Source organism: Pteropus medius, unplaced genomic scaffold, assembly GCF_902729225.1.
Source record: "Pteropus medius unplaced genomic scaffold, Ma_sr-lr_union100, whole genome shotgun sequence".
Lineage (NCBI taxonomy): Eukaryota > Metazoa > Chordata > Mammalia > Chiroptera > Pteropodidae > Pteropus > Pteropus medius.
In genome coordinates this window covers 849-72,937 of record NW_024350574.1, presented here as the reverse complement: position 1 = coordinate 72,937, position 72,089 = coordinate 849, and the positions used below count along the sequence as shown (strand labels likewise).

The following is a 72,089-nucleotide window of genomic DNA, read 5'->3' as shown; positions in this document are numbered from 1 at the left end:
TTGGGCCAAACAAACATTGTATTCCAAATAACTGCTTTCAGAACTAACAGGAAAGCAGATATGTGGACTACAGCACTGAAATTTAAACATTCCTTAGAATTAGCACCACCATGTGTGGCTAAAGAATAACTTAGGTTATTTGCATCTATAGAAATTACTTTCATCTATTCATATAATTGTTTCCCTTCTCTTTCTGATGAATACCCCTTGCCTTTACCTCATAACTGGAACACTATTTGGGTTTCTGCCTGAATCAGTGTTTCCCGAACAGCTATTCTTTGATCTCAAATAAACACTATTGAGTCTCACTTTAGCTCTTTATTTTTAAGGTCAACAGAACCATCTCATAAGGGAAAACATGACTAAGGAAAGAGAAGTCCCACATTTGCATATTATTATTTTAATTTTCCCATTCTTAATATGAAAATCACTTCTGGAGAATGATATGATTTTAGGGAAAAAGTGATAGATTTATTCTTCCTTGATTCAGCATACATCTGTTTTCTGCAGTAAGTTCTAGAAGCATATATAAACATAAACCAGTATTTTGCTTATTCAAAAAGATTTGGTACAAATGTTTTATAGATTTTTCTGATGGATTATTAATACAAACATGCTGTCCTTATGTAGGCTTTAACAATCTTCCAAGTATTTTTGTATCAGTTTTGTTTTCAATTTCCCCTACCACAACGAAAGTAAGAAATCCAAACTTTCAGTTTTGAGTGAACAGATACTCACCAACTAAACTTCTTTAGTTGGTGAGTATCTGTTGAATCTTGATTCTCAGAATTCTATGGTTTTCTAAAATAAATTAAAAATGTCAATACAAAATCATATTGACACAAAATCATTCATATTTTCTTATCTAGATTTAGTTATAGCTGCTTTTTTTATCTGTTCAGTAGTTTATGTACACGTTTTTGCATTTACATATAAGAAACTTTTGTTTTAATAAGAAATATTTTTTCTCATAATTGAAACTCATATCTCTTGGCTGAAATAAAACCAGTGGGCATTACGACAAGCTCTGTAAAGTCTACTACTCTGGAGACCCCAGGCAGTTTCTGTCTTAACGGGTTTGACAATACTGGCTTGATTAGATGACCAAGAGGAATGACAATCCGACCCCCACTGCCCTGACTCTCTCAACTCTCCAGAAGTTAGAGTCTTCCTAACACAGTTCTCATTTCAAGGAAGCCTGCAGTCTTGCACGGAGGGGGAGTAAGGGGGCTGGGAAGGCCTGCTGCTAAGTGTGTCTCATACCTCCAATGCTGCCTGTGACAGAGGAAAGGGCACTTGCAGAGAGGATCAGTGGCTCCATGTGATTCCTTAAGTGCCTTCTGCTTGTGAGCTTGCTAGTGCAGATCTGATAATAACATTTTATGAAAAGAAGATGTTTGTTTGATTAAGAATTTGGCATATTTAACAAAAATATTTTTCTAATTGACACGGTGAGATCTCAAAACTTTTAAGATACCTATTTGTTTGTCTTTAAGTTTGACTAGATTTAAATGATCTTACTTTTCCACTTTTTTAGTGAAATATTTAAAAATTTTCTTGCTTTACATTGTTATTTTTGAAATTTAAAAAAATTAAAATTATTTTTCAGCAAGTACATGAAACCATGTTTATACGTTTTTTTGTACTGAAAAAGACACATATGTCCAATTTATAAATTTACCACTAATGTAGTCTCTGAAAATCATACACATTTATTTTTTTCTTTTTGATTTGTCAAAGACCAAAAAACGGTATTTGAAATTATTTGTATATAATTAAAATTGTGTATTATCATTCTAGTTTGTCAAATGCTGAAAACTTCATTGATTAAATATTGTTGACTTTTTTTCTCTTCTTTTTTTAATTAAAAATTATTAGGCTGACATGGATTAATAAAATCAAATATATATCAAGTGTAAAATTCAATAGTGTGTTGTATATATATTGTATTGTCTGTTTACCATTGCACGTTAGATTTCCTTCTGCCACTAAATAGTTGACCCCTTTTACCCTAATTTCTTCCTCAGTCCCCCCTTCCCTCTAGTAACCACTAATCCACTGTCCGTGTCATGATTCTCTTTTTGTTTGTCATGTTTTTTTTGTTTTCAGTTTTATACCCCACGAATGAGTGAAATCATATGGTTTTCAACTTTTTCTGTCTGACTTATGTCTCTTAGCATGATTATCTCAAGATCCATCCATCCATGTTGTCACAAATGGCAGTATTTCATCTTATCTTATGGCTGAGTGATATTCCACTGTATACATGTACCATAACCTCTTTATCCTTTTTGAATATGAGGATTATTTCATTTATTATCATTCAGTGCCCATTGACAGTCATTAAATTTTACTATGTCCAATTTTACAATCTTAAATTCTCTATCTCTGTATCTATTGTTAAGACTTTTCAGTTATTTTTAAATAAATAACTAAAAAATGGTTCCTTTCTAATCATAAAAACCTGTTGTTTCTTTGAAGGATCAAAGGTGATTTGGCTGATTCTGAAATTTCTCTACTGGATGCTAAATATTCTTTAAGACATTTAGTAATAATAAGCAAGGGTGAAAAGCAGGAATTTTTCTTACTATGTAGCTTTACATTTACTGAATATAAGGTTATGCCCTGTGATTTAGATACCACATTTTCTTTATAATAAATGTAAACTATATATAAAAGTATAATGAATAAATCAGAAATTATTTGAAATCCTGACACTCTGAAGAAGTCAATATCTTCTTCTAATATGGAGAATAGTTTGATGATTGCCAGAGGAAGGGGTGGGGGGTGGGCAAAATTGGTGAAGGTAGGCAAAAGGTACAAGCTGACAGTTATAAAATAGATGAGTCACAAGGATGAAATGCGCAATATGCTGACTCTAGTTAATAATACTGTATTGCATATTCGAAAGAAGTTAAGTCCTTGGCATGAAAAAATTTTTTGAAACTGTGTATGGCAGTGGATGTTAAGTAGATTTATCATGGCGATCATTTCACAATATGTAGAAACATCAACTCATCTTATATATCTGAAACTAATATAATGCTATATGTCTATTCTACCTCAATTAAAAATAGGGAAAATAATTTTTGTATTTTATGTATTTAATTCTCTTCATAGTAACTCTAAACAATAATTAAAAATATGATAAATAAACCAAAAATTATTTGAAATCCTACCACTGTGAAGAAGTCAGTATTTTCTTCTAATCCATATCTTGTCAAATGTTGCTGCTATGAATAAACATCCACTACAAATATGCACATGCAAAATATTATGTAAAATTATGGAGTGCTCTTCTTTTTTTTTTTGTAGAGCGTTACGATTTATACACACATATACATTCTTTCTCACACATCAGGAAAGCTTGGAAAGCCTTCAGTGACGCAAATCTAAATTATCATCTTAAGAGTCTCTGTAGGGTTGTACGTTGCAGATGTTCTCCAGTGTCTTAATAAGCTTCAACCAAGAGTGACTTCTTTTCACTTTTAGTTTTCTTCTGCTCCAGAAAAAACCTTTATTAAACAGTTGAAGAAATATGTGTAATACTCCTTTTTAAGCAAATATATGTATGCTACCTGAGGTTACATCGACACAGTTTTTTAAAACAAAAGAATAAGTATTTAGTTTTTATTTTCAGAAAGAAAAAAAATGCCAAATTGATGCCCATAAGGATACGAAATTCATTTCACGCGATTCAAATAAAAAGACTTTAATGAAAAGACTATTTACATGGTGTATTATTTTCTTTGATCTACTGTAATACAATACTACAAATTGAGTGGCTTAAAATAATAAAAATTTATTTTCTCACATTTCTAGAATGCAGAGTCCAATCACAGTGTGTGGCCAGGATCTAAGAGAGAATCATCCTTTGCTGTCAGTGGCTCTTGACCTTCCTGGATTTTTGGCCGCACTCTAATTTCTGCCTACATTTTCACATGTTCTTTTCTGTTTGTCTGTAACTGCTTTTCTAAACACCCTGTGCTTTTCTGTCTCATAAAAACACTGGCTATATAATTTAGCAACCACTTTAGGCCAGGATGATCTCATTTCTTTAATTTACTACATCTGCAAAGAGCTTTTTTTCTTTTTCTCAAATAAGGCCACATCTGCAGGTCTAGATGAACATACACTTAAGAGGGCAACATTCAACCCAATGCACATTGATATGGATAGTTTAGAGTGAAAGCTCTAGAAATTTCTAACACTAAATAGATATCACCAAAGAGAAACCTGAAGTTACAAGAGGAAGGAATGACATTATCAGAGGACAATGAGATTCGAGATAATAGAGGAGGGGCTTTGTAGTCTTAAAGCATCAAAATAAAAAGGAAAAAAGGCAAAGAGAATACTAAGATTACCCTGTGTCCACCATCTCAGCTGCTGCTGGTTTCTCGCATTGGCCAAATCAGATCAGAGTACAGAGAAAGATAGTAAAGAAATCTGAAGGGATGGGAATGTTAAGAAAATATATTGCAGAGCATGACTCTAATCCCTGGTTATATAACACACTTGGTTAACCATTGTTGTATTGCTCAGGCATTCTCTTAACTCACTAGTTCACAGTGAGAGGAACCAGGGATGTTTAAATTAGATTGTTACAATGGAGATAATTTATGATTTGATTACAAAAAAACTCTTTACTTAATCCTATGAAACTAAGGTCCCTTAACATAATGTGAGGTTGTTATGATGATATTCATCATCGTTTTTTAGAAACATAGACATAAAAGTAGGTTGTTTTTCTGTTATGTCTACATGAGAAACCTACAAGAATGTCCTTTTCTGTAATTCAAGTCTTTGCATCATCGTAATAACTTACTTAGTAGTTTTCTCAGTGCCATCATGATGTCTTTGTTCCTCAGAGTGTATATAATGGGATTCAATGTTGGCGTCAAAACGGTGTAGAAAAGAGAGATCACTTTCCCAATTCTTGCAGATTGATGTGGTTTTAGTTGCAAATAATTGATAGTAGCTGTTCCATAGAATAAGACCACAACCATCAGGTGAGAAGAACAGGTGGAGAAGGCTTTCGCCCTCCCGCTGGCTGATATTTTGAGAATGTTGGCAATAATTTTTCCATAGGAGACAATAATCAATATAAATGTAACCATGATAAATACCACTGCAGCTAGATAGACTGCTATCTCATTCAGAAATGTGTCCCCACAAGCAAGCTTGATAATTGGGGGGATGTCACAGAAGAAATGATTAATTGTGTTAGACCCACAAAAGGGCAGAGAAAAAATCTGACATGTTTGCCCAATTATGGCTGGAACTCCACTGACCCAGGAGGCAATGGCCAGCTGGACACATATCTTGTGGTTCATGACCAGCGGGTAGTGCAGAGGGTTACAAATAGCCACAAAGCGGTCATAGGCCATCGCTGTCAGGAAGAGACATTCTGAGCCTCCAAACGTAAGGACAAAGAACATTTGTGCAGCACAAGCAACCAAAGAAATGTTTCCTTTCTGGGTCAAAAGATCCATGAGCATTCTTGGGACAGTAGCTGTTACATAACAGATTTCTAAAAAAGAAAAATTGTTAAGAAAGAAATACATGGGTGTCTGGAGGACAGGCTCAATTCTTGTTATCAAAATTATGATGCTATTGCACATCAGGATAGTGAGGTAGATTACCAAAAATATCCCAAAAAGAATCCATTGGCTATTGGGAATATCGGAAAACCCCAAAAGAACAAATTCCGTTATCGTAGTCATATTTGAGTTTTCTGTTTTCAACTGGTTCTCCATCGGCATATATGGTAATTTCAAGATGGTTATTCATTTATGTTCTTGAACCACATTTTCCTCTTCTGTTAACTGCTTTGGATGCATGAATGTATTTCTATAATTTCTAAAGTCATGTCCATCGTCACTGTGCTCTGTTTCTGGAAAATGAATTTTGAAACCTCAGAAAGGAAGTGATGTGCATTTGAAATCAATCCAAGAAATAAAACCTAAAATAGGTTTTTTGTACAATGAGGTAATGATATGAGAAGAAAATGAGAAATGTGCATTCTTATTTAGAGCTTATCGTGCAGAAGTAATTTCTTATTATTTCATCCCGCAAAGAGTGGAAAATTGGTACATACTTTTGCTATTTTATTTGTCTGAGTTCACAAGGTTTTTTTTCTGAATTGATTGATTTATGCAACCTTGTTTCAATTTAAAGTGTTTCCCTTAATTTTTTTGTTTAATTTTTATTTAAAATGAGTTTTAAACTCTTCCATTTATAGTCTTATGAGAATTAATTTTCTTAGACCAATCCTTTGTTACTGAGGGAATAAATATAAGCAATATTATCATGCAACTTTATATACCTCTCTTCTCACTTACATTAAATATGGAAAGCATTAATCCCAGCATGTTGTTCAGTAACTTTCCTTATTAACACCTCTGTACAGTGTATGATAAATACCAATTAACTTTTAACTTAATCAATAAACACAATCCATTCATACCAATATTTTTTTCATTTCCCTCCCTTCCTTGATAAGATTCTAGTATCAAAGAGTTCCACTGAACTAAATACAATTCCCTTTCTCTAGTTTCCTCTTGTAACTTTTCCTAATAAAGTGTAACTTTATTTAAGTCCAATTATTACTTATTCTGAGAATACGAATGGCTGAAGCCTGTGAATGAAACTTAAACACAGACACACACACACAATGTTCTTTCGCTTCATATTAATTCCATTCATATCAGGCAGTCCATACTGCTTGACTATTTCCACTACAATTTATCAATATTTGACCTTTAATGTTCTAAAACAAATATAAGACAAAGATTATGATTTCTGTCTCATCACTCTACTACACACGTCTTCACCGGATAGCCCAAACACCTGATATTTTCTCATTAAGACTTTGGTAATAAGCGGCAGACAGTCTCTTACATTTCCCTATCTTCATTAGTACTGGTTCTCAAAATTACTTTAAATTAATAAAGGTGATTATAAATGTCTTTGCCATCATCATTTGACCTACATCTAATTTTTTATTACTTTATAATTAAGAAAGTAAGGAACTACGTGAGTTATTATAAGAAGTTAACTCATTTTCAAAGAGATTTTAGAATTTCATGCCTTTCTGTTTTATTTTTTTGCATCTCGATCCTACAATTAAGAACGATCTTTAAATAAAATAGTCTAACAAAACAATTACAGCTTACCTTCATAGATTTGCATGAAGATGTCTATGTGAGTGGAGGTGCTTATTAACCTGTAAACAGGTTAAGTTCTTCTGTCATGTTGAGGAGCCACTGTAACTCTATGACATTCTTGCTGGCATCAAACGTTGGCTGCTCTTAAATAAGAAGCAGCCACGCTCACCTGGGAGAAATCTTCCCTTGTGTGTCAATTAAATTCCTAAACAGTGCTTTTTTGTTTGTTTTTGGCAATCATCCGAGTTTATTTTTTAAAATCACTTTCCTTGTAGGTGGCTTGCTCTTCTCTTCACCCCTTCTTGGCATGAACCTCCCCTCAATGGGGATGTCTCTTGGTGAAGAAACACCTCTTAACTGTCAAGTACTACTTTCAGAAGAAAGATAAAAATTGTTCTTCGAATTGTATTTCAGACTCTTAATAATTAATGTGGATTTGCCTTTCTTACTTTTATTCCTATTATTGATCCAAATCTAGATCATCCACACTGTTAGAAAATGTGTCACATGTTGTATCACATGAGCATGGCATGCTTGGTCTCTTCGGCACACTGGGTGGTGAGAGCCCTTTTCAGAAGTGGAACTCTGTCGATAGATTAACTTTTATGGAAATTACAGCATGTTGTTTCTGTTAATGAAAAAGAACTGGATGATTTTATTCATTTTATGACATCTACTCAGGAATCAGGGAAGGTTTCTAGCTGGTTCAAACTGTAAGCTACCGCAAAAACAAATATTTTAAACAAGAATATTTACCACAGAAAACAAACAAACAAACTTTACTCTAAAGTCTTTATTCTATTTCAGGTACTTCGAAGTAGGCATGGAGGTAACATTATCATGTACGATAATTCTACTAGTAATTATATTTGTTTTTTCCTGTTTCAATGTTCTTTGAGTAATTGACATGTTTCTAAACACATTTCTTTTAGTATTTTAAGCTTCCTTCTCTTTACTACAACATAGCTCTTTTACATTGGCCCTCTGTGCTTTTTACTATGACTGTCATGACATTTTTGTGGGGTTTCCATCATGCTTATCTACAAATGAGAACTGCATGCATGATTTGCCTCCAGGATGCGTGTCACTTCTTTATAGATGAGGACAAATTGAATGGCAATCTCCTGTTAACATTAAGAATTTGGATATTTCCTTATTTAATTTAACATCACCACCACTGAAAAAATATGTAAAACCTAAAACAATTCCTCAGCTATATCAGAGGCTTAACAATATAAAGAAGCCTATTACACCCTTTTCAGAGAACAATTTTCTAGTCAGATATAAGAAAATGCATGTTCCTCTCATGTCAGGATCCCATGGTTCCCAAGTTTGTACTTTGTGGTTCTCTTTTAGATTTTCAGCATTCAGAGAGCTGAGAATTAGACACATGCAAAATAAGGAAGGAAGTGCCTCAGCACAGAAGAGACACATTAAGTCTACCCACATGCCATTATAGGACCTAATCGCATGTCTAACAAAGATGTGAGAGGGCTAGGGAATGTTCACCATGTGTCAGTGACACAGAAATATATTTGGAAAGCATAAACCAGACTCTGCCACCGTCCTCAGTTTGGTAACTAACAGGTGCTACAGCATGCTGTAACATATGTATATTTAGATTTAAGTTTTAACAGGACATTTAATAACAATAATTATGTATGGTGCATCATTACGTATTTTATTTGGACTTTTAGACATAATTGTTTGTAATATAATGTTATTATAATTTTCATTTTTAAATTATCAATGTTACTGAAGCGTAATTTACAGAAAATAGGGTACATTCAACTAATTTAATGAGATTTCAAATGTGATAAGATTTGAGAAATATATACACTCGTGAAAACACCTCCAAATGATGACACAGAACATTCACAATATCCCGAACATTTCCTCACATAGCTTCATAATCCATCCTTCCTCGACCACAACCCAGGGAACCACGTATTAGATATCTGTAGCTATCGGTCATTTATAATGCATCAGAATGTATTATTTTATCCTGATGTCTTTGCTCACTGTAGGGATTTTAAGATTTATCTATGTTCTACCTATGTGTAAGTCATTTATTGTCAGTACAAACTTGAACTTCAAGCTTTATTTTGTTCATTTATTTATCTTTTATGGAATTTGGGCTGTTTATTGATTTGGGGCTATCTTAACCTAAAAGAATGTAACATGGAAATTATCTAGATTTCATGCATTATCTAGATTGTTTATTTGTTAAGTTGCTCGGTTCATGCCATCGATAGATTTTTTTTTTTTTCTTTTAGGTACAGGTATTCACATAAGGTAAAAAGGAATCAGGTTTCTCTTGTTATATAACTATATAAGGTGCTGTACTATATTCTTCAAGATGCACAGAAAACATTGGACCCTCCAGATTGGTCAATATGTCTGCCAAACATCTGTTTATCTTTTAGACTAAGCTGATATGTCCCAAAGGTGACCCATTATTCTCACATGCAAAGTTAAATCTTTCTAATATACTCTCATATCCTCCCAATGTAATTTCTATTTTGACTCATTATATTATGTTTTATTTTTTATTTCATAATTTGACAGAAACTCTTTAATTCCATGGTATTCATCTGGTTTACTTTCTGGTCCAGCTCTACAAATAGAGTCATTTACCTAGAGCACTTGGCCTGTTTTGGAGACCAGTAATTTACACCCATTCATTTAATCTTTCATAATCACTAATCATGTATGTTGTATTCTCTTACATTGTTAGCAGGGAGTAAAATGTCTGAAAAAGAGTGTGAATAAGAACACAATATACGTTAGTGTGAACAAGAGTGAAAGCAGGGAGACCAGATAGGAAGTTATTGCCATGACCTGTGTGGGAGACGAAGGTGGCGGGATCAGGGTTGCAGTCGTGTATATGTAGTAAGAAGTGGTCACAGGATTTACATAGACTTTATGCTCAAACATTTCCTTCCATTTCGATTCTCATTTTTATCATACATAAAAACAGTCACATCAGAAAATATGACATATTTGTGTGTGCCGTGGGGTTGGGTTCATATCAAATATATTATGTTCATCTGAACAGATCGATAGTGAATAGCTGCTTCATATGAGTCTCGTATGAAGATACCAGCCTGATCTTTAGGGGTGAAAATGTAATATGTATGCATTTTTAAACAGAAAAATCAAAAACCAGAAATAACTGAACTGTATTTTGCAATTTGTTAATACTGATAAGGATCACTTGCAATGGCGCATTTAAAAATAAAATTTGTTCCTTGTCACTCTGCTTCTGACTTCTGTTGGCACCATTCTGCGAGCTCAAGCTAACTATTGGTATTCAGCACAACTACTGGAAGATAAGCATGTCGTTACAATGGACTGTAGATATATCTATTTTTTTTTTCACCAGCTCTTACCAAATCAAGCACCTCAGATTACTGTGACACACAATCTTCTTATGTAATGCATGATGATTTTATGACTTGTAAACTAAAACCTTCGCCTTTACTTAACTTTATTTTTTGCTGCTTATTCTGTTTTCCAGCTAAATAAAACTTCTATTTGTATATCCTCTCTAAGTCTGTACTTTTTTTCATTTTTCTGTTTCCTTTTCCATTGTATTAATGAACCTGACACACTCTCAACACAAACTTAGCTGATCCATTATATTTTATTGATTTTATTTGTTTTGAAACACATGGTAAATATGATTGTACAATTTCAGGATGTTGAGGTTTGGAGCCCAAGTTAGAAAATCAGAGTTTTTGACATATGTTTTCATCAGATTGATCTCCCGTTGGCAAAATTTCAAAATTTCTTGGCCAATATTCACCACCTCTTTCTTTAGTAACAAATCTGGAAGCAATAAGTTTTCTTAAATGGCTGAAATATCCCAAGGTCTCTTCTGAGACTCAGGAGTGATGCATGGACATATTCAACAATTTCATGATTATAAGACAAAATTTTAAGAGAATCTTAGAAACACTACATTCCAATTTCTCAGCCGAAGCAGTAAATTTTATGTAAGTTTAGCAATAAGTGTCCACATTTCTGCTTTCTGATGAAACATACTATTTGACACTCATTTCATGTATTTTCGATAAAGCTATTTGTTTTAATATTGTTTCTATAAAGCTATATATTTTCTTTTTTAACAGTTAAATATCAAATTATATAAGTCAGTGAGCACATTGCTTATAATATGTTACGTAATTTTGTTCTCTAAAAGCAGGTAACATTTGTCAGTAAATTGAACAGAAATACTATTCTGATCAGTTTCAAGCTATATGTTTTCCCTAAAGCTCTTTGTACATCCCTCTTCCACAGATTATATAGTCTCACATCGATTCAACCACTTTGTATTTGATTTTTTTCCTTTACACCCCTGCCACTTGGGCATTACCTCCTTGACATAATATTGTTTATCTCTGTCCATTGAACTGTGCTGACTATAAATTAGCATACTGTCTTTGCTTTTATTTGACCAGTGTGGAGATGAATTGGATTACTACTTCATTTTATCTTCGCACTACCTTTAATCCAATTATTGCTTACAGTATGTATGTCTTCCCATTTTTAATAGGCCCATGAAAATTACATGGCCTATTTTACTGTACACCTAACAAACTAAATCCAAAATTACTTTGATATATGAATATCACACTGTACACATTATTTCTGCCTAAATGGAGGACTACATCTATTAATGATTTTTTGGTTGTTTTGGGCTTTTTGTGATTCTTAAATATTGATTCTTTCACTCCTTCCATCTCATTGGCTTATTTTTTTAATGTCATGACATTCACAGTTTTTGTGAGCTATTCTCTATTTGGCTTCATGTAGTAATGGATGAAAATATGGACTGAAACATAGCTAAAAGGCATACATTTCAACATCATTAATTTTAATAAATAAATAACATAAAACATTGAATAAGGCAAAACTTTGATTGAAATTTGTATATTTGGGGAATGTAGAAACATTAAATATTCAAGTAAAATAAAAGACCAGGAATATTAGAAAAACAGAAGGCAATGATAGCTGTATAGCAAAGAAGCAAAAAAATATTATATTCATAGGGGATGGTTTAATAAATATTGTCGGGTATGAAAAGAATGATAAAATCACACTCAGTGTAAAAATTAGAAACTATTAATACTTTTAAAATTTAATTTTTTGAGTTAAATAAAGTAAAAAAAATTATTTGGAACATTTTTCACACAAATACATTGAACAAAAAGCAAGAAAATATGATAGTTAAAATATTTTTATAAATAATGTTGGGTTTATATAAATAATCAAATTTATACAAGTAATCTATGTTCAATAAATTAAAAAGTAGCAAAATCTTAATGATAACAGCTCTCAAAGTTGAAAAGATTTGTAGATCTTGTATATGAGATTAATTATTTTTTAAGTTGATTTTTTTTTATTATAGTGACATTGGTTAACAAAATCCAGTGTTTCAAGTATACAATTCAACAGTAAGTCATATATATATTGCACTGTATGATCACCTCCCATAGATTTCTTTCTGTCACCACATATTTGAAACCTATTACCTCATGTACCAGGCACCTCCTCCCTACTGTCTGGTAACCACTGTACATGTCCATGAGTCTCTGTTTTTCATGTTTGTTTATTGCTTTTAGGTTTATATCTCACGTATAAGTGATATCATGTGGTTTTCAACTTTTTCTGTGTGGCTTTTTTCACTTAGCATGATCATCTCAAGGTCTATTCATGAGACTAATTAAATGTAGAAGAGCTGATCTCAAGAGCAGAGAGTGCGGCTCAAATTATGAAGTGTCTAAAACCCCAAATCTCAAAATAACTGGATTCATCTCCCACACATTGTTTCTATTTCTTTTTTACTGCGAATTAAAGCATTTAGTGGAAGAAATATAGTATTAGTGCTTACTAGTGAAAGATCTTGTTTTCATGTACGATTTCATTAAATACTCAAGACAGGGAAAGCAGAAAGCATGCAGCCAACAGCTGCCAGCTGGTGCATAAGAAGCTGGCAGGCTACGCAGGGAAAGAACAAGCACCTCTGAGAACAGCCTGGCCTTTCTACCGCAGGCCTGTGGGGCTAGGTAACACTGCTGACCTGTAGACTGAGAGCATGGCCCACGGGTGCTCAGACACTACCGATACCTTCATGAACATCCATCTGGCCTAAGTCACCTATGTGGACAATTGAGGATATTATTGAATGGTCAAGCTGGGTGACCTCTTTGTGATAAACCATAAATATGCTGTGCCACATCCCAGATGACTTGTACATCACAGCTTCTATCGAGTGTGACTTCAATGACAAGGATAAAAAAAAAAGAACTGAAAAATATCCCCCTCAAAACTAAATTTGGCTGTGCCCTGAGCAAGGCCTGGCTCCCTGTCAGTTCCTTCCCGGTTCTACTAAGCTAATTTCCTGTCTACCTTCATATTAATAATGCTTAGCTTAAATATTAAGATTAGTTTCATAGATTTTTATTGAAAATTTTTAAAAGATGTTCATACTCAGGATATCTAGGAGCCTATTTTAAAGAATATGTGTCAGATTCATCCATTGAACTCTTCATACCCCGAACTCTTTGAAGCAGCCAAATATGTGTGCACATAGATTTGTGTGTGTGTCAGTCTGGGAGAAACAAAGTAAGAGAATTGGAAACTTTTGAGAAGAGAAGGGTGTAGGAGAAATGTTTTAATTGGTACATTCTAATCGGGCAAAAGTGTCCTGATAGCACACTTTTGCACAAATTCACACTTATTCTTTAAGAAATATGTATGTGTATAAGAGCGATAAGAGAAATAAAAGCTGGGTATTTTACAGCTGCAATTAAAACTACAGTTCTTCAATTTAAAATTATCTTCTCAGGAGATCATTTAATACTTAAAAATGGTTATGTATTTTAAATTTAACACATTTTGACATATGTGAATATAACAATCACTTGCAAATCAAATGGTGGAAAGGAATGTATGAGGAAATAACAAATGGATATTACATGTAATTTCAATGGCTACTTTCATATGATATTTTAAATTTTGTCTCTAAACAGTCAATATCTTCCTTTTACAATGCAAGATTTTATTACGAATAATCCTCAATTCTTAAGACCTACTGATGAGATAGAATGATGATATGAAGGTCTCATCATTTCACATAAGTTTGATAATTTAGTTGATTATTACAAAACATGATTACTTAGCAAATATTATAATAAACAGTTGTTGGCTAGAACCAGCCTTTGAAAGTTTATTAAATATTCTATTTAGTTTAGAAAATTAACCAATCACAAAAATGAAGGAATTCTTTTTCTGGTAATTACATTCCAAAAAGCCACGTTTACTTCCTTATTCCTGAGGCTGTAGATTAGAGGATTTAACATGAGAATCACCACTGTGTAGAACACAGAAGCCACTTTGTCCTGACTTAGGGAATAGCTGGAACTGGGTCTCAGATAAGTATAAATGGCAGTGGAATAGAACAGAGTCATAGCTGTCAAGTGAGAGGCACACGTCGAGAACGCTTTGCGCCTCCCCTCCCCTGAATGCATGAGAAAGATGGAGAAGAAGATGTAGGAGTAGGAGGTGAGGATGACCAGCCGAGCCCCAATCATATTCACACCAGCAAAAGTGGAAATGGTGCTTTCATTCATCCAGTGGTGCTTTCATTCATCCATTTCATTCAGAACATGAGAGCTTAAAAAGTAAAGAGCTGTCACAGAAGAAGTGGTGGATGACATTGGAGACATAGAATGGCAAGCTGCTTATATAACTTGTGTGAACGATGGAGTTCAATAGCCCTGCTGTAAAAGCTCCTGCTTCCATTTTAAGGTAAACGGTCCTGAACATGAGCAAGGAGTAAAGCAGAGGTTTGCATATGGCCACATAACGGTCGTAGGCCATTAACCCAAACAGGAAGCACTCAGTCGTGTCCAAGGTGATGAAGTACATCTGCACAAAGCAAACAACAAAGGAGATTGTTTTCTTCCCAGACAGTAAATCCACCAGCATCTTTGGGGTGATATTGGAAGAATAACAAACATCCACAAAGGACAGGTTGACCAGGAAGAAGTACATGGGTGTGTGAAGTCAGGAGTCAGCCCTGATTAAGAGGATCATGCCAACATTCCCCCAAACTGTAAGCGTGTATACCATGAAAAACAGCAAGAAGAGGGTGATCTGTAGCTCCACTGTGTCTGTCAATTCCAACAGGATGAACTCAGTCTCCAAAGTATAATTTGTTTTTGTAATTTATTACAAATACTCTCTTTAAACTTGAATTAGGTGTAGATATTTCTCTGTCCAACGATTAGAGGAAATCATAAAAATGTTGATGAGGATATTCACACATGGGAAAAAAAAAGCAACCTAGGATAATATAGCTTGGTAAATAGAGTGAAGAAAGAGGAAAATTAATGGACAAGTGGACAAGCATGTAAATTTATTAAGCAATTATCTACTAAATCTGGTTGTAGTCCTCTCAAAGCACTGGACAAGTCCATACACTTCACCTCAGTTTCTGCAAATGCATCGTATGTTGTTCTAGTTTTTTCTCTACCCTCCTATACCCCAAATACAAAAGATACAGATAATCTGTGGAAATATCTCCCATTCTGTGAACAGGTGTGTGGATTTAACTCAAATCTATTTTTTTCCCCTCAATACCACTCTGATTAATCTTTAACTCCAAAATTCATGCATTGCCTCCCAAAGATTCTCATGTAACTCAAGCAATGAATTCATTGACTATTTTAAATGATCAATATTCAAACATCTATTATATCCTTAAGAATGATTTTGTAGTCCTTTAAACACAACTAAATAACTGTTCTCATTAGAAAGCACACTATCAAATTAATGTCATGTAGCATCAGATACTGTCCCTGCTCATCACTGTGAATAACAGCACCAAATCCTCAGTAGCTTCCAGACCAGTCTCACTTGTGTGATTTTCTTTTTTAATATGGATTCTCAGTTGAAAATTAAAAATACAAAAAGGAGAATTTTATTTTTTAAATGAAATGAAATGCAGTGAAAATTTGCATGACTTATTTGAAAGATTTGAGACACCTTCTGAGTAAGTACATATTGCTGCACTTTTATTTTGTTTTCCATAAAGAGAAATGGATAATCATGGGGACGAGATTATAGGGTTTAATTGTGGAGTCAGTCTCTAAAGGTAACTCCCATTTGCAAGAGAAAAGAGAACATAGTCACATGGAAATACATGGAATCATGTGTTGCATCACGAAGTTGTTCCTGATCTCTGTTACTTTAAAATCTTTTGCCAAAGGAAAAAAAAAAAAGTAATTTCTTATTATGCTGCCTCTCTTTTGGTATTTTACCTATTTCAAGTAGGTGTCAAGCCCACTAACTGTTTATTATTTTATTATTATTCGTCCCTTTCTTTTCCAGTGAGTGTGTGTGTGTGTGTGTGTGTGTGTGTGTGTCTGTGTGTCTGTGTGTCTGTGTGTGTGTGTCTTTTGGGTAAGTTCAATCCAACTCTTATATTTTTAAATTTTATTTTAGTATTCTTTTCAAGTATACAGTACATTGGTTAGACATTTATATAGTTTATAAAATGATTCCCTTGATTGCTCTTTCTTTACTCTGGCTCTACATCTAGCCATTACATTAATGCTGACTGCATTCCCTTTGCTGTGCTCCCTATCCCATGGCCATCTATCAGCTACTACTTTGTACTTCTTTAACCCTTTATGGCTTTCTCCCAGCTCCCCAAACCCCACCACTCTGGCCATCATCAAATTGTCCTCTGTATTTGTGAATCTGTTTCTGATTTATTTATTCTTTTTGTTCCTTAGATTCTGCATATAAGTGAAATCATATGGTATTTATCTTTCTCTGTCTGACTTATTTCACTCAGCGTAATAACCTCTAGGTCCACCCAGGTTGTTGCAAATGGCTAAGATTTCATTTTTTTAATGGTTGAGTACTATTCCATTGTATATTCCATAAAAACATATAGAACACTTCACGAATTTGCGTGCTATCCTTGTGCAGGAGGCATGCTAATCTTCTCTGTATCGTTCCAATTTTAGTATGTGTGCTGCCAAAGTGAGCACTCAGCTCTGCTCTTGAGTGAAATTAATGAGAAGAAACTAAAATCCTTTGTACAATGTTTAAGGAAATATTTCAGCAAATAGAACAATGAATAGGAAAATCTAACTTCTTTTTTATGATTTCATATGAATTGTGTTGGCTTATTGCAATTATTGTCTGATTGCGATCCTACAAGAGCATGAAAGTACAGACTTTCCGTATCTCAATACAGAAGGAAAACAAGGTGAAATAAAACACATTCAGTGTCCACATGTATGGAGATTCTGTCTGCATAGAGAATGCATCACACACCAAGTTCTGTATTATACTTTTCCATTTCAGTTTTCAGTTTATTTTCAATCTTTGAAGAAGCCTTATTATATTATACATTTTGCAGATGAAGTGAGCAAAACTTCAAGCTGTTAAGAAAACTTTCCAATGTTTAAAATGTTAGGAAGTAGAATAGACTTGAGCACAGTCTTCAAAAGAAAGTGTTAATATCCAGCTAACTTATTTTCCTGTCCAATTTTATTTTATCTTATTTAGAAGATTATATATGGGTATATGTGTGCGTATGTTTGTATTTCCTGTAATAAATTCAATCTTTCAATCATTAGAGTAGATAGATATTTCTATATTGAAAGAAAGTCTGTAACATCATGGCAAATACAACTTAAAAGCTTATCTTTTAAAGATCCCACCGTCATGCCAATAAAAAGTACCCCGAATTGATGTCTACCAAATACATAATATATATTTACTGATATATGAAATTTAATCAATGATTTAAGAAATGGAAATATTTAAAAATAATTTGTAATTGAGCAACTAGAAATGTGAATTAAGAGAGACAGGAGAAGAATCAGCACAGCGAGTTACCACGGGAGAAGGAGAAGGAGAAAATGTTCTGAAGAAAGAAGACATTATTGAACTCTAAAGAAAATGAGGATCAAAAAGAAGATTGAATGTATTGAACAAAATATTATAATTGAAAATCTTGATAAAAATTTTATTCTGGAATGGCAGAAAAACAATAATAATATTGCAATTTAAAATAAAGTTAAAATGGTAAAATAATGAGTTAGAAACCACCAGTTTTTGAAGTCACGTTTAATGTATACTACGTTTCTTCCAGTAATTGATCACTATTTTGAGGTGAACACTTTAGCAAGTTTTGCCAAACACATACAGTCTTGTAACCACCAACACAATCAAGATGGAATGTTTCTTCCAAGCTAGTGAATTCTCTTATGTCCCTTTATAGACAATACCATCCCCTCCTTCAGTCTCTGATAACCACTGAGAAACCACTGGTGTGAATAATGTCATGCTTTTGCCCTTTCCAGAATGTGATCTAAATGGAATCATACAGTTGTTGGAGAAGGACATCTAGAGAGAGGACATGATCAGCAGTTGACCCTCGAACACAACTCAGGCATTCAAGGGCTCTTTATCTCCCCCACACTCTCATCTTTGGAGTGTATGTTCTGCCTACTGTTCACCTGCTAGCAGTTAATTCAAGTATGCACCTGAGAGAGCAAACTGTCGTCGAGACCATCAGGATGAAATCTGTGGACATCTACTCCTCTCATGCCCACCCAAGATGTTTCTTTGCTCATTAAATCTATATTTGATGATAAGACCCAGCTCACGTTATTGTTGTTGTTAGGGGCTATTGAGTCACCGGCAACTTTTGGTAACTCTAAGAATGAGTGACATCCACAATGTCCTGTCCTCAACAGTCCAGTTCAGCTCCTGTAGACTCATGCCTATAGCTTTTTTATGAAGTCAATGAATCTCATCCTTGATCTTCCTCTTTTCCTGTTATCTTTTATTTTCCCCAGCATTATTGTCTTTTCCAAAGAATTCTGTTTTCTCATGATGTGCCCAAATTAGGACAGCTTCAGTTTTGTCATTTTTGCCTCAACTAATGTTTCAGGCTTAATTTGCTCCAGGAACCACTTGTTCATCTTTCTGGCAGTGCAGGATATCTCTAGAGCTCTCCTCCAATACCACATTTCAATTCCCCCCCACCCCACTGGCAGCCTTCTTCACACGCATACTGACTTCATAAAAAAGTAAGCAACAGGGGTAGGGCTGTCTACTGGAATGCAAACCCGCTGCATACATATCTAGCGGTTACCCATATCTCCATGGATGAAGAAGAGGTGAGCGGGATATGTTGATACGTTTCCTCTATCGAAGACCTCTGGCTTCCAAGCCTTCCCCAAATCCTGATTCTTAACCTCCAATAAGTGGTGGAGGGTTTGCCTTCACTTTCCTCACCACAATAACTAATTGAAGTATCCATGACTTCTTTGATTTTTTCAGTCTTAGAGAAACATCTTATGGGATCATTTTCTTAATGAGTATATAATGTTCAAAAGTGCAAACATTACTGTCCTACTACCAGCTACTCCTGTTGTGACAATATAAGAAAAATAGAGACCAGCATAGGCTACTTTAGTAGTAGCAAATTTAAAAATACTCAAGCAAGCTGATAATCCAGCTAGGGCAATTGCCTTGATGAGAACTGTTGTTTTTGCTATTTCCTTCATAATATGTTCATTTGTATTATAGAAAAGTCAATAATTTCAGGGCTAAAATGTTGACATTTTTACAATTATTTTCAACACAGAGAAAGACTGGGAAATATATTTTGATAGAGATATCTTAGTTTGAGACTCCTACATTCTGTTGTGCCTCTTCAATAGTTAACTCTTCAATGCCATCAGTGATTTGTTTTTGCTAATCCAATGGACTTATTTTGTCCTTTAATTTAATAATGTGTCAGAAAATTTTACATTTCTGTTCAACCTTCTTTCTACTTAATTATTTACACTTATTTTTCCTGATTATCTTATGAGGTAATGCAGATATTGACTTTGACAGAAGGGGCATAGGAGATAAACTCCAGTGCTCTGAGAATTCCAGTTTTTTGACTGCATATAAATTGGGTGCTCATCAAATATACATTACAGTTTATGAAATGTGGAATAAGTTTTATATTTTTACAGGTCACTGACTCAGTTATTACTAAAAAGAAACTCAATATAAAAGGAGTTAAAAAGCATAATTATGATGAATTAATACCTTTGTTAATATTTGAGTTACCTAATAAGGATATTCATTTTTTTTTAAATTAAGATTTCTACAAATGTTGATTTTCTAAGATAAGATTGCTGCATACTCTATTTAAGAGTGTTTTAAAAACTACAACATCAATGGTAGAATGAAACCCTTAATTAAAAATGAAGTCTATTGCTTTCACTAGACATAGTAATAACAGAATTTCCCATTTTTAGTTTCTCATTTATATATATATATATATATTTTTTTTTTTTAATCAGCTAATAAAATTTTTAGAACAGAAACTTTTACATTTATTGACAGGTTAATGGAATAGTGCTTGTATTGTGGAGGGCATTGAATAAATATTTGTGGGTAAATAGATAAAAGATGATTATATTTTTAAAATGTAAATTTCAGTATTTATGTCATTTTTTTCTCAATGATGAGATTCATAATTTATCATTTCTTAGATTATATACATGTTTCTGTATATCACTTATCTGAGAATTACTTCAATATGCTAATATTTTACACTGTTTAAACAAATTAATAAGGCAAATGCATGTAATAAATTGTAAATTAAGCATGTAGGATTAATAGTTTTTTATTTCATCATTTTTTTCTAAAATGCATATGTAGGATGCTCTTTTAGGTAGAAGACTGAAAAACATGCTGATTAACTAAATAACGGTAATGTCTATAGATTTCTCTTGAGATTCAATAAGAAATAGCATAATTAGGATATATTCTGATGAAAAGCCTTGTATTATCCCCAATGCAAAAGATAAGAATTTGCCATTATCAAAGGATTCATTGCACTAGAGTAAAAAGAGTTGGGAAGGAGTCCTCATGTCTTTATCACATACTCATCAATTTTCTCTCAGGATAATCTTTGCTTATGGTACTTATCCCTTCATTAATACATGCTCTGTATTCTCTTCGAATGGAACCCGAAAAGGTCACAAAAAGATTTTTGTTAATGAGGCTCATTGGGCATTCCCTTTGAAAGGTTAGTTTGTATCAAAAAGCGATAGCATTAGCATTGCAAGTTTGTAGATTAACAAGGTGATATGAAGATGCTTTCGAAAATAGTGGATAGTCATCTTTAATGTTATGTCTTCTTTTGCAATTTAATGGTTAAAGTTTTAAGATCTATTGGCTTGAATTTTGGTTCCAAAAATGTATCACCACAAAATTTTTTTCTATCTTTCTTTACGACATAATAGTGTGGGATAATCCAGATATATTGCATTTGGAGGCTCAAACATAATTTCCATTAGATTTAAGATTTAATTGACATCTTATTATGAAAGGTAATAAAAAGAAGGTTAATGATATTCACTTTAATGTTACGTAAAATACAATGATGTCTACTGTAACCAATCGCAGGTTAAAATTCATTGGAGGGAGCAGCTAGCAAAAGAAAGAAAAACAAATCAGAATGAAATTCAAAATATATATAAGGAATAGATTTTCCTTCTCTTTCTCATGAATACCTCTTGGCTTTATGTCATAACTGGAACACTATTTCGGGTTCTGCCTGAATCAATGTTTCCCAAATAGCTATTCTTTGAGATCATATAAATGCTATTGCATCTCATTTTGGCTCTTTGTTTTTAAGGTAAACAGAACCATCCCATGGGGGAAAAAAATAAAAATGAATGAGGAATGAGAAGTCCTACATTTGTATATTATTATTTTAATTCTTCCATTCTTAATAAGAAAGTCGCTTCTAGAAAATGATACGTTTTAGGGAAAAAAGTGATAGATTTATTCTTTCTTGATGCAGCATACATCTATTTTCTGCAGTGAGTCATAGAAGCATATATAAAGATAAACCAGTATTTTGTTTATTCAAAAAGGTTTGGTACAAATAAGTTTGAGATATTTACCTGATGGATTATTAATACAAATATGCTGTCCTTATGTAGGCTTTAATAATCTTCAAAGTATTTTTGTATGTTTTGTTTTCAATTTCCCCTATCACGTGAAAGTAAGAAATCCAAAATTTCAGCCTTGAGTGCCAATTTTGAGCTTAGCAACTTCTTTACTTGGTGAATATCTGTTGAACCTTGATTCTCAGAATTCTCTGGTATTCTTAAATAAATGAAAAATGTCAATACAAAATTATGTTGACACCAAATAATTCATACTTTCTCTTCTGTATTTGTTGTAGCTGCTTTTTTCTCTGTTCAGAAGAAACAGTTAAGGACATGTGCTTCTGCATTTGTGTTTGAGAAAGCTTTGTTTTAATAAAAAATTGATATATATTTCTCATAAAAGAAACTCATATCTCTGGGCTAAAATAAGACCAGTGGGCATTACGACAGGCTCTGTAAAGTCTAACACTACTCTGGAGACCCCAGTCAGTTTCTTTACTGATGGTCTGAGACTGTCCTAAGGGGTTTGACATTCCAGGCTTGATAGATGACCAAGAGGAATGGCAACCCCTCCCCTACTCCCCTGACTCTCTCAACTCTCCAGGAGTTAGTGTCCTCCTAACACAGTTCTCATTTCAAGGAAGCCTGCAGTCTTACATGGAGGAGGAATAAAGGTGCTGGGAAGTTCTGCTGACAAGTGTGTCTCAGGCCTCCAATGCTGCCTGTGACAGAGGAAAGGGCACGTGCAGAATGGGGCTCCGTGGCTTCATGTGATTTCTGAAGCTCCCTCTGCTTGTGTGCTTGCTAGTGCAGGTCTCATAATAACATTTTATGGAAAGAAGATATTTGTCAGGTTAAGGCTTTGACATATTCAACGAAAATATTTTTCTAGTTGACTTAACATGGTGCGATCTCAAAAAATTTAAGATACCTGTTTTATTGTCATTGATTTTGACTATATTTAAATGATCTTAATTTTCAACATTGTTAGTGAAATATTTAAAATTTTTCTTATTTTACATTGTTATTTTTCAAATTTAAAAAATTCAAAATTATTTTTCAGCAAGTACATAAAAACATTTTTTATAGTGTTTTGATACTGAAAGGGTCGTATGGCCAATTTATAAATGTGCCACTAATGTAATCTCTGAAAATCATATACATTTAATTTTTTTCTTTTTGATTTGTCAAGACCAAATATTGTATTTGTCAATACTTGTATAATGAAAAATTACGTATTATCATTCTGGTTTGTCAAATATTGAACCCTGTTCTAAGATTCAACATATAAGCTATTTTGTAAACCCACCAATAGCTCCCGAAAGGGTACATATCATGCACTTTTGTGAGTAATATTGTCCAGATTACCTATTCCCTTACTGGTTTTTTTGGTGTTCCTCAGGTGAATGAAACACAGATGTGAAGATTTTCTACTATGATTGTAGAATTGTCAAGTAATTATTTTAAGTGTTAGTTCCTATATTTTGAGATCTCAATTATAGGTAGAAGCAAATGTATGATGTTTGTGTTCTCCTAATAAATTAACACTTTCAAGTAAATGAAATATACCTGTTTATGTTTAGTGATAGAGTAGCTACTCAAGTTGTTTGTGCTTACACTTGGCATGGTAAAGTTTCTCTATTCCTCAAGTTTTACATCATCTATATATTTTAGCTTTAAAATATGTTTCATGTAGATGATACATATTGGAGACAGGCTTTGTGATATTTTCTGCTTTTTAATTGTAGTACTTAATTAACATTCAATGCACACATGTGTATTTGAAACTATCAGGGACATTTTAAAAAAATGTTTGCTTTTGTATGTCTCCTCCTATGTCGATTCTCTTTTCTTTTTCCCGCTCTTTGGATTAGATTTTTTAAAATTCCATTTTACTTTACCTATTGGCCTTACCGTGCTTGCTTTATAAATTAGCTTACACATTTTTAAACTAAATAGTCTACTTAAGTCAATTATGTGACACCTTATGCACTCTAGAAACCTATTTCAAATTTTGCTTCGGGAGAGGTGTTCCAAAGGTAAAAAACCACACCTTCCTGCCCTGCCTTCACACTTTCACTGTGAGAATTTAAAAAGGCTTTCTCAATTCAAATGAAGCAAATTATGACTGCTCTTTCCCATTGTTCTCTGGATCAGCAGAGCTCAAACTTCCAATAAGTTAATATTTTATGGTTTTAAAACTAAGTAGTATTCAGCAGCTCAATATAAAAATGCACATTTTTATATTGGAGCTACACGTGCCATACCTGCTCTCGTCATCCAAAAAGTCAAGCTGTATCTAGGAAGTCCATCCTACATTGTGCTAACATAATTAGGAGAATCCCTTGACCACACAGGGTTTCATGGCTGTTTATAGCTATTCTTATTTCTTTCATCTCCTCAAACTGGATATCCAATATGTAATGTTGAATTCAAACTTTAAGTTTATACATTTTAAGAGTAAATAAGGTGTTCATATGTTGACCGAACATAGAATTTAGAATACAAACACTGTTTATACCAATATACACTCTCTTTTCCACGGCTCCACAATCTTTCATAGTTTCAGTATTCCACACTGACAGACTGTCTGATCTTGGGGGTAGAAAGCAGCTCTAGGGGTGACATTGTTTAAAAAAACATTAAAAAGCAGTCCTCCCAATATTTTTTTATAATGCTACCAAACAGAATATAAGAACATCTTATGTATGATGGGTTCGATAACATCTTTTTTAGAGCTAAAAGTACAAAAGTACATTGTGTTAAAATTGGATAATATTATGACCTTGATAATGTCTACCTTTAATGACTCCAATGTGTTATTTCAGATATTTCAATGCCTTGGATTTAGTTTGGAATTAATTTACGATTTAAAAATTAAAGCAGAATTCATTTTAGGTGAGATAATATTATGAGTTCACTCATCCAGAATAATTAAGATTCCAACCAGTAGTTGAGAATGACAAAAATTAATGTAGTGAGACTGTGATAAATAAGAAACAATTTTTATGAAGTTACATTTTATAATCACGAACAATTAATTTCAGAAGGAATTTTCTCAATGCAACCATAACATCTTTGCTTCTCAGACAATATATTATGGAGTTAAACACTGGTGTCACAATGGCATTAAAAAGAGAAAGAAATCTGTCCATTCCTGTTGAACGACTAGAATTTGGTCTCAAATATGTAATGATATCTGATCCAAAGATAAAGCCACAACCATGAGATGGGAAGAACAAGGGGGGAACGCCTTGGCTCGCCCAATTGCTGATGGCAGCTTCAGGATGGTCAAGATTATTTTCACATAAGATCCAAGAATCAACATAAAAAGAATAGCGACAACTAGGACAGTAACTACATCAAGCTTAACTACTGAAGGTATATCACAGAAAAAGTGATTTAACTTATGAGATTAACAGAATCGTAGAGAGAAGGTCTGGTAGGTGAAGCCTACATGTACTGTAATTCCAGTCATCCAACAGCCTGCTGCCAATTTAATACACAGCCAAGTGTTCATGATGAGAGGGTAGAGTTGCAAATGACCACATACCTGTCATAAGCCATAACGGTCAGAATAAAGCAGTCTGTGCCTCCCAAGACCAGAAAGAAATACATTTGAGTTGCACAGGCCAGAAAAAACATTTTTCTATTTTGACTGCAAAGACTTATTCACAATCTTGGAACAGTGACTGACACATATTTTCGAAGAAGGTCGGTCCTCAAGGAAAAAGTACATAGGGATCTGACGTAAAAATCCACCCTGGTTATAATAATAATGAGGCTATTTCCCATCAGAATGATCACATAGATGATCAGAAACACCCCAAAAAGAAATCCTTATAGTCAGGAACATTAGAAAATCCAAGCAGGATGAAACTCATCGATGCAGAGCCGTTTCCCTAGGAGGATTCCTGTCCTGTGGATTCCATTTAGGAACAAAACGATTGTGAGGCTTGGAGGTCACTTCAGTCCACTAGGCCCAATTGCAGAATGGGACACATTAAATACATGGTTTCAAATTCAGTGACACAGGATAGATATCCATTGTTTCTGTTTGTTGGTTTTACATTTGGGAAATATATTTTAAATCTAAAAGCCTAAAATTCCAATATATAGAAACAGCAGAAAATCTTAACTGTCTTCTTTCTTTTCATATTAACAATATGAATAAATGCATAACACAGCCAAACTGACTGCATTAAAGTAAGAGCAAAGCATGCCAGGTGGGCTGATCTCAGGGTCAGAACTGCTCTAGGGACTGAAACAATCTACAGTTTCTACTTTTCGTTACTTTCTTCTCACTAATCTTATATACCTCCCTACTTAGTTCAGTGAATCCTCTATTCTGACATTCATGTTAGTTTTTCACAGCATATCCGAAAGATAAAAGTTTCTTCTTAGCTCACCTCTGCTGTGGCTCAAAAATGTCAAGAGGAATCAATGACCTAGGACATTTCAGATTCCAATAATACGTTCTATAAACTGAGACTGAGGGCACTTCTTGAATCTTCTCCTTCCATCTCTATTTTTGTTCTTCCGACCTTTATTTCTCTTTTATATTTCTTTTCACATTTTGTTTGTGATTTTTCCGTTTTATGTCTTCTCAAAATTTCAAGATTTTCTATCACCTCAGAAGTTATCCCTTATGAAAAACAATTGCAACAAAAAGATAACTGAATTTTCAGAGTCCCAGATATATTTGATGAATGGATCGGGAAATCAAACCATATATATATTTTGTAATGTAGATAGTAGTTTATTTTGTATAAATTTAAAGTACGTATTGTATAGAACAGATGCTAATGCTAAAGATGCTGATGTAAGCACTATGAGCTCAGTTTCTGTCTTCAGAGACTAAGGGTGAAGTCAGACAGATGAGTCAAGTATCACTCTAGAGTGTGTGGAATCGACGCAGAGAGATTCCCAGGTGTTACGGGCACACCAGACAATTTAAGAAAGCAACATCTACTCTGAGATTTTGTCAGATCTAACAGTCATGTCACAATCATGTTGTTATTTTTTATGTTAAAGCAAAGAAAATAAAACATTTTCCAGGACAAAGAAGATGCCTTCATATCCTTATTTAGTTTTGTATTCCAATAGCGACTTGAGTGCTTAAATAGATGAGTGGTTTATAAATGTTTCCATCAGCAAAATTTAACGAGATTTCAGTTCTCACTGACAGGAACTTCACATAGAGTGACTTTAAATGGAAATTAGTTCTATTTTGTAATATGTTCTTATTTAAACCATTAGAGCTTAATTTTCCTTGTTTGAAACTATATGCGGTGATAATAATATGTAACTTAGGGAAATGTTTTGAGGAGTAAGTTAAATCCTTGATTTAAAATAGAGAGTTGCAGTTCTATTAGGTATTGTTATTATGATCGTCATCATACTTATTATCATGCTTATTGTTTTTATCATTACTGTTTTAACATTTCTTTTCTTTTCTTTTTGAGCTTTGCTCATCTTTCATCCTGCCCTAGAAGTAGCCTTTTCTGTCTAGGAGAAAAGACGATGTACAGGGAAGTGTTTTGTCAGGAAGACTGAGCTTAAAATTAGTACATTATTCTGTGCTGTGTAGATACGAACCTGCAGCAATACCTGGGGAAAAACATGCTAACTTACCGGGCTTCTGTTTTTAATTTTTTTCTCTCATCTGTTCCAGTCTCCTATACGTCGAGGACACAGGAAAAGTAGACATCATTATGGACATATAAGCAAAATTAATTGAAAATGTAACATAAATCTTATTTAATATATGAAAGAATCCCTAGAGATAATCTCATTTGATGTTCTTCTGAAATTGATCTACTCTCTCCATTAACTGTTAATGGTATTTTTCAGTTGTAACATGGGCATTCCAGTTCCTTTATTTTTTCTGTTTATCATAAACTAGCATAACCATGGGGATAGATAGGACTGATTAATTAAAACTATTTTATATTTTTGACAATTTTTGAACATTTTTTGTATAGGAACCACTCTGTTAATGACTTCACCTGCATTTTGCATAGAGTCAGAGATAGAAAGAAGTTAAATAACTTTCTCAACATCTAGATGGTCATGTGACCTCAATGACTTCATCTTAGCAGTGCAATGCCAATGTCCATATTCTTCCTCAGAATTCAATGGTCTTCATGGAACATTCAATAGAAAATATTATTTTTAATTTAATATTCTGAATAGTATCAATAAATTTAAAAAATATAAAAGAATAGCATCAAGATGTTTTTATATCTATTTTATATCTCATTCACCATTTTAAATTGAAAGATTAATTACTTAGCATAAAGTCTGTATATTTTAAATTCAGAAGTTTTATCTCATAAATTAATCTGATTGGAAGAAATATATTTCTTTGATGACAATTATTAACTTGAAAAATACCATACTACTGTAAAATAAGTGGCATAAAATAATTACTGCTTACGTATTTATATTTTGCTGAAACCATTGCGTGTTGCTTCTTTTATAAAGTCTATGGTCTATGTAATAGAAACCTTTAATTTATATTAGTCGAGTATCAAATTCTGCCATTCCTATTTTTCCTGAAGATCATATTTCATGTTTAAATCAATGTTCTTTTGGTAAAAATAGCCCCTTATTCATTGAAACACCTTTTTTCCCCACGATGTGTTGCATCTTTAACTCAATCTATTTATCAAGTGGTAATTAAGAAATTATCCAAGGCATTGTCTGGATGGAATATGGTCTGAGGCGCATAGTGTCCTGGCTACTCCTCTCCACATTTCTCTCCACCCTCTCCTCATTTGAAGAGCAGAGGCAATTCCCCTTCAGGAAAGGCTGTACTAAGACATTCACAGTGTTCGAGTTGCTCTGTAGCTAAATATGAAATCTGAGGATACTAATTTTGCAATTGTTAAACATCATTTCTTAACCTCAGAGAATGTAACCTGGAAATTATCTAGATTTTATGCATCATCTAGATTGCTTCTTTTAATGTTCTCTGTTCATGCCATGATCATTTTTTTTTTTTTTTTTTTTTTACATAAGAAAAAGATGTGTCTGGACAGGGAATATAGTACACCAAGTCTCAAGGTTCCTCTATCAGAAAGTGAGGGTGGGAAAATGACATTGGAAGGCATTAAAATGATAGGAGAGAAAGGATAGTGACTTTTATTGTGGCTATAAATATTTGGTAAGGTATATAAAATAATTATTGCATGATTTTAATTCATTTTTAATAAAATCTTTAAAGATAGTATTGGTTAATAAAATTATGTATATTACAAGTGTGCAATTCTATAATACATCATCTGTTTATTGACTGCGTTGTTTGTTGGTCCCCATAGTGAAATTTCTCCCTTTTACTTTTATCTACCTCCTCCCTAACTCTTTTCCTCCAGTACCACTAAACTGTTGTCTGTCTATCAGTTTTTGTTGCTTTGTTTGTTGTTTTTCATTTATTTGTTGTTTGTTGTTTATTTGTATGTTGTTTTCAGTTTTACATCATTCATGAGTGAAATCATATGATTCTCGATTTTTTAATCTGAATAATTTTGCTTAGCTTGATATTCTTGATATCCATCCATGTCATCAAAAATGGCAAAATTTCACATTTTTACGGCTGAAAAATATTCTATTGTATGTAACAAACTAATTTACTTTTTACTTCCTTGATTTGAGGATTCTTTCAGTTATCATCATTCAGTGCTCATTGGCAGTCATTAATTTTTACTATGTCCATGTTTACAATCTTAAATTTGTCCATCGCATTATGTATTTTTACAGCCCTTTTGGTTGTTTTTAAAGAAATAACTCTGTTATATATTCTGATTCCTTTTTGTTTATAAAAATCTATTGTCTCTTTCAAGGATCAAAGATCTTTTGGTAGATTCTCAAATTTCTCTGCTGGATGCTAAATATTTCTTAAGACATTTAGAAACAATAAGCAAGGATGAAATGCAAGAATTTTCTTTGCTACGTAGTTTTACACTTACCGAATAAAAATTATGCCTTGTGACTTACATATCACATTCTCTTTAAAATATATCCAAACTACATATAAAATATAGTATATAAAACAGAAAATGTTTGAAATGCTGCCACTGTGAGGAAGTCAATATGTTCTTCTAACACGGAGAATAGTCTGATGATTGCCAGAGGCAGGGGGTGGCGGATGGGCAAAATGGGTGAAGGTGGGCAACGTGTACAAGCCGACAGTATAAAATAAATAAGTCACAGGGAAGCAATTACACCACAGCGTCTCTAGTTTATAATACTCTACTGCATATCTGAAAGTTGTTAACAGAGTATATCTTCAACATCTTCCTCATAAGAAAAGAAATTTTCGTAACAATGTGTAGTGATGGAGGTTAGGTAGCCTTATCCTGTCGATCATTTCACAATATATAGAAACATCAACTCATGTTAGACATCTGAGCTATATGGCAATTATATTTCAATTGAAAAAAGAGAATAAAGTTTTTTTTTTACATATTGCATTCTTTTTGTAATAAGTGCAAATAATAAATAAAAATATGATAAATAAATCATAAAAAACTAACACTTCATGAAGTGGACTGTTTCCATTTGTAGAACTGCAAAATGGGGTGGGGGAAGGCAAAAAGCTTTTATTAGATAAAAAATAAAAAGCAAGGAAGAGAAAAATATAAAATATCTGATTGGGGCTATATAGTTAGCCTGGTTTGGGGTGAGAAGGTTCAGAGTTGGGTTGGTGTTTGAAGACTGACTGACTGGATCAACTGAGTTCCTGGTCAAGCGGAGCACTTACCAGGACATGAAAGTTATCTAAGTTTTGGTTTGCTGATTGGTACCTCTGGCATGAGCGGCTCCATCTCGGTCCTAGAAATTTATTTCAACCACGTAAATGATGTATTTTTTTATATGTACATACATGTATATAAATTATATACACGTGCATATAAATTATACATATAATTAATTCTTTCTTACAAATGAGGAAATTGTAGCTCAGAATCAGGAAGAAATTTACCTAAGAGCACACAGCTCTTTTGACTTCAGAAACTGTACACCTAACCACTATACAGTTTTCCCCCCTCATTTATGCAAGGACAGGAGTTTATGTCCCATGAAACCAACCTATCCATGGTTTCTTTCAGAAAGTTCTTGTAAACACCGAGGGGTGCCCTTGCCTTCTAAAACTCCAGATTGAGAATACTACAAATCCTCAAGGGCGCTTGGTGGGTCTTTGTAAACACACGGAGACTTACGGACAGTAGCCTTTGAGGAGAGCATAGAAGCTCGCTATCCTTTCCCTAGACATCTCTTCCATCATGGCTGTTCCTGAGTCTTTTTATAATAAATCCATAATCTGGTAACTAAAATGTTTCTCTGAATTCTCTGAATCACTCTAGAAGAAGGCGGTGTTTGGAACCTTTGATCAATAGCCGTCTGGTCAGAGGCATAGGTGAGAAACTTGCGCGTGAGACTGGTATCTGAAGTGTGTACGTGGGGGGTAAGTCTTGGGAGCCTGAGTCCTTAACCTGTGGGATCTGGCATCATCACCAGGTAGATGCTGTAGAAATTGAGCTGAATTGTAGAACATCCAGTTGGTGTTCTGAGCATTGCTTGGTGGTTTGGGGGGAGTCTATCCTCCTTGGATTTAGGATTATAATACCTTTAGAAGGCCAAGAACAATGACATCTCAATAGCAATGAATATATTTAGAGCCTAGATCTTGGTTTCTAAATCTCATTCTCAATAAAAGAAATATGGGCTCCTTGGAGGATAAATGACTAAATTAGGGCTGGGGCAAGGAAATACAGGATGAACTTGGAGCAGCTTATACTATCAGAAAATCCAGAAGTTATAAAAAAAATAAATAAATAAAAAAGAAGCTATGTCAAAAAGAAACAAAAGTCAACCTAATAGAACCCTCTATGACTAAAGTGGAAAATTTGAGCAACAAATAAGTAATGATAATATTGGATTATGACCCAAAGAATAAATGTAGATGTTCTGATATAAATAATCCAATAACTAAATGATGGAGAAATAAGTCTTTTTTTACAGAAGAATTCCAATTAATACATGTAGAAGGAATGAACGAAACACCAAATCATCAGTAGGCAACACCACAGTAAGAATTGTCACAAGGATGATCCCATAGAGGAATGCTAAATTCAGTGGGCAAACATCAAGGAGAAATAGCACATTAGCATAGTCTCGAAGTATCACTCCCAATATATTTATGAATTACAAAGAGAAAAAGAGTGACTTTACAGTGGAGAAGGTCAACAGACATGGCCTTACTCAAGTGATTATTTATCGTTCCAAGTTATAATCTATGTTCCTATTATGTCTCTCCTGATATGAGGTCTTCAGGAGGTCGAGCATTGCTTTTGTGCTATTCTGTAATAGGCTTAAAATATATAACCTTCAATCAGAGATTACTAGACAAACCCAAATTTAGAGACATTCTAGCAAATAACTAATCAGTACTCAACCAAAACGTCAAAATCATGAAAAACAATGATGGACTGAGAAATTCACTTTGAAACTGAAGAGACACTCTACTATATGCAACGTAGGATGCAAGAATAGAAAATGACATTAGGGGAAACACTATTGAAATCTGAATAACATCTGGAGCTCAGTTATTATTATTGAAGCAATGACAATTTCCTGGTTTGGTAAGTGTCTTATGGTTATGTCAGCTGGTAAAATAAGGGGAATCTGAGTGAAGGAAATATGGGATTCTGTACTATTTTTGCTATTTTTTAAGTCTAAAATTATTTTAAAATAAAAATTAAAATTAACAAGGGCTATTTAAGTAGTGGAATTATAGACTATTTATAAACTTTTTTCTCTTAAAAAAAAGTAAAACTAGTTTTTGACTAAATAAAAAACCTTGGAGAAAAACCTCTTAGGATTCAGATATCTTAAAAATTCAGGATAACGATGAAAGATGAAGGCGAGGATATCAGGATTTTCTTCTAATCCACATACTCCCAGATATTGTGCTATGAATAAGCACCCACTAAAGATATGCAGATGCAACGTATTATGTGAAATTATGGCCTGCTATTCTTTTTGTTTTCTAAAAGCGCAGTTATGATTTAACATTCATATACATTCTTTCTCATATATCAAGAAATTTGTAATGCCTTAAGTGAATCATATCTAATTGTCTCGAGAAGCTCTGTAGGGTTGTATGGTGTAGATGTTCTCCAATGTCTTAATACATTTCACCAAGAGTGCCTTTTTTTGCTTCAATTTTCTTTTGCTCTAGAAAAAAATAAGTTTTAAAAAAAGCTTTGAACAAACATATGTAAAATTATTTTTGGGTAAATAAATTTATACCACATGAGGTTATGCCGACACAGTTCTTTTTAGCTAAAAAGGAAGTATTTTGATTCTACATTCAAAAGATAAAAAATGGCAAATTACTGCCTCCCAAAAGGATAAGAATTTATTGCCGTGATTCAAATAAAAGGACTTTAATGAAAAGATTTTTAAATGATGTATTACCTTCTTTGATCTACTGTAATCAATTACCAGAAATTGAGTGGCCTAAAACAAAAAAATTTATTCTCTCTCAGTTCTAGAACCCAGAGTCCAAAATCGCTGTGCTGGCCAGTCTCACTCTGTCCAGAGAGAATCATTCGTTGCTTCTTCCAGGTTTTGGTGGCTCTTGACGTTCCTTGATTCTTGTGTGCATCACTCCAATCTCTGCCTGCATCTTCACATGTTATTTTCTATGCCTCTGTAACTGTTTACTAAACTATTTGTTCTTTTCTGCATTATAAGAACACTGCTCATAGTATTTAGTACCCACATTAACAATGGATGATCTCATTCGTTAATATGTCTGCAAAGGCCTTTTAACCCTCAAATAGGACAACTTCTTCGAGTCCTAGATTTACATATATTTAGAGGTCATAATCAACACAATACACATTGATATGGAGAGTTAAAGTGAAAATCCTGGAAACTTCTAAAAATAAATTGATATTCCCAAAGCGAACTACAATGTGAAGGAATGAGGTTAGTGAGGAGAGTGACGTTTGGGATAACAGAGGAGGGGTTTGTGGTCTTGAAACAGCATGGACAGTGACAAAATAAAAACAAGGAAAAATGTAAAAGAAATACTGAGATTACCCTGCTTCCACCATCTCAGCTGCTGATGGTTTTTGCATTGGCTAAGTCAAATCAGAATACAGAGGAGTTTAGAAAAGAAATCTGAAGGAATGGGAAAGTTAAAGAAAATATATCGCAGAGCATGACTGAAGTACCTGATTATATAATACTCTTGGTTAACCATCACTGTAATGCTCAGGGAACTCTAACTCACTAGTTCATAGTGAAAGGAAACATGGATGTTCAAATTAGATTGTTATAATGGAGATAACCTGTGCTCTTATTACCAAGAATCCTTTTACCTAACCCTATAAAACTAAGGTCTCTTAACATAATATGAGGTTACTATGATGACGTTAATGATCATTATTTAGAATCAGACATAAAACTAGATTGTTTCCTTTTGCAGCTCCATGACAAATGTATAGAAATGTCCTTTTCTGTAATTTCATGTCTTTGTATCATCGTAATAACTTACTTATTAGTTTTCTCAGCGCCATCATGATGTCTTTGTTTCTCAGAGTGTATATAATGGGATTCAGTGTGGGAATAAAAATGGTGTAGAAAAGAGAAATCACTTTTCCAGTCCCTTCAGATTGATTTGCTGTTGGTTGCAGGTAAGTGATATTAACCGTTCCATAGAATAAGACCACAACGATCAGGTGAGAAGAACAGGTGGAGAAGGCTTTCGCCCTCCCGCTGGCTGATGATATTTTGAGAATGTTGGCAATAATTTTTCCATAGGAAACAATAATCAGCAGCGATGGAACCACAATAAATACCACTACAGCTAGATGAATTGCGATCTCATTCAAAAATGTGTCCCCACAAGCATGCCTGAGAACTGGGGGGACGTCACAGAAGAAATGATTAATTGTGTTAGACCCGCAAAAGGGCAGAGAAAAAATCTGACATGTTTGTCCAATTCCTCCTGGAACTACACTGACCCAGGAGGCAATGGCCAGCTGGACACAGACCTTGTGGTTCATGACCAGCGGGTAGTGCAGAGGTTTACAAATAGCCACATAGCGGTCATAGGCCATTACTGTCAGGAGGAGACACTCTGAGCTTCCAAATGTAAGGACAAAGCACATTTGTACAGCACAAGCAACCAAAGAAATGTTTCCTTTCTGGGTCAAAAGATCCATGAGCATTCTTGGGACAGTGGCTGTTACATAACAGATTTCTAAAAAAGAAAAATTGTTAAGAAAGAAATACATGGGTGTCTGGAGGACAGGGTCAATTCTTGTTATCAAAATTATGATGCTATTGCACATCAGGATAGTGAGGTAGATTACCAAAAATATCCCAAAAAGAATCCATTGGCTATTGGGAATATCAGAAAACCCCAAAAGAACAAATTCTGTTATTGTAGTCATATTTGATTTTTCTGTTTTTAATTGGTTCTCCATCTGTAAACATGGTAAATTCAGGATGATTAATTCATTAATGTTCTTGAACTACATTTTCCTCTTCTGTTAACAGCACTAGATGCATGAATGTATTTCATTAAACTCTAAACTTATGTCCACCTTCACATTGCTATGTTTCATGAAAGTGAATTTTAAAACCTCAGAAAGGAACTGATTTGTACTTGAGGTCAATTGAAGAAATATAACCGAATATATGTTTTTATTCTCTGAGATAATAATACCAGAGAAATGAGTAGTGTACATTCTTATTTAGAGCTTATCGTGCAGAAGTAATTTCTAATTACTTCACCCCATAAAGAGTGGGATTATGGTACAGGCTTTTGCTATTGCATTTGTCTGCATTCACCAGTTTCTTTCTGAATTGATTGATTTATTATACCTCTTTCAATTTAAAGTGTTTCTCTAAAGCTTTTAAGTTTTATATAAAATGCGTTTTAAGTCATTCCATTTATAGTTTAATGAGAATCAATTTTCTTAGACCAATCCTTTGTTACTGAGGCAATAAATATATGCAATATTATCATGCCACTTTTTGCACCTCTCTCCTCACTCACGACAAAAATGGACACCATTAATCCCAGCATACTGTTCAATAACTGTCCTTATTAACACCCCCATACAGTATATGATAAATATCATTTAACTTTTAATTTAATCAATAACTATAATGCACTCATCCCTATACTTTTTTTCATTTACCTCCGTTCCTAGGTAAGATTCTCATGTCACATAGTTCCATTGAACTAAATACAATTCCATTTCTCCTGTTGCTCCTTCTAACTTTGCCTAAAGTGTAACCTTGATTGAGTCCAATTATATTTTCTCTGAGTATATAAATGTTTGGAGCCTATGAAAGAAACTTAAACACATACACACACACGCACAATTTTGTTTCACCTCATATGAATTCCATTTAATATCAGGCAGTTAATAGTGCTTAACTATTTCCACTACACTTTATTAATATTTGTTTTTTAACTTTCCAAAATATACAACAAAGATTATGTTTTGTATCTCATCACTTTGCTATACACGTCTTCACCTATTAGCACCAACACCTGATATTTCTTTATTAAAACTTTGGTAAACAAACTCAGACAAATAGTCTTTTACATTTCCCTATTTTATTTAATATAGGGTCTCAAAATTACCTCAAATGAATAATGGTGATTATAGATTTGTTTACTATTGTCATTTGACCTAGATCTCTTTTTTCAGTAATTTATAATGAAGAAAGTAAGGAACTATGTGAGTTATCATAGCAGTTAACTCATTTTCCGAGAAGGAATCTTGGATTTCATGCTTTTCTGTTTTATTTCTTGTATCTCAATTCTGCAATTAAGAACTATCTCTAAATAAAATAGTCTAACAAAACAATTACAGTTTACCTTTGCAGATTTGCATGAAGATGTCTATGTGAATGGAAGTGTTTATTAAACTGTAAACTTGTTAAGTTCTTCTGTCATGTTTGAGGAGCCACTGTAACTCTATGACATTCTTGCTGGCATCAAACATTGGCTGCTCTTAAATAGGAAGCAGCCACACTCACCTGGGGGAATCTTCTCTTGTGTGTCAATTAAATTTCTGAGCACTGCTTTTTTTAGCTATCATCAGGGTTTATTTTTTAAAACCATTTTCTTTGTAGGTGGCATGCCCTACACTTCTCCCCTACTTGGCATGAAGCATTCCTAAATTGGGGAGTCCCTTGGTGAATAAACAACACTTAACTGTCAAGAAAAGTAGAAAGCATTCTATGAATTGTATTTCAGACTCGTAATAATTGGTGTGGATTTCCCTTCCTTACGTTTCTTCCTATAATTGATCCAAGCCTAGAACATCCACAATTTCAGTAAAATGTGTCACATGTTGTATCAAATGAACATGGCATAAATATTCAACACATTGGGTGGTGAGAATGCTTTTCAGAAGCTGAACTCTATTGATAGATTAACTTTTTTGGAAATTAAAGCATGTGGTGTCTGTTGATGAAAAACAATCGGATGGATATAGTCATGTTATGACACCTACTCAGGCATCAGGGAAGGTTTATAGTTGATTCAAAATGTAAACTACTGCAAAAAAAGCATTTTAAACAAGACTGTTTAAGACAGAAAACAAACTGTTCGCTAAAGTCCTGATTCCTATTCAGCTACTTTGAATCAGGATGGAGGTAACATTATCGTACACAATGATTCTACTGGTAACTATATTTGTTTTTTCCTGTTTCAATGTTCTTTGAGAATCTGATGTCTGATTCTAAACACATTTCCTTTTTTTTTTATTTTTAGTCTCTTACTCTTTACTACTGCATGCCTCTTATACATTGGCCCTCTGTGTCCTTTATTTCTACTAATATGAGAACGGCATGTGTGATATAGTTCCCGGAAGTGTGTCGTTTCCTTATAGACTGGGACAAATTGAATGTTCATCCCCCTTTAAAATAGAGAATTTGGCTATTTTCTTATTTAATTAAATATCACCACCACTGAAAAAACATGTAAAACTAAAACAATTCCTGAGCTATATCTGTGGCTGCACAAAATCAAGAAGCATCTTACACCCATTTCACAGAACAATGTTGCAGTCAAAGCTAATGAAACACTGGTTCCTCTCACTCCATAATCTCATGGTTCCCTAGTTTGTACTTTGTGGTCCCCTTTTAGATTTTCAGCATTCAGAGAGCTGGGAATTACAGACACATGCAAAATAAGGATAGAAATGCAGTCTTAAGAGACAGCACAGAAGAGACATATCACTTCTACCTACATGTCATTGCAGGAACTAACCGCATGTCTAACAAACACATGAGAGGGCTAGAGGATGTTGTTCACTGTGTGTCAAAGACACAGAAACATGTTTGGAGAGCATCAAAGCAGACTCTGCCACCGTTCTCAGCTTTGGTCACTAACAGTGGGCTACAGCATGCTGTAACATACGTACTTTTAGAATTAAATTTTATCAGGACATTTGCATAACAGAACAATTATGCATGGTACATGGTTATGTATTTATTTGGATTTTTAGACAATTGTTTCTAACTCAATGCCATTATAATTTTTATTTTTAAATTATCAATGTTACTGCAGCATAATTTACAGAAAATAGAGTAAGAACATGCAACCAGATTTGATGACGTCAAATGCGATAAGATTTAAGAAATATATACGCTCATGAAAACATCTCCACAATGATGATACAGAACATTCACAATATCCTCAACATTTCCTCACGTAGCTTCCTAATCCGTCCTTTCTCACCTCACCCCAGGGAGCTGCGGATCAGATTTCTGTAGCTATCAATCATTTATAATCCATCAGAATGTGTTCCTTTATCCTGATGTCTTTGTTCGCAGTAAGAGTTTTAAGATTTCTCTATGTTCTACCTATGTTTAAGTCATTTATTGTCAGTGCTGACTTGAACAGCTTTATTTTCTTCATTTATTATTTACGTTGTATGGAATTTGGGTTTTGTTTCGATTTTTGGCTATCTTAATCTCAAAGAATGTAACTTGGAAATTATCTAGAGTTCATGTATCATTTAGATTATTTATTTGATAAGTTTCTCAGTTAATATCATGGGTAGAAAATTTTTATTTAAGGAACAGGCATTTACATAAGAAAAAAATGAATCATGTTTCTCTGTTTATGTAACTATATAAGGTGCTGCACTATATTCTTCAAGATGCACAGAAAACTTTGGACCCTCCAGACTGCTCACTACATCTACCAAACTTCTGTTTATCTTTTAGACTAAACTGGTATAACCCTAAGGGTGACCTATTATTTTCACATGCAAAGTTAAAACTTTCTAATATAATACTCTCATATCCTCCCAATGTAATTTCTATTTTGACCTTTATTATTATGTTGTATTATTTATTCCATAACTTGACAACTTTTCCTTCAGAAACACCTTGATTCCCTGGTATTTGTCTTGTTTACTTTCTTGTGAACATCCATCTCCAAGAATAGATCTCTCTACATAGAACACTTGGCCTTTTTTAGAGACTCAATAATTTACACCCATATCATTTAATCTTCCATAATCACTAATCATGTATGTTGTGTTCTGTTACACTGTTAGCAGGGAGTAAAATGTCTGGAAGGGAGTATGAATAAGAACACATTATACTTTAGTGTGAACAAGAGTGAAAGCAGGGAGACTAGATAGGAAGTTATTGCAATGACCTGTATGGAAGATGAAGGTGGCCGGGAACAGGGTTGCAGTCGTGTATGTATTGTAAGAATTGGTCACGGGATTTACATAGACTTTATGTTCAAATATTTCCTTCCATTTTGATTCTCATTTTTATCATACATAAAAACAACCACATTAGAAAATATGACATATTTGTGTGTGCCGTGGGGTTGGGTTCAGATCAAATATATTATGTTCATCTGAACAGATCTATAGTGAATAGCTACTTTGTATGAGTCTCATATGAAAATACCAGCCTGATCTTTAGGGGTAAAAATGTAATATATATGCATTTTTAAACAGAAAAATCAAAAACCAGAAATAACTGAACTGTATTTTGCAATTCGTTAATATTGATAAAGATCACTTGCAAGGGCCCATTTAAAAATAAAACTTGTTTCTTGTCACTCTGCTTCTGACTTCTGTTGGCATCGTTCTGTGTGCCCACACTAACTGTACATTTTCGGCACTGTTACTGGAAGATGAGCTAAGTTATTACAATCGACTGCATATATATCTTTATCATTTGCTCTTTAAATGTGTTATTTATTCCTTTTCACCAACTCTTACCAAATCAAGCATTTCACATTATTGTGATATACGGTCTTCTTATGTAACACATGATCTGGCATGATGATTTTATGATTTGTAAAATAAAATCTCACCTTTACTTAACATTTTTTTATGCTGCTTATTCTGTCTTCCAGCTAAATAAACCTTCTATTTGTACATTCTCTCCAAGTCTGTACCTTTTTTTCATTTTTCTGTTTCCTTTTCCAGTGTATTAATGAATCTGACATACTCTGAACACAAATTTAGCTAACAAATTATATTTTATTAATTTTATTTGTTTACAACACACGGTATATGTGATCATACAAATTTGGGAGGTTGAGGTTTGGAGCCCAAGTCAGATAGTCAGAATTTTCCACATAAGTCTTCATCAAATAGATCTCCTGTTGGCAAAATTTCAAAATATTTTGCCCAGTATTCACCATTTCTTTCTTTAGAAATAAATGTGGAAGCAATAAAATTTCTTAAACGGCTGAAATAATGCAAGGTGTATTCTAAGATTTCATAGTGATATGTGGACATATTCAACAGTTTCATGCTAAAAATCAAATGATAAGATAATCTTAGAAACAATATATTCCAATTTCTCAGCCAAAGCAGTAAATTAAATGTAAGTTTAGCAATAAGTGTCCACATTTCTGCTTTCCGATGAAGTATACTATTTCATCTATTTTCGAAAATGCTATTTGTTTTAATCATGTTTCTATAAAGGTATATATTTTCTTTTTTAACAGTTAAATATCAATTAACCTAAGTCAGTGAGCACATTGTTTATAAATATCTTCATAATTTTGTTCTCTAAAGTGGTTAAAATTTGTCAGAAAATTGAACAGAAATACTATTCTGATCAGTTTAAAGCTGTATGTTTTCCCTAAAGCTCTTTGTACGTTCCTCTTCCACAGATTATATATTCTCACATCAATTCAATTACTTTGTAATTAATTTTTTCCCTATACACCTGCAGTTGGGCATTACCTCCTTGACATAATATTGTTTACCTCTGTCCTTTGAAATGTGTTATGAATTAACACACTATCCTTGATTTTATATGACCAGTGTGGAGATGAATGGGATGACTACTTCATTTTATCTTTGTATTAGCCTTTATAAATATTGCTTACAGTATGTATGTCTTCACAATTTTTATAGACTCATGAAAATTACATTGCCTAAGTTATTTTACACTTAACAAACTAAATCCAAAATTACTTTGATATTTTAATATCACACTGAACATATTATTTCTGCCTAAATGGAGGACCACATCTATTAATGATTTTTGGGGGTTTTTTTTTGGCTTTCTGTGATTCTTAAATATTGATTCTTTCACTCCTTCCATCTCGTTGGCTTATTTTTCTAATGTCGTGACATTCACAGGTTTTGAGAGCTATTCTCTATTTGCTCTCATCTAGTAATGGATGAAAATATTGACTAAAACATAGTTAAAATATATATATTTCAATTTCATTAATTTTAATAAATAAATTACCTAAAACACTGAATAAGGCAAAACTTTGATTGATATGTGTATATTTGGGGAATGTAATAACATTAATTATTCAAGTAAAATAAAAGACCAGGAATATTAGAAAAACAGAAAGCAATGGTGGTTGTATAGCAAAGAAGCAAAAAAATATTACATTCATAGGGGATGGTTTAATAAATATTGTCAGGTAAGAAGAGAATGATAAAATCACACTCAATATAAAAATTAGAAGTCTTTTAATACTTTCACAATGTAAATTTCTTTTGAGTTAAATAAAGTAAAAAATATTTGGAACATTTTTCACACAAATATGTTGAACAATAAGCAGAAAATATGATAGTTAAAATATTTTTATAAATATGTTGTGTTTATGTAAACAATCAAAATTTACATGAGAAGCCTATATTCAATAAATTCAAAAAGTAACAAAATCATTAACAATAATAGCTCTCAAGGTTGAAAATATTTGTAGATCTTGTACATGAGATTAATTATTTTTGAGGTTTTTTTTTTATTATAGTGACATTGGTTAATGAAATCCAGTGTTTCAAGTATACAATTCAACAATAAGTCATATATATATTGCATTGTATGTTCATTGCCCACAGATTTTTTTTTGTCACCACCTATTCGAAACCTTTTACCCCATCTACCAGGCACCTCTTCCCTACACTCTGGTCACCAGTGTCCATGTCCATGATTCTCTGTTTGTCATATTTGTTTGTTGCTTTTAGGTTTATATCTCCCAAATAAGTTATATCATGTGGTTTTCAACTTTTTCTGTGTGACTTTTTTCACTTAGCATGATCATTTCAATGTCTATTCATGAGACTAATCAAATGTAGAGAACTGAACTCGAGAGCAGAGAATAGGACTCAATTACTAAGTATCTAACCCCAAATCTCAGAAGAACTGGATGCATCTCTCAAACATTGTGTCTATTTCTGTTTTAGTGCAAATTAAAGCATTTAATGAAAAGAATATAATATTAGTATTTCTGAGTGAAACATCTTGTTTTCATGTATGATTTCATTAAATACTCAGGACAGGGAAAGCGGAAAGCATGCAGCCAATGGCTGCCAGCTAGTGCATAAGAATCCAGCAGTATATGCAGGGAAAGAGTGAGCACCTCTGAGAACAGACTGGCCATTCTACCACAAGCCACTGGGCCCCGGTAACCACTGAGGACCTGTGGGCTGAGAGCATGGCTCACGGCTGCTCAGACACAACCGATACCTTCACGAATAACCGTCTTACCTAAATCACGTACATGGAACATTGAAGACATTCTTGTATGGTCAAGCTGGATGACCTCTTTGTGACAAACCATAAGGTTGCTATTCCACAACCCAGATGATTTGCCCATCGTAGGTTCTATCAAGTGTGACTTCAGTGACAAGGGTAAGGAAAGGGACATGGAGAATTTCCCTCTTGAAATTGTAAATGTGGCTATCTTTAGCAAGGCCTGGCTCCCATTTAATTCTTTCAGTGTTCTACTAAGCCAATTTCCTGTCTACCTTCATATTAATAATGCTTAGTTTTAATATTAAGATTAGTTTCATAGATTTTTATTGGAAATTGTTAGGAGATGTTTATACTCAGGAAATCTAAGAGCATATTTTAAATAATACGTGTCAGATTCATCTGTTGAACTCTTCATGCACTGAACTCTGCAGCAGCCAAATATATGTGCACATAGATATGTGTGTGCGTGAGTCTGGGAGAGACAAAGTAAGAGAATTGGAATTTTGGGGGAAGAAGCGAAGGGTGTAGGATTTAATTGGTACAGGATTTAATGGGTAATGATTTAATTGGTACATTCTAATCAGGCCACAGTTTCCCTGACAGCATGCTTTTGCACAAACTCTCACTATTCTTTAGGTAATATGTATGTGTATAGAGGCAATAAGACATTTAATTGCCGGGGATTTTACAGTAGCAATTAAAGCTACATTTCTTAAAATTAAAATCTTCTCAGGACATCATTTAATACTTAAAAATGGTCATCTATTTTAAATTTAACACATTTCGACGTAAGTGATATATAACAATTACATGGAAATCATAAATGGTGGAAAGGAATGTACGAGAAAAGAACAAATGGATATTTACAAATAATTTCAATGGCTAGTTTCATGTGATATTGTGAATTTTTTCTTTAAACACTCAATATCTTCCTTTTCCTAGGCAAAATGTTATTACAAATAAACCTCATTTATTAGGACCTACTGACGATGTACAATGTTGACATGAAGGTCTCATCATCTCACGTAATTTGGGTAATTTACTTGGGCATTTCAGAACATGGTTACTTAGAAAATCTTCTAATAAAAAGCTGTTGGCTTAAACCAGCCTTTGAAAGTTCATTAAATACTCTATCTAGTTCAGAAAATTAAATAAAACAATCACAAAAATGAAGAAATCCTTTTCCTGGTAATTACATCCCAAAATGCTGCCTTTACTTCTTTATTCCTGAGGCTGTAGATCAGAGGATTTAACATGGGGATCACCACTGTGTAGAACACAGAAGCCACTTTGTCCTGACTTTGGGAGTAGCCAGAACTGGGTCTCAGATAAGTATAGATGGCAGTGGAATAGAACAGAATTATAGGTGTCAAGTGAGAAGCACACATTAAGAACGCTTTGCGCCTCCCCTCCCCGAATGCATGCTAAACATGGAGAAGATAACATCGTAGTAGGAGGTGAGGATGACCAGCAGAGCCCTGATCATATTCACACCAGCAAAGGTGGAAAAGATGCTTTCATTTAGCTATTGTCAGAACATGAGAGCTTAAAAAGTGGAGGGCTGTCACAGAAGAAGTGGTGGATGACATTGGAGCCACAGAATGGCAAGTTGCTTACATAACACGTGTTAACCATAGAGTTCAACAGCCTTGCTGTAAAAGCCCCTGATGCCATATTAAGGCAGACTGTCCAGGACATGACCAAGGAGTAAAGCAGAGGGTTGTATATGGCCACGTAATGGTTGTAGGCCATTAACCCGAACAGGATGCACTCGATCCTGCCTAATGCTATGAAGAAATACATCTGTACAAAGCAGCCAGCGAAGGAGATGGTTTTCCTCTCCGACAATAAATCCACCAGCATTTTTGGGGTGATGGTGGAGGAATAACAGACGTCTACAAAGGACAGGTTGGCCAGGAAGAAGTACATGGGTGTATGAAGTCGGGAGACAGCCCCGATTAAAAGAATCATGCCAACATTCCCCAAACTGTAAGGGTGTATACCACCAAAAACAGAAAGAAGAGGTGATCTATAACTCCAGTGTGTTTGTCAATCCCAAAAGGATGAACGCAGTCACCAAAGTATAATTTGTTTTAACTCAGTCATCAAAGTATAATTTGTTTTACATTTGTTACAAATATAATCTCAAACATGCATTAGGTGTAGATATTTTTCCCTCCAACATTTAGAAGAAATTGCAAAAATGTTGATGAGGATTTTCACACATAGTAAAAAAATAATCTAGGATAATACAGCATAGTAAACAGAGTGACTGAAGAAAGAGGAAAATTAGTGGACAAGTGACAAACATGTAAATTTATTGAGCAATTGCCTACTAAATCTGGTTGTAGTCCTCTCAGAGCACTGGGCAAGTCCACACACTTCTCTTCAGTTTCTGAAAGGGAAATGTATGTTGTTCTAGTTTTTCTCTACCCTCCCACACCCCAAATACAAAGGAAACAGATCACCTGTGGAAGTCTCTCCCATTCTCTGAACAGCTGTGTGGGTTGAACTCAAATCCATTTTTTTTTTTTCCTCAAGACCACTATGTTTAATCTTTCACTCCAAGATTTATTCATAGCCTCCCCAAATTCACATTTGACTCAAAGAGTGAAATAGTGACAATTTCAAATGATCAATGTTTGGACATCCATTATGTCCTCAAGAAGGATTTTGTAGTCTTTTAAAAGTCAACTAAATAATTGTTCTCATTTCAAAGCACACTGTTAAATTAATGTCATGTAGCATCAGACACTGTACCTGTCCATCACTGTGAATAACACCATCAAATCCTCAGTTGCTTCCAAGTCTGTCTGACCTGCATAGACTGTGATTTTCTTTTTCTCTATGGTTTTTCATTTGAAATCTTAAAATGAAAAACAGGAGAATTTCATTTTTTAAATGAAATGAAATGCAGTGAAAATTTATATGACTTATTTGAAAGATTTGAAACCCTTTCTGAGTATATACATGTTGCTGCACTTTTATTTTGTTTCCTTAAAGAGAAATGGGTAATCACGGGGACGAGGTAATAGGGTTTAATTCTGGAGTCAATCCTCTAAAGGAAATTCACATTCTCAAGAGCAAGAAAACAAAGTCAAATGAAAATACATGGAATCATGCATGGCATCACAAAGTTGATCCTGATCTCCGCGTTACTTTAAAGTATTCTGCCAAAGTTAAAAAAAAAAATCGCTTATTACATTGCCTATTTTTTTTTAAATTGTAGTCTATTTCAAATGGATGAGTATCCCAGCAACTATTTATTATTTTATCATTATTATTCCCTTTGCCATTGTTTGTGTGTGTGTGTGTTTAGGGTAAGTTCAAACTTCATTTCAACTCTGTTTTTCTTCTTTTATTTTATTATCAGTTTCAAGTATACAGCACATTGGTTAGACATTTATATAATTTATAAAACGATTCCGCTGACTGTTCTTTCTCTCCCCTGGCCCTACACCTAGCCATTACATTAATGCTAACTTCATTCCCTATGTTGTGTTCCCCATTTCTGTGACCATCTATCAACTACTGATTGGACTTCTTTAACCCTTCAGCCCCACAAACTGCATTCTCTCTGGCCTTCACCAGATTGTCCTCTATATTTGTGAGTATGTTTCTGATTCGTTTGTTCACTTTGTTCCTTAGATTCTGCATATAAGTGAAGTCATATGGTGTTTATCTTTCTCTGTCTGACGTATTTCACTCAGCATAATAACCTCTAGGTCCATCCATGTTGTTGAGAATGGTTAAGATTTCGTTCTTTTAATGGCTGAGTACTATTCCATTGCATATATGAACCATAAATACATGGAAGGCTTCATGAATCTGCGTGTCATTCTTGCAAGCAGCTTTGCTACTGTTCTGTGTATCGTTCCAATTTTAGTATATGTGCTGCCAAAGTGAGCACCCAACTCTGTTCTTGAGTGAATTTAATGAGAAGAAACTAAAGAAATCCATTGTACAACGTTTAAAGAAATATTCCAGCATATAGAACAATGAGTAGGAAAACCTAACTTCTTTTTTATGAATTCAGAATTGTGTTGTCTTATTGCAATTTTTGTCTGATTGCGATCCTACAAGGGGATGAGAGTACAGGCTTCCCAGTTCTCAGTGCAGAAGGAAAACAAGGTGAAATAAAACACATTGAGCGTCCATGTGTATAGAGAATCTGTCTGCATAGAGAACGCATCACACAGCAAATTCTGTATTCTACTCTTCCATTTAAATTCTCCATTTATTTGCTACATCAGTCTTTGAGGAAGCATTATTATATTACACATTTTGCAGATGAAGAGAGTAAAACTTCAAGCTGATAAGAAAACTTTCCTATGTATAAAGTGTTAGGAAGTAGAATAGACTTGAGCACAGTCTTCAAAAGAAAGTGCTAAGACCCAGCTACCTTATTTCCCTAATTTCATTTTCTCATTTAGAAGATTATATAAGTGTGTTTGTGTGTGTGTGTGTGTGTGTGTGTATCTTCTAGTGAATTCAATCGTTCAATCATCAGAGCAGGCAGAATAAATCTAAAATATCATGAAAGACACTACTTCAAAACTTGCCTTGTAAAGATCCCACCACCGTGCCAATAAAAAGAACCCCCAATGGACAAATATGAAATATGTTATATATATACTGATATAAGAAATTTAATTAGCAATAAGAAATGGAAATATTTAAAAAGAATTTGTACGTGAGCAGCCAGAAACACGAATTAAAAGAGACAGGAGAGGAATCAGCACCGAGAGTTATCCTGGAAGAAGGGGATGGAGAAAATGTTATGAAGAAAGAAGAGATGATTAAACTCTAAAGAAAACGAAATCAAAAAGGAGATTGACTTTTCCAAAGTTCACGTGCCCAGGTGGCCTGACCATGATGTACATTACATCCCCATGATTCATTGATTACCTAATTAGAAGTTTGTACCTTTTCACTCACTTTGCTTTAATATTAAATGTAATTGATTTTTATTGGCAACTGATAGGAGATTTCTATGAGCAGAAAATCCATTGTCAACAATCTGTCGTGTGGAATCTAAAGAACAGAACAAACAAACAAAACAAAAACAGACTCGAGGATACAGAGAACATTTTGGTGGTTGCCAGATAGGAGGGGTTTGGAGGCTGGGTCAAAAAAGGTAAAGGGATTAGGAAGTACAGATTGGTAGTTACAGAGTAGTCATGGGGTTCTAAAGTACAGCATAGGAAATATAGTCGTTAATATTATAATAACCACAAGTAGTCAGGTGGGTACTAGACTAATAGGGAGATCACTTTGTAAATTATTTAAATGTTTAATGTTATGCTGTACACCTTGAACTAATAGAAAGTAATATTGCATGTCAACACTAATCAAAAAATAAAAATGAAAAAAATATATATGTCTTAAATTCCTGCACAGAACATTGGTTTATCTCCTGTGGAGCATTACCCTAACTAAACACTGTGCCATAGCTAAATGTGTATGCATGTAGTTTGTGTGCATATGCCAGTTCCATGAGAGGGAAAGCAAGAGAAAGGCTGGGAATTTTTGAGAAGAGAACATGAGATCTGTAACTTGTGCATTCTAATCAGGCGGCAGTTTTCGTGGTAGCACACTTTTGAACAAACTGTGTATGGAGGGAAAAGGAAATAATAGGTAGTGAGTTTATAGTTGCAATTAAAACTATAGTTCTGAAGTTTGATTTAAGTGTCTTCCCAAGACATAATAGAATAAATTATTATGGAAATATACTTCAAGTTTAAAGCAGATTTGAAAAATGTGATATGTAACAATCTTCAAAATTTATAATACTAAAAGTAATTCACAGGGTATAAGTACATGGATAATTACATAAATTTTAATACTATGTTTTATGTGACATTGTGACTTTTGTCTCTTAACATTCAATACCTACCTTTCCCTAGGCAAGATTTTATTACAAATAAGTCTCATATCTAAGGACCTACTGAAGATATAGAATGATGAGAGGAAGCTCTAATCCTCTCATCTAAGTTTGGTAATTTACCTTATACTCAAATCAGATACATATACTTGAATATTATAGAACGTGATTACTTAGAAAATAGTCTAATAAAAACCATTGGCTTGAACCAGCCTTTGAAAGGTAATTAAATACTCTAGTTCAGAAAATTAACCAAACAATCCATGTTTTCCCCTGATGACTAATCTGTTTATTCTTCAATTCCAAATGTATGCATTGTCTCTATAAATATCCCTTGTGTACCACAGCCAAAATAGAGACCATTTCTGGTAATATGTACTTGTTTAAACCATCAGAGCTTAATTTTCCTCGTTTGAAATTATATGCAGGCATAATAATATGTAACTCAGGCTAATGTTTTGAGGAATAAGTTAAATTCTTGATTTAAAATAGAGAGTTGCAGTTCTATTAGGCATTGTTATTATGATTATTAGTGTTTTAACATTCCTTTTCTTTTCATTTCATTTTGAACTTTGATCATCTTTCATCTGCCCTAGAAGTAGCCTTTTCTGTCTAGGAGAGAAGACAATGTCCAGGGAAGTGTTTTGTCAGGAAGACTGAGCTTAAAATTAGTACATTATTCTGTGCCATGTAGATACAAACCTGTAGCAATACCTGGGGAAAAACATGCTAACTTACTGGGCTTCTATTTTTAGTTTATTTCTCTCATCTGTTCCAGGCTCCTATACGTTGAGGACACAGGAAATGTAGACATTGTTATGGGCATATAAGCAAAATTAATTGGAAATGTAACATAAATCTTATTTAATATATGAAAGAATCCCCAGAGATAATCTCATTTGATTTTCTTCTGAAATTGATCTACTCTCTCCATTAACTGTTAATGGTCTTTTTCAGTTGTAGCATGGGCATTCTAGTTCCTTTACTATTTTTTCTTTTAATCATAAACTAGCATAACCATGGGGGATAGAGAGGCCTGATTAATTAAAGCTATTTTCTATTTTTGACAATTTTTGAACATTTTTTATATAGGAACCACCCTGTTAATGACTTTACCTGCATTATTGATTTTAGTTCATTCTAAACGAAGTAGGTACTCTTGTTATTTACATTTTGCATAGAGTCAGAGATAGAAAACAGTTAAATGAGTTGCCCAACATCAAAAAGGTCAAGTGAACTCACTGACTTCAATCATAACGGTGCAATGTCAATGTCTATATTCTTCCTCAGAATTCAATGGTCTTCATGGAACATTCAATAGAAAATATTATTTTTAATTTAATATTCCGAATAGTATCAATAAATTTAAGAAATATAAAACCATGACATCAAGATGTTTTTATATCCATTTTAAATCTCATTCACTGTTTTAAATGGAAAGATTACTTATGCGTAAAGTCTGTATATTTTCAACTCAGAAGTTTTATCTCATAAATTAATCCGATTGGAAGAAATATATTTCTTTGATGACAATTATTCACTTGAAAAATAACACACTACTGTAAAATAAGTGGCATAAAATAATTGCTGCTTACATATTTATATTTTGCTGAAACCATTGCGTGTTTCTTCTTTTGTAAAGTCTATGGTCTATGTAATAGAAATCTTTAATTTATATTAGTCGAGTATCAAATTCTGCCATTCCTATTCTTCCTGAAGATCATATTTCATATTTAAATCAGTACCTTTGGTAAAAATAGCCCCTTATTCATTAAAACACCTTCTTTTCCCCACGATGTGTTGCATCTTTAACTCAATCTATTTATTAAGCGGTAATTGAGAAAGAACCAAGGCCCTGTCCGGTTGGATTAGCAATGCATCGAAGACGGTCTCTGTGGAATATGGTCTGAGGCGCATAGTGTCCTGGCTACTCCTCTCCACATTTCTCTCCACCCTCTCTTCATTTGGAAAGCAGATACAATTCCCCTTCAGGAAAGGCTGTACTAAGACATTCACAGTCTTCGAGTTGGCCTGTAGCTACATATGAAGTCTGAGGATACTAATTTTGCAATTGTTAAACACCATTTCTTAACCTCAGAGAATGGAACCTGGAAATTATCTAGATTTCATTCATCATCTAGATTGCTTCTTTTAATGTTCTCTGTTCCTGCCATGGTCATTTTTTTTAGTTACAGATATTTACATAAGAAAAAGATGTGTCTGGACAGGGAATATAGTACACCAAGTCTCAAGGTTCCTCTATCAGAAAGTGAGGGTGGGAAAATGACATTAGAAGACTTTAACATGACTGGAGAGAAAGGATAGTGACTATTGATTTTGGCTATAAATTTTTGGTAAGGTATATAAAATAATTATTGCATGATTTTAATTCATTTGTAATAAAATTGATTAGGATGGTATTGGTTAATAAAATTATGTAGATTACAAGTGTGCAATTCTATAATACATCATCTGCATATTCATTGCATTGTATGTTCCTCCCCATAGTGAAATTTCCCTCTTTTACCTTTATTTATCTCTTCTCTACCTTTATCTACTTCCTCCATACCTCTTTTCCTCCAGTACCACTGAACTGTTGTCTGTTTCTATCAGTTTTTGTTGCTTTGTTTGTTGTCTTTTTGTTTATTTATTTGTTGTTTATTGTTTATTTGTTTCCTGTTTTCAGTTTTACATCCCTCATGAGTGAAATCATATGGTTCTCGATTTTTCCATCTGACTAATTTTGCTTAGCTTGATATTCTCGATGTCCATCCATGTCCTCAAAAATGGTAAAATTTCACATTTTTATGGCTGAAAAATACTCCATTGTATATAACAAACTAATTTACTTTTTACTTCCTTGATTTGAGGATTCTTTCAGTTATCATTCAGTGCTCACTGGCAGTCATTAATTTTTACTATGTCCATGTTTACAATCTTAAATTTGTCCATCTCTTTATCTATCGTTACAGCCCTTTTAGTTATTTTTAAAGAAAAGACTCTGTTATATATATATTTTTGTTTATAAAAATCTATTGTTTCTTTCAAGGAATCAAAGATCTTTTGGCAGATTCTCAAATTTCTCTGCTGGATGCTAAATATTTCTTAAGACATCTAGAAACAATTAGCAAGGATGAAATGCAAAAATTTTCTTTGCTACGTAGTTTTAAATTTACCAAATAAAAGTTATGCCTTGTGATTTACATATCATATTCTCTTTAAAATATATCCAAACTACATATAAAATATAGTATATAAAACAGAAAATATTTTAAATGCTACCACTGTGAGGAAGTCAATATGTTCTTCTAATACAGAGAATAGTCCGATGATTGCCAGAGGCAGGGGGTGGCGGATGGGCAAAATGGGTGAAGGTGGGCAAAGTGTACAAGCCAACAGTATAAAATAAATAAGTCACAGGGAAGCAATTACACCACAGCGTCTCCAGTTTATAATAATTTATTGCATATCTGAAAGTTGTTAACAGAGTAGATCTTCAAAATCTTCTTCATAAGAAAAGAAATTTTTGTAACTATGTGTAGTGATGGAGGTTACGTAGCCTTATCCTGTCAATCATTTCACAATATGTAGAAACGTCAACTCATGTTAGACATCTGAGATATGTGTCAATTATATTTTGATTACAAAAAGAGAATAAAGTATTTTCGTTTTACATATTGCATTCTTTTTGTAATAAGTGCGAAAAATAAATAAATATATAATAAGTAAATCATAAAAAACTGACACTTCATGAAGTGAATTCTTTCCTTTTGGAGAACTGCAAAATGGAGTGGGGGAAAGCAAAAAGCTTTTATGAGATAAAAAATAAAAGCAAGGAAGAGAAAAATATAAAATATCTGATTGGAACTATATAGTGACCCTGGTTTGGGATGAGATGGTCCAGAGTAGGGTTGGTGTTTGATGGCTGACTGACTGGATCAACTGAGTTCCTAGTTCAGTGGAGCACTTACCAGGACATGAAAGCTGATTGGTACCTCTAGCATGAGCGGCTCCATCTTGAGCCTAGAAATTTTTTCAATCGTGTAAATGATGTATTTTATATATATATACATATATGTATATAAATTATATACACATGCATATAAATAAATTATACATATAACTAATTCTTTCTTACAAATGAGGAAATTGTAGCTCAGAGTCAGGAAGACATTTACCTACAAGACACAGCTCTTTTGACTTCAGAAACTGTACACCTATCCACTACATAGTTTTCCCACCTCATTTATGCAAAGACAGGGTTTATGTCCCTTGGGACCAACCTATGCATGGTTTCTTTCAGAAAGTTCTTGTAAACACTGAGGGGCGCCCTTGCCTTCTAAAGCTCCAGATTGAGAATACCACGAGTCCTCAAGGGCACTTGGTGGGTCTTTGTAAACACACGGAGACTTGTGGGGAGTACTCTTGAAGGGAACATGGAAGCTGGCTATTTTTTTTCCTAGACATCTCTTCTATCGTGGCTGTTCCTGAGTCCTTTTACAATAAATCCGTAATCTGGTAACTAAAATGTTTCTCTGAATTCTGTGAAACACTCTAGAAAATTAATCGAACTGAAGAGGACGGTGTTTGGAACCTTTGATCAATAGCCGTCTGGTCAGAGGCATAGGCGAGAAACTTGGGTGTGTGAACGGTGTCTGAAGTTTGTATGGGAGGGGTGAGTCTTGTGAGCCTGAGTCCTTAACCTGTGGGATCTGGCATCATCACCAGGTAGATGCTGTAGAAATTGAACTGAATTGTAGAACACTCAATTTGTGTCCTGAGCATTGCTTAGTGGTTTGGGGGGAATCCACTCTCCTTGGAATGATGATTAGAATACCTTTAGAAGGCCAAGAACAATGACACCTCAATAGCAATGAATATATTTAGAGCCTAGATCTTGGTTTCTAAATCTCATTCTCAATAAAAGAAATATGGGCTCCTTGGAGGATAAATAACTAATATAGGGCTGGGGCAAGGAAATACAGGATGAACCCAGAGCAGCTTATAGTATCAGACAGTCAAGAAGTTATAAAAAAATAAATAAATAAATAAGAAGTTATGTCAAAACGAAACAAAAGTCAACCTAATAAAACCCTCTATGACTAAAGTGGAAAATTTGAGCAACAAATAAGTAATGATAATATTGGGTTATGACCCAAAAAATAAATATAGGTGTTCATCCTGATATAAATAATCCAATAACTAAATGAGGGAGAAATGACAGTCTTTTTTAGAGAAGAATTCCAATTAATACATGTAGAAGGAATGAAGGAAACACCAAATCACCACTAGGCAACACCACAGTAATAATTGTCGCAAGGATGATCCCATACATGGATGCTAAATTCAGTGGGCAAACATCGAGAAGAAATAGCACATTAGCATAGTCTCAAAGTATCACTCCCAATATATTTATGAATTACAAAGAGAAAAAGAGTGACTTTACAGTGGAGAAGGTCAACAGACATGGCCTTAGTCAAGTGATTATTTATCGTTCCAAGTTATAATCTATGTTCCTATTATGTCTCTCCTGATATGAGGTCTTCAGGAGGTCAAGCATTGCTTTTGTGCTATTCTGTAATAGGCTTAAAATATATAACCTTCAATCAGAGATTACTAGACAAACCCAAATTTAGAGACATTCTAGCAAATAACTAATCAGTACTCATCCAACGTGTCAAAATCATGAAAAACAAGGATGGACTGAGGAAACGACTTTGAAAGCTGAGACACACTAATGCATGTGATGTAGGATGCAGGAATAGAAAAAGGACATTAGGGGAAAAACTAGTGAAATCTGAATAAGATCTGGAGCTCAGTTATTATTATTGAAGCAATGACAATTTCCTGGTTTGGTAAGTGTCTTATGGTGATGTTAGTTTTTAAAATTAGGGGAATCTGAGTGAAGGAAATACGGAACTCTGTACTATTTTTACTAATTATTTTTAAGTCTAAAATTATTTTAAAATTAAAATTAAAATTAACAAGGGCTATCTAGGCAGTGGAATTATAGGCTATTTTTTAATATTTTACTCTTAAAAACAGTAAAACTAGTTTTTGACTAAATAAAAAAACCTTGGGGAAAAAAACCTTAAGAATTGGAGATCTTAAGAATTCAGGACAAAGATGAAAGATGAAGGCGAGGATGTCAGGATTTTCTTCTAATCCACATACTCCCAGATATTGTGCTATAAACAAGCACCCACTAAAGACATGCACATGCAACATATTATTAGAAATTATAGACTGCTATTCTTTTTGTTTTATAAAAATGCAGTTATGATTTAACATACATATACGTTCTTTCTCACACATCAGGAAATTTATAATGACTTAAATGAAGCAGATCTAATTGTCTTGAGAAGCCCTGTAGTGTTGTATGGTGTAGATGTTCTCCAATGTCTTAATACATTTCACCAAGAGTGCCTTTTTTTGCATCAAGTTATCCTTTGCTCTAGAAAAAAATAAGTTTAAAAAAAAGTTTTGAACAAATATATGTAAAACTTATTTTGGGGCAAATAATTTTATACTACATGAAGTTACGCTGACACAGTTCTTTTAAACTAAAAAAGGGAAGTATTTTGATTCTACATTCAAAAGATAAAAAATGCCATATTACTGCCCCCCAAAAAGATAAGAATTTATTTCCATGATTCAAATAAAAGGACTTTAATGAAAAGACTTTTTAAATGATGTATTGCCTTCTTTGGTCTACTGTAATCAATTACTAGAAATTGAGTGGCCTAAAACAATAAAAATTTATTCTCTTTCAGTTCTAGAAAGTATAGTCCAAAATCACTGTGCTGGCCAGGTCTCACTCCCTCCGAAGTGAATCATTCGTTGCTTCTTCCAGGTTTTGGTGGCTCTTGACGTTCCTTGATTCTTGTGTGCATCACTCCAATCTCTGCCTGCATCTTCACATGTTCTTCTCTGTGCCTCTGTAACTGTTTTCTAAACTACTTGTTCTTTTCTGTATTATAAGAGCACTTGTCATACTATTTAGTACCCACATTAACAATGAATGATCTCATTCCTTTAATATGTCTGCAAAGGCCGTTTTGCCTCTCAAATAAGACCACATCTGCAAGTCCTAGATTTACATATATTTAGAGGCCATCATCAACACAATACACATTGATATGGAGAGTTAAAGTGAAAATCCCAGAAACTTCTAAAAGGAAATTGATATTCCCAAAGCAAACTACAATGTGAAGGAATGAAGTTATCAAAGAACAGTGAGTTTAGGGATTATAGAGGAGGGGATTTGTGGTCTTAAAACATCATGGACAGTGACAAAATAAAAACAAGGAAAAATGTAAAAGAAATACTAAAATTACCCTGTTTTCACCATCTCAGCTGCTGATGGTTTTTGCATTGGCTAAGTCAAATCAGAATACAGAGGAGTTTAGAAAAGAAATCTGAAGGAATGGGAAGGTTAAAGAAAATATATTGCAGATCATGATTCTAATCCCTGGTTATATAACGCACTTGATTAACCATCACTGTATTGCTCAGGCAATTTCTTAACTCACTAGTTCATAGTGATAGGAACCAGGGATGTTCAAATTAGATTGTTACAATGGAGATAATCTGTGCTCTTATTACAAGGAATCCCTTCACCTAACCCTATAAAACTAAGATCCCTTAACATAATGTGAGATTACTATGATGACGTTAATGATCATTATTTAGAATCAGACATAAAACTAGATTGTTTCCTTTGGCAGCTACATGCCAAATGTACAAGTATGTCATTTTCAGTAATTTCAAGTCATTGCGTCATCGTAATAACTTACTTAGTTTTCTCAGTGCCATCATGATGTCTTTGTTCCTCAGAGTGTATATAATGGGATTCAGTGTGGGAATAAAAATGGTGTAGAAAAGAGAAATCACTTTTCCAGTCCCTTCAGAATGATCTGATTTTGGTTGCAGGTAAGTGATAGTAGCCGTTCCATAGAATAAGACTACAACGATCAGGTGAGAAGAACAGGTGGAGAAGGCTTTCCCCCTCCCGCTGGCTGATGATATTTTGACAATGTTGGCAATAATTTTGCCATAGGAAACAACTATTAATAGAAATGGAACCATGAGAACCAACACTGCAGCTATATAAACTGCGATCTCCTTAGGAAATGTGTCCCCACAAGCAAGCTTGAGAACTGGCGGGAGGTCACAGAAGAAATGATTAATTCTGTTAGAACCACAAAAGGGCAGAGAAAAAATCTGACATATATGTCCAATTCCTACTGGAACTCCAATGACCCAGGAGGCAATGGCCAGCTGGACACAGACCTTGTGGTTCATGACCAGCGGGTAGTGCAGGGGGTTACAAATAGCCACATAGCGGTCATAGGCCATTACTGTCAGGAGGAGACACTCTGAGGCTCCAAACATAAGGACAAAGCACATTTGTGTGGCACAAGCAACCAAAGAAATGTTTCCTTTCTGGGTCAAAAGATCCATGAGCATTCTTGGGACAGTGGCTGTTACATAACAGATTTCTAAAAAAGAAAAATTGTTAAGAAAGAAATACATGGGTGTCTGGAGGCCAGGGTCAATTCTTGTTATCAAAATTATGATGCTATTGCACATCAGGACAGTCAGGTAGATGACCAAAAATATCCCAAAAAGAATCCATTGGCCATTGGGAATATCAGAAAACCCCAAAAGAACAAATTCTGTTATTGTAGTCATATTTGATTTTTCTGCTTTTAATTGGTTCTCCGTCTGCAAATATGATAAATTCAGGATGATTAATTCATTAATGTTCTTGAACTACATATTCCTCTTCTGTTAAGTGCTTTGGATGCATGAATGTATTTCTATAATCTCTAAACTTATGTCCACCTTCACATTGGTATCTTTCTTGAAAGTGAATTTTGAAACCTCAGAAAGAAACTGATTTCCACTTGAGATCAGTTGAAGAAATAGAACTGAATATATGTTTTTATTCTTTGAGTTAATAATACCAGAGAAATGAGTAGTGTACATTCTTATTTAGAGCTTACCGTGCAGAAGTCATTTCTAATTATTTCACCCCCATAGAGTAGAAATATGGTACAGGCTTTTACTATTGTATTTGTCTGGATTCAACAGTTTCTTTCTGAATTGATTGATTTATTCAACCTCTTTCAATTTAAAGTATTTTCCTAAAACTTTTAAGTTTTATATAAAATGCTTTTTAAGACATTCCATTTATAGTTTAAAAAGAATCAATTTTCTTTGATTATCATTAAACTATAAATGGAATGTCTTAAAATCCTTTGTTACTGCGGAAATAAATATATGCGATATTACCATGCCACTCTGTGTACTTCTCTCCTCATTCACATTAATATGGACACCATTAATCTCAGCATACTGTATATGATATGGTATATGATAATTATCATTTAACTTTTAATTCAATCAATAAAAATATCCCACTCATCCCAATACTTTTTTACATTTACCTCCTTTCCTAGGTAAGATTCTAGTGTCATGTAGTTCCATTGAACTAAGTACAATTCCATTTCTCTTGTTCCCCTTGTAACTTTGCCTAAATTGTAACTTTGATTAAGTCCGATTATATTTTCTCTGAGTATGCAAATGATTGGAGCCTATGAATGAAACTTAAATACACACCCTCACAAACAATTTTGTTTCACTTCATATTAATTCCATTTAATATCAGGCAGTCAATACTGCTTGACTATTTCCACAACATTTTATTAATATTTGGTTTTTAACTTTCCAAAATATACAACAAAGATTATGTTTTGTATCTCATCACTTTGCTACACACGTCCTCACCTATTAGCACCAACACCTGATATTTTTTTCATTAAAACTTTGGTAAATAAACTCAGACAAATAGTCTTTTACATTTCCCTATTTTATTTAGTACAGGTTCTCGAAATTAATTTAAATGAATAATGGTGATTATAAATTGTTTACTATTGTCATTTGACCTAGATCTCTTTTTGTCAGTAATTTATAATGAAGAAAGTGAGGAACTATGTGAGTTATCATAGCAGTTAACCCTTTCTGGGTCAAAAGATCCATGAGCATTCTTGGGATGGTGACTGTTACATAACAATTTTCTAAAAAAGAAAAATTGTTGAGAAAGAAATACATGGGTGTCTGGAGGACAGGGTCAATGCATGTTATCACAATTATGATGCTATTGCACATCAGGATAGTCAGATAGATGACCAAAAATATTCCAAAAAGAATCCATTGGCTATTGGGAATATCAGAAAACCCCGTAAGGACAAATTCCGTTATTGTAGTCATATTTGATTTTTCTGTTTTTAATTGGTACTCCATCTGCAAACATGGTAAATTCAGGATGGTTAATTCATTAATATTCTTGAACTACATTTTCCTCTTCTGTTAACAGCACTGGATGCATGAATGTATTTCTATAATCTCTAAACTTATGTCCACCTTCACGATGCTATGTTTCATGAAAGTAAATTTTAAAACCTCAGAAAGAAACTGCTTTGCACTTGAGATCAATCAAAGAAATAGAACTGAATATATGTTTTTATTCTTTGAGGTAATAATACCAGAGAAATGAGTAGTGTACATTCTTAATTAGAGTTTACCGTTCAGAAGTAATTTCTAATTACTTCATAATTAGATATTATAAAGAGTGAGATAATGGTACAGGCTTTTGCTATTGCATTTGTCTGCATTCACCAGTTTCTTTCTGAATTGATTGATTTATTACACCTCTTTCAATTTAAAGTGTTTCCCTAAAGCTTTTGTTTAAGTTTTATGTAAAATGTGTTTTAAGTCATTTCATTTATAGTTTAATGAGAATCAATTTTCTTTGAGCAATCCTTTGTTACTGAGACAATAAATATATTCAATATTATCATGCCACTTTATGCACCTCTCTCTGCACTCAAGTTAAATATGGACACCATTAATCCCAGCATACTGCTCAATAACTTTTCTTATTAACACCCCACACTGTATATGATAAATGTCATTTAACTTTTAATTCAATCAATAAAAAGAACACACTCATCCCAATAATTTTTTTTATATTTACCTCCTTTCCTAGGTAAGATTCTGGTGTCACGTAGTTCCACTGAACTAAGTACAATTCCATTTCTCTTGTTGCCCCTTGTAACTTTGCCTAAGGTGTAACCTTGATTAAGTCTGATTATATTTTCTCTGAGTATGCAAATGTTTGGAGCCTATGAATGAAACTTAAACACACACCCTCACAAACAATTTTGTTTCACTTCATATTAATTCCATTTAATATCAGGCAGTCAATACTGCTTGACTATTTCCACAACATTTTATTAATATTTGGTTTTTAACTTTCCAAAATATACAACAAAGATTATGATTTTTATCTCATCACTCTGCTACGCACATCTTCACCTGTTACCACCAACACTTGATATTTTTTCATTAATACTTTGGTAAATAAACTCAGACAAATAGTCTTTTACATTTCCCTATTTTATTTAGTATAGGTTCTCAAAATTACTTTAAATAAGTAATAGTGACTATAAACTTGTTTACTATTGTCATTTGGCCTAGATCTCTTTTTTCAGTAATTTATAATGAAGAAAGTAAGGAACTATGTGAATTATCATAGCAGTTAACTTATTTTCCAAGAAGGAATCTTGGATTTCATGCTTTTCTGTTTTATTTTTTGTATCTCAATTCTGCAATTAAGAACTATCTCTAAATACAATAGTCTTACAAAACAATTACAGCTTACCTTTATAGATTTGTATGTGAGTGGATGTGTTTATTAAACTGTAAACTTGTTAAGTTCTTCTGTCGTGTTTGAGGAGCCACTGTAATTCTATGACATTCTTGCTGGCGTCAAACATTGGCTGCTCTTAAATAGGAAGCAGCCACGCTCACCTGGGGGAATCTTCTCTTGTGTGTCAATTAAATTTCTGAGCACAGCTTTTTTTAGCTATCACCAGGGTTTATTTTTTAAAATCATTTTCTTTGTAGGTGGCTTGCCCTATTCTTCACCCCTTCTTGGCATGAAGCATCCCTAAATTGGGGAGTCCCTTGGTGAAGAAACAACACTTAACTGTCAAGAAAAGTAGAAGGCATTCTACGAATTGTATTTCAGACTCGTAATAATTGGTGTGGATTTCCCTTCCTTACTTTTCTTCCTATAATTGATCCAAGTCTAGAACATCCACAATTTCAGTAAAATGTGTCACATGTTGTATCAAATGAACATGGCATAAATATTCAACACATTGGGTGGTGAGAGCCCTTTTCAGAAGCTGAACTCTGTCGATAGATTAACTTTTGTGGAAATTAAAGCATGTGGTGTCTATTGATGAAAAACAATCAGATGGATATAGTCATGTTATGACACCTACTCGGGCATCAGGGAAGGTTTATAGTTGATTCAAAATGTAAACTACTGCAAAAAAAAAACATTTTAAACAAGAATATTTAAGACAGAAAACACACAAACCGTTCGCTAAAGTCCTGATTCCTTTTCAGCTACTTTGAATCAGGTATGGAGGTAAAATTATCAGACATGATGAATCTACTGGTATCTATATTTGTTTTTCCCTGTTTCAATGTTGTTTGAGTATCTAATGTCTGATTCTAAACACATTTCCTTTTTTTCTTCTATTTTTAGTCTCTTACTCTTTACTACAGCATGTCTCTCATACATTGGCCCTCCGTGCTCTTTATTATGACTAATATGGTATTCGTAGGAGCTTCCATCATGAGAACGGTATATGTGATTTGTTTCCAGGAAGTGCATCACTTCCTTATAGACTGGGACAAAATGAATGTTCATCCCCTGTTTGGATATTTTCTTATTTAATTAAATATCACCACCACTGAAAAAAATATGTAAAACTAAAACAATTCCTCAGCTATATCAGTGGCTGCACAAAATCAAGAAGCATCTAACATTCATTTCACAGAACAATTTTAAATTTAAAAATAAGGAAACACTGGTTCCTCTCACCCCAGAATCCCACGGTTCCCTAGTTTGTATTTTGTGGTTTCCTAGTTTGTACTTTGTGGTCCCCTTTTAGATTTTTAGCATTCAGAGACCTGAGAATTACAGACACATGCAAAACAAGAAAGGAAGTGCGCTCTTAAGAGCCTCAGCACAGAAGAGATACATCACTTCTACCTGCACGCCTTTGTAGGAAGTAATCACATGTCTAACAAAGACGTTAGAGGGCTAGAGAATGTTGTTCACTGTGTGTCAAAGACACAGAAACATATTTGGAGAACATCAAGCCAGACTCTGCCACTGTCCTCAGTTTTGGTCACTAACAGTGTGCTACAGCATGCCGTAACATACTTACATTTATATTTAAGTTTTAACAAGATATTTACATAACAGAACAATTATGTATGGTACATGGTTATGTGTTATATTTGGCTTTTTAGACAATTGTTTTTAATGCAATGTCATAATTTTTATTTTTAAATTATCAATGTTACTGAAGCATAATTTACAAAAAATAGAGTACAAACATTCAACTAGATTTAATGAGATGTCAAATGCAATAAGATTTAAGAAATATATACATTCATGAAAGCATCTCTACAATGTTGATACAGAACATTCACAATATCTGAACATTTTCTCATGTAGATTCCTAATTCGTCCTTTCTCTACCCAAACACCAGGGAATACAGATCAGATTTCTGTAACTCTAGATCATTTATAATCCATTGGAATGTGTTCCTTTATCCTGATGTCTTTGCTCACAGTAAGGATTTTACCTATGTTCTACCTATGTTTAAGTCATTTATTGTCAGTGCTGACTTGAACAAGCTTTATTTTGTTCATTTATTTATGTTGTATGGAATTTGGGTTGTTTCTCGATTTTTGGGTACCTTAATCTCAAAGAATGTAAATTGGAAATTATCTAGAGTTCTTGCATCATCTAGATTGTTTATTTGTTAAGGTTCTTAGTTTGTACCATGAGTAGAAAATTTTTATTTAAGGTACAGATATTTACATAAGAAAAAAACTAATAATGTTTCTCTAGTTATATAATTATATAAGATGCTGCACTATATACTTCAGAATGCACAGAAAACTTTGGACCCTCCAGACTGCTTACTATGTCTACCAAACTTCTGTTTATCTTTTAGACTAAACTGGTATATCCCTAAAGATGACCTATTATTTTTGCATGCAAAGTTAAAACTTTCTAATGTAATACTCTCATATCCTCCCAATGTAATTTCTATTTTGACCTTTATTATATTATGTTGTATTATTTCTTCCATAACTTGACAACTTTTCCTTCAGAAACTCCTTGATTTCCTGGTATTTGTCTTCTTTACTTTCTGGTGAACATCCATCTCCAAGAATAGATCCCTCTACATAGAACACTTGGCCTTTTTTAGAGATTCAATAATTTACACCCATATCATTTAATCTTCCATAATCACTAATTATGTATGTTGTGTTCTCTTACACTGTTAGCAGGGAGTGAAATGTCTAGAAAGGAGTATGAATAAGAACACAATATACTTTAGTGTGAACAAGAGCGAAAGCAGGGAGACCAGATAGGAAGTTATTGCAATGACCTGAGTGGGAGATGAACGTGGCTGTGATCAGGGTTGCAGTCATGTATATATTGTAAGAATTGGTCACAGAATTTACATAAACTTTATGCTCAAACATTCTCTTCTGTTTTGATTCTCACTTTAATTGTACATAAAGTCAAGGAGTTTCTGAATTTTATCATACATAAAATATGACATATTTGTGTGGGGGGAGTTGGGTTCACATCAAATATATTATGTTCATCTGAACAGATCTATAGTGAAGAGCTACTTCATATGAGTCTCATATGAAGATACAAGCCTTATCTTCAGGGGTGAAAATGTAATATGTATACATTTTTAAATAGAAAAATCAAAAATAAGAAATAAGTTAATAGTATTTTGTATTTTTGTTAACAATGAAAAAAGTCACTTGCAATGGCCCATTTAAAAAATAAAACTTGTTTCTTATCTCTCTGCTTCTGACCTTTGCTGGCACCATTCTGTGAGCCCATGCTATCTGTCAATATTCGGCACAACTACTGGAAGACAAGCTAAGTCATTACAATTGATTGTAAATATATCTTTATCATTTGCTCTTTAAATGTGTCATTTGTTCTTATTCATGAACTCTTACCAAATCTAGCACTTCAGATTATAATGACACAGTCTTCTAATGTAACCCATGATCTGGACATGATGATTTTATGATTTGTAAAATAAAACCTCGCCCTTCCTTAACATGTTTTATGCTGCTTATTCTGTTTTTCAGCTAAATAAACCATCTATTTGCACATTCTCCAAGTCTGCACCTTTTTTTTATTTTTACTTTTCCCTTACCAGTGTATTAATGAATCTGACACACTCTCAACACATAATTATTTAGTAAATTTTATTTTATTAATTTTATTTGTTTTACAACACATGGTAAGTATAATCGTACAATTTGGGGAGGTTGAGGTTTGGAGGCCGAGTCAGAAAGTCAGAGTTTTTGACATAAATCTTCATCTGATTGATGTCCTGTTGGCAAAAATTCAAAATTTCTTGGCCAATATTCACCACTTCTTTCTTTAGAAAAAATCTGGAAGCAATAAGTTCTTTTAAATGACTGAAATATTGCAAGATCTCTTCTCAGACTCAGTAGTGATGTCTAGATGTATTCAACAATTTCATGATTAAAAACAAAATGATAAGAGAATCTCAGAAACAATATATTCCAGTTTCTCAGCCAAAGCAGTAAATTATATGTAAGTTTAGCAACAAGTGTCCACATTTCTGCTTTCTGATGAAACGTACTATTTGACACTCATTTCATTTATTTTTGATACAGCTATTTGTTTTAATATTGTTTCTATAAAGCTCCACATTTTCTTTTTTAACAGTTCAATATCGATTTACTTAAGTCAGTGAGCACATTGCTTGTAAATATGTTGCATAATTTTGTTCTCCAAAGTGGGTAACATTTGTCAGGAAATTGAACCGAAATACTATTCTGATCAGTTTCAAGCTATATGTTTTCCCTAAAGCTCTTTGTACATCCCTCTTCCACAGATTATATATTCTCACATCAATTCAACTACTTTGTAATTAATTTTTCCCTATACACTCCTGCCACTTGGGCATTACCTCCTTGACATAATAATGTTTATCTCTGACCATTGAAATGTGTTATGAATTAACACACTCTCTTTGATTCTATTTGACCAGTGTGGAGATGAATGGGATTACTACTTCGTTTTATCTTTGCAGTAGCCTTTAAAATTATTGCTTACAATATGTAGGTCTTCCCATTTTTTATAGACCCTTGAAAATTACATTGCCTGTTATTTTACACTTAAACTAAATCCAAAATTACTTTGATATAGTAATATCACACTGTACACATTGTTTCTGCCTAAATGGAGGACTCCATCTATTCGTGATTTTTTGATTATTTTTGGATTTCTGTGATTCTTAAATATTGATTCTTTAACTTATTCCATCTTGTTGGCTTATTTTTATAATGCTGTGACATTCACAGGTTTTGTGAGCTATTCTCTATTTGGCCTCATCTAGTAACGGATGAAAATATTGACTAAAACATACTTAAAATGCGTACGTCAATTTCATTAATTTTAATATATAAATTACATAAAAAACATTGAATAAAGCAAAACTTTGATTAATATGTGTATATTTGGGGAATGTAGTAATATTAAATATTCAAGTAAAATAAAAGACCAGAAATTTTAGGAAAACAGAAAGCAAACTCCCTGCGTACATATATAATGGTTTTCCCATATCTCCATGAACGAATGAGGGATATATTCTTATGTTTCCTCTATAGAAGATCTTTGGTTTATAAACTTCTCCCAAATCCTCATTCTTAACCTCAAGTAAATGATGTGGGATTTCCCTTCACCTTCCTCAACACAACAACTAATTGAAGTCCCCACAACTTCTTTGACTTTTTCTGTCTTAGAGAAATATCTTATGGGATCATTTTCCTAATGAGGATATAATGTTCAAAGTACAAACATTACTGTCCTGCTACCAATAATTCCTGTAGTGATAATGCAAGAAAAACAGATACCAGCATAGGCTACTATAGCAGTAGCACATTTAAAAATGCTCAGGCAGGCTGCCAATCCACCTGGGGAAATTGTCTTGATGAGAACTGTTGTTTTTGGTATTTCCTTTGTAATATGTTCCGTTCGTATTATAGAAAACTAAATAATTTGAGGGCTGAAATGTTGAAGTGATTAGAATTATTTTCAACACAGAGAAAGACTGAGAAATATATTTTTGGTAGAGATGTGTTAATTTGAGACTCCTGTATTCTGTCGTGTCTTTGCTACAGGTAGGTAATTCTTCAATGCCATAAATGATTTGGTTTTGCTAATCCAAAGGACTTATTTTATCCGTTAATTTAATAAGGTCTCTGAAAGCTTTTATACATCTGTACAACTTTTGTACTACTTCTTTATTTTGATATATTTTCTGATTATCTTACAAAGTAATGCAGATATTGACTTTCACAAAAAGAGGCATAGGAGATAAACTCTAGTGTTCCAATAAGTACAGTCTTTTGACTGCATATAAAGTGGGTACTCATCTAATAGACATTACAGTTTATGAAATGTAGAATAAGTTCTATATTTTCACAGGTCACTGACTCAGATCTTACCAAAAAGAATCACAATGTAAAAGAAGTTTAAAAGCATAATTATGAGCTAAATATCTTTGTTAATCATTGAGTTACCTGATATGAATACTCATTTTTCTATTAAAATTTCTACAAATCTTAATTTTCTGAGATAAAATTACTGCATACTCTATAATTTAAAAGTGTTTTAAAAACTACAACATCAACGGTAGAATGAAGCCCTTAATTAAAATAGAACCTATTGCATTCACAGGACATATTAATAACAGAATTTCTCATTTTTAGTTACTTGTTTATATATTTTTTTCTTTTTAAATTACCCAATAAAATTTTTAGAGCAGAAACTTTTACAATTATTGACAGATTAGTAGAATAGTCCTTGTCATATGGTGGGCATTGAATAAATATTTTTAGGTAAATGAATGAAAAAGACAATTTTATTTTTAAAATGTAAATTTGTCTTTAAATACATCATTTTTAGCAGTGATGAGATTCATGATTCTTCACATTGTAGATTATAAACATTTTTCTGTATATCATTTTTCTGAGGATTAAGTTCAAGATGCTACTATTTTACTCTGTTTATTCAAATTAATAAGGTAAATGCATGTAATAAATTGTAAATTAAGCCTGTAGTATAGTTTCTTTATTTCATCATTTCTTTTACTAAAAGAAGGAAAAATATGTTGATGAATTAAGTAATTTAAAGGTCTATTGATTTCTCTTGAGAGTCAATAAGAAATAACATAATTAGGATATATTCTGATGCTGAACCTTGTATTATCCCTAATGCAAAAGCTAGGAATTTACCGTTATCAAGGGATTCATTACACTAGAGTAAAAAGTGTTGGGAAGGAGTCCTCTCCTCTTTATCACAAATTCATCAGTTGTCTTCAGGATAATCTTTGCTTATGGTACTTTTCCCTTCATTAATACTTGCTCTGTATTTTCTTTGCACTGAACCTGAAAATTACACCAGAGGTTTTCATTAATGAGTCTCATTGGGCATTCCCTTTGAAAGGTTAGTTTGTATCAAAAGGTGATAGCATAAGCATTGCAAATTTATAGATTAACAAGGTGACATGCACATGCTTTCAAAACAGTGGACAGTCAATTTCATGTTATGTCTTCTTTAGCAATTTAATGGTTAATTTTATGATTGATTTGCTTGAATTCTTGTTCCAAAAATTTATCATTGCAAAATTTTTTTCTACCTTCCTCTATGTTAATGATGGTGGGTATAAACAAGATATATTGCATTTGGAGGCTCAAACGTAATTTTTTTTTAACACCTACAGCATCTGGTCTTCCTGGGTGGTCTCCCATCCAAGTACTAACCAGGCCCCACCCAGCTTAGCTTCTGAGATAGATGAGATCCAGCAAGTTTAGGGTGGCATGCTGTAAACTAAAACATCATTTCAATTAGTATTTAAGTTTAAATTCACATCTCTTGGTCAAAGGTAATACAAAGAAGGGTAGTGATATTCGCTTTATGATTATGTAAAAGACAATGATGTCTAATGTAGCCAATTGCTGGTAAAAATCCATAGAAGGGAGCAGGTACCAAAAGAAAGAAAAATAAAAACAAAATGAAATTAAAAATGTATGTATATAAGGAATAGACACATGTAAAGGTATGAAATGACAAATTATGAGAATTAGTAACATAGCTTGTCTGAATTGCTAAATATAAAATCAAAATTTAATCCAAAATTTAGTTGCATTGCAACATCAATCATGCAGACAGCACTTAACGCCCCAGCAGTGTGATCTGATAACTTGTGTGAAGTGTCGTCAACTGGAAATGCCTATCGCAGATTTGGTGTGGAGGGTTTTATTGGGAGTTAGTACACAGACATGGAGACACAACAGAACTGTCCATAGTTATTTTGTCTCCAAATCCCAGAGTTCAAACGAACAACCTTGCCCAAAGTCCCATGTATACAAAAACAGGCATTCACCATGAATCACATCATTAGCATAACATGTTTGGTCTGGCCCCCAGGATACAATGATGCCCTTATCAGGCAGGGTATGCCAAGGTTTCAGAGGTTTTCTCTCATGTGCCAGTCGAGGTTTAATCCTGAACATTGGAAAATGTAGAATTTGGGCAGCCATGGCCAATTGAGTTAACCCTTTCCTGCACACTACCACATATGAAAATATTTAATGCAGGACTCCATCTATTAATACCATTATATTTTTAGTTATTTATCTGGATCTATGTGTCTCTTAAATATTGATTCTTTCCCTCCTTCCATCTTGTGGGTTTATTTTTTTAACTGAGTGGCAGTCACTGGTTTTGTGGTTATTCTCTGTTTGGTCCCACTGATGAAAGTATTAACTAAAACACAACCTAAAAGCATATATTTCAAACTTCCTTCAAAATTTTAATAAATAAATCACTCAAAGCCACTGAAAAAAAGCAACACATTGATTGATATCTGTATATTTAGGGAGTGTGGAAACATTAAACATCCAAGTGAAACAAAAGACAAAACAATGGAAGACAAAAAGCAATAGAGAGTATAGCAAAAGAAAAGGAAGTTCGCTTGTAAGCGAGCGTTTAATAAATATTGTCATGTCTAAAGAAAGAAAAGAATGATAAAACCCTAGTCAATATAAACATTAGAGGTCCCTTCGCTTTTACAATTTAAATTTCCTTTGACTTAAAGAATGCAAAAAAGAAATATTTGGAACATTTTCGCACAAATGCACTGAACAATCAGCAAGAAAACATAATAATTAAAATATATTTATAAAAAATGATGAGTTTACAAAATAAAAAAAAATTTATATAAGAAGCCTATATTCATTAAAAATTAGCAAAATCATTAGTTATAATAGCTCCCAAATTTGAAAACATTTATGGACCTTGTACATGATAATAATTAAATGTAACAGAGTTCAGCTGTTACATTATGAAGTGTTCAAATTATGAAGTGTCTAAAACCCCAAATCTCAGAAGAACTGGATTCATATCCCAAAACATTTTCTATTTCTGTTTTACCACAAATTAAAGCATTTAGTGGAAGAAATATAGTATTAGTGTTTACTAGTAAAAGATCTTGTTTTCATCTATGGTTTCATTAAATGCTCAGGACAGGAAAAGTAGAAAGCATGCAGCCAACAGTTGCCAGCTGGTGCATAAGAAGCCGGCAGGCTACGCAGGGAAAGAGCGAGCACCTCTGAGAACAGCCTGGCCGTTCTACCACAGGCCTCTAGGGCCAGGTACCCACTGTGAACCTGTGGGCTGAGAGCATGGCCCACAGATGCTCAGACATCACCGATACTTTCACGAACATCCATCGGGCCTAAGTCACCTACGCAGAGTATTGTGGGTATGGAAAGGTCCCGCAGATGACCTGTTTGTGATAGGTCATAATGACCGCTATGCCGCATCCCAGATGACGTGTACGTTACTTCTTCAATCAGGTGCGACCTCAGCAACAAGATCAAGGGAAGCATTGTGAGGGACATTCCTCAACAAATGACAAGTATGGCTGTTTCTTTAGCAAGCCTGACCCCACTCAGCCTCCTCCACAGTTCTGCTAAAAGTCCCCGTCTACCTCCATGTTCATTACGCTTAAATTTCCTTTTCTTTTTTTTTTCTTTTGTAACTGAGGTATAATTGACATATAACATTATATAAATTTCAGGTGTAAAAGATAATGATTCAGTATTTGTATATATTGTGACATGATCACCACGGTAAGTCTAACTATCCTCCATCCCTATCCATACTAATAATTTTTTCCTCTCATGTTGAGTTTTACAATCTTCTCTTTTATAAACTTTGAAAATGCAATATGGTAGGTTAACTATAGTCACCATGGTGTACATTACATCCCTACAACTCAGTGATTTTCTAATTATAATTTTGTACCTTTTCACTCACTTTGCTTTAATATTCAATGTAATTGATTTTTATTTGCAATCGATAGGAGATTTCTATGAGCAGAAAATCCATTGCAAAGAATATGTGTCATGTGGAATCTAAATCACAAAATAAACAAACAAAAATGAAAACAGACTCCTGGATACAGAGAACATTTTGGAGGTTGCCAGATAGGGTTTGGAAGCTGGGTAAAAACAATAATGGGATTAGGAGGTACAGATTGGTAGTTACAGAGTAGTCATGGAGTTCTAAAGTATAGCATAGGAAATATAGTTGATAATATTATAGTAACCACAAATAGTATGAGGTTGGTACTAGACCACTGAGGAGTTCACTTTGTAAATTATTTAAATGTCTAATATTATACTATATGTCTGCAACTAATTAATTGTAGTGGAAATAGCCAAGCAGTATTGACTGCCTGATATGAATGGAATTAATATGAAGTGAAAAAACATTGTGTGTGCGTGTGTGTCTGTATTTAAGTTTCATTCATAGGCTCCAGCCATTCGTATTCCTAGAGTAAGTAATAATATTGCATGTCAACTCTAATCGAAAAAGAAAAATTAAAAAAGATTATGTCTTAGATTCATGCACAGAACATTGATTTATCTCCTGTGGAGCATTACCCTAACTAAACACTGTGCCATAGCTAAATGTGTATTTATGTAGTTTGTATGCATATGACAGTTCCATGAGAGGGAAAGCAAGAGAAAGGCTGGGGATTTTTGAGAAGAGAACAGGAGAGCTGTAACTCGTGCATTCTAATCAGACGGCAGTTTTCGTGGTAGCACACTTTTGAACAAACTGTGTATGGAGGGAAAAGGAAATAATAGGTAGTGAGTTTATAGTTGCAATTAAACCTATAGTTTGAAGTTTGATTTAAGTGTCTTCCCAAGACATAATAGAATAAATTATTATGGAAATATACTTCAAGTTTAAAGCAGATTTGAAAAATGTGATATGTAACAATCTTCAAAATTTATAATACTAAAAGTAATTCACAGGGTATAGGGACATGGATAATTACATATATTTTAATAGTGAGTTTTATGTGACATTGTGACTTTTGTCTCTAAACATTCAATACCTACCTTTCCCTAGGCAAGATTTTATTACGAATAAGCCTCATTTCTAAGGACCTACTGAAGATATAGAATGATGAGATGAAGCGCTAATCCTCTCATCTAAGTTTGGTAATTTACCTTATACTCAAATCAGATACATATACTTGAATATTATAGAACGTGATTACTTAGAAAACAGTCTAATAAAAACCATTGGCTTGAACCAGCCTTTGAAAGTTCATTAAATACTCTGTTTAGTTCAGAAAATTAACAAAAGAATCACAGAAATGACAGAATTTTTTTCCTGGTAATTACATCCCAGAAAGCCGCCTTTACTTCCTTATTCCTGAGGCTGTAGATCAGAGGATTTAACATGGGAATCACCACTGTGTAGA

At 33.5% G+C, this 72,089-nt stretch overlaps 4 protein-coding genes, 2 non-coding genes and 2 pseudogenes across 6 annotated transcripts in view; all 8 read right to left on the bottom strand.

The window, feature by feature from the left end:
- Positions 1-4,808: 4,808 nt before the first annotated feature.
- Positions 4,809-5,756, bottom strand: LOC120584356 (olfactory receptor 10AG1-like). Its single transcript, XM_039840038.1, has one exon. It carries the CDS (start codon positions 5,754-5,756, stop codon positions 4,809-4,811), a length of 948 nt encoding a protein of 315 aa, XP_039695972.1.
- Positions 5,757-14,437: 8,681 nt separating this feature from the next.
- On the bottom strand, positions 14,438-15,395 carry LOC120584363 (olfactory receptor 5F1-like; annotated as a pseudogene).
- Positions 15,396-17,126: 1,731 nt separating this feature from the next.
- LOC120584375 (U6 spliceosomal RNA) lies at positions 17,127-17,233 on the bottom strand. The gene has a single exon (XR_005648015.1). It is a non-coding gene; the product is annotated as a U6 spliceosomal RNA (small nuclear RNA).
- Positions 17,234-34,716: 17,483 nt separating this feature from the next.
- Positions 34,717-35,667, bottom strand: LOC120584362 (olfactory receptor 10AG1-like). The gene has a single exon (XM_039840042.1). It carries the CDS (start codon positions 35,665-35,667, stop codon positions 34,717-34,719), a length of 951 nt encoding a protein of 316 aa, XP_039695976.1.
- Positions 35,668-44,349: 8,682 nt separating this feature from the next.
- LOC120584355 (olfactory receptor 5F1-like) lies at positions 44,350-51,640 on the bottom strand (annotated as a pseudogene).
- On the bottom strand, positions 46,994-47,099 carry LOC120584374 (U6 spliceosomal RNA). The gene has a single exon (XR_005648014.1). It is a non-coding gene; the product is annotated as a U6 spliceosomal RNA (small nuclear RNA).
- Positions 51,641-56,852: 5,212 nt separating the features above from the next.
- LOC120584371 (olfactory receptor 10AG1-like) lies at positions 56,853-70,209 on the bottom strand. The gene is made up of 2 exons (XM_039840047.1): positions 70,057-70,209; positions 56,853-57,848 (listed from the first exon to the last, which is right to left on the bottom strand). The coding sequence occupies exons 1-2, from the start codon at positions 70,207-70,209 to the stop codon at positions 56,853-56,855; spliced, it is 1,149 nt and encodes a 382-aa protein (XP_039695981.1).
- A 1,764-nt stretch (positions 70,210-71,973) lies between these two features.
- Positions 71,974-72,089, bottom strand: part of LOC120584360 (olfactory receptor 5F1-like) — a 945-nt gene continuing 829 nt past the window's right edge. The window contains exon 1 of the mRNA XM_039840041.1: positions 71,974-72,089. This exon is cut by the window's right edge and continues 829 nt beyond it. Within this exon, the coding sequence (XP_039695975.1) occupies positions 71,974-72,089 (116 nt within the window).

Excerpts from the sequence above, each read along its gene's own strand:
- LOC120584356 (XM_039840038.1), bottom strand. The coding sequence starts at position 5,756 with ATGGAGAACCAGTTGAAAACAGAAAACTCAAATATGACTACGATAACG.
- LOC120584362 (XM_039840042.1), bottom strand. The coding sequence starts at position 35,667 with ATGGAGAACCAATTAAAAACAGAAAAATCAAATATGACTACAATAACA.
- LOC120584371 (XM_039840047.1), bottom strand. The coding sequence starts at position 70,209 with ATGTCCCTCACAATGCTTCCCTTGATCTTGTTGCTGAGGTCGCACCTG. Across the intron at positions 57,849-70,056 it reads CCATACCCACAATACTCTGC|TTCAAGAACATTAATGAATT; the intron begins GTAGGTGACTTA and ends AGGAATATGTAG.